Raw genomic sequence first — 72,089 nt, 5'->3', positions numbered from 1 at the left:
AAAATTCCAGCACTAATAAGACAATTGAGAATTAAGAGTAGAAAACAAATAATGACATGTTACTCAAATTAGTAGGAAAAGTTATATGTTGAAATTGAATCATTGTACAATAAAATATTCAAACCTATAAATTTGGATAAGGAACAAATTATTGAAGAGTACAAAGAGTTTTTTTTAATCAAATCCAAAAGGGCACACCACTGAAAATAATAGTATGGAAGAATTAAACAATAGAAATGAGCAAGAGTTGAATCTTACTAAAGGAAACAAAGACATTGAGGATTTCATTAACAATATCAATAAGAAATTGAGGAAGTATAAAATGAGGATGAGTAAGGAGTTCATGAATTTAGTGAATGTTTGAATGGTATAACCAATATGGAGAGGAAGGTAGCTAGAGTAGCTATTATTAATGGACCAGAAAGTCCAATAATACCTAATCCCTTTAAGAAAAAGGGGAAGAAATATTTAGTTGAACAAAGAAACAAAGTTAACTAATATATTTTATGAGGAGAAACGGAAGGACCTTCCCAATGACCAATGAAGCTCACCACATGGAATGTTAGGGGCCAAAATACCCCTAAAAAACAAATATTAATTAAACAAAATCTAAATATATTCAATTAAGAAGTAATATTACAACAAGAAACCAAATCAAGTAAGGAAGAAGGCAATAAACTCAATCAAAAGTTAGGGAGATGGAATTAGAATGGGTAGAATCTAATGGACCTTTAGGAGGTATATCCATTTTAAGGGATCCTAGAAAAGTAGATTATGAACATATTTTTTCTTAATCAAATGGATGGTTGGTAAATGTAGTAGTTTGAATAGTAATTTCAGAAATTATCTAATTAATAATTATGGATCTATAAGCACATATAACAAATAAAAACTATGGACTGAAATTGAAAATTATATAAAATAAATTTGCAATGATACCTACATATTGTGAGGTGATTTTAATGCCACCTTAGATTGCAATGAAAATATGGGGGTTCTAGCTTTATCTTTCAACCTAGAAAACATTGTTATTTTTCAGTGGTAAAATGGAAGCATTTTAATATGATGTAAACTTCCACTATACAAGTCATTGAGCCATTCAAATATGTGTATGTGAGGGAAAGAGGGGGACTTATGAGTATGATTTCATGTATGATCCAAATTATATTAGTTATGACCCAAAGGAGGAAGGGTGGTAATACTAAATATGTGTTGTAAAGAGGAAGATAATACAAGGAAATGCACTCTCTTAGGCCCTTAATAGGATAATGTGAATGTGAAATTCAAATAATTGCTTAGGAAAAGTAAATCTAAATGCTATGTAAATACAATCATCCCAATTGAGATAAAAATCTAGGGTAAAGATATGAAATGAAATAAAATATGAAAGACTCACCTTGAAATACATAGAGGAAGATCTGTTTTCACTCAAGAACTTTTGGATCTAAATATTTTCTAAACTTCCAATTTTAGATTGTGGAATGAAGGACAAAAGGAACAAAACCCAAAAATCTCCACAAAATCTAAGACTGAAGTACTAGGTCAACATGGAAGGATGTCGTACAAGTAGGTTGACATAGTTTGGCTATGAAACTAACAACTCCAAAAAGCTTGTGAATTGTAGGTTCCAATATCTGCAATTCTTCCCTCCCAACCTACAATCAACACACAAAAAATAAACATTTAGGGGTTGGGGTTTGATGAGGGCTTTCCTTGGTCAAGCTCTAGGTAAAGGAATTAACCATAATTTTGCAATGGATCTATCATAACTCTGTCACAGTGCCATGGATATAGATATGCATCGATAAAGAAGATGAATGCTTCAATTTATATCTCCTCCCTTGATGGCCAACAATATGCTAGATCTTGAAGAGAAAATACTCAAAAAGGATTCTCTAATGCTAGATGAATTTCTCCTTGCTTGAATGCTTGAAAAAGGCTTGAATGCTTGAACTCCTTGAATGCAAAAGACTAATATCTCCACTAGAGAGAATGATATCCAGGGCACAAATGGATGAGATGAGATAAATATGAAAATGAAGCATCCAAATCTCCTTATATATGAGTTTTTGAGTAGGAAAACAATACAAGTTGACTAGATAACAATCAAAAAGTAATTAAACCCTCAAGGACTTTCGGGCCCCGAGATCTAGAATTTTTAGGGACTAGGTCGACTTGGGTCAAACTAGTCTAGGACTATGTTGAACTAGGAGGACTAGGTTAGGTTGACCTAGTCCAAGAGGACAGGTCCTAGGTGCGAAAAAAAGCTAGGGAAGATACCAAAGAGATAAAGTGGAAAGATGGAAGAGAGAAGAGTAAAAGAAAGAAAAGAAGAGTGACCATAAGTATATCCATGGTCCAAAGAGAAAATCATGAAGAGAAGTGATCTCAATGGTCTTAAAAGGTAAATTCTTCCATTTTAATATGGTACATTAAGCCCCCACTTTAGCAGGAGTGTGAGTTTCCTCAAACTTGTGGTTAAACTAGATCAAGTGAAAAAGATAATCTAACTATGATGAAAGAGGAAATAAATCATAAAGCCCCCAATAGGCTTGAGTCTTATCACATCTAGAGTCAAAATAAGAGAGATAAGTGCTACAAAACAAAGGGGTGTAATTGCTTTTCCAATAAGGTTTGTGTACCTTATTGTGAACCATGTAAGGAGGGAAGAACCAAGGGGTGTTATGATTAACCATGGACATAAATAATAGTTACATGCAAATATAACCAATATCAAAAAATAATAGATCACATAGAAGAGGACACAAGACACAAAGATTTAACGTGGTTCACCTAATCTCGGGGCTACACCCATAAAAAACAAGTCCAATATTATTATCATCTCTGCAATCCCTTACAGCTCAATACCACCGCAAAAAGCTAAAATACCACCACACATTATGAAATCCCTTACCCTAAGACATTTTATACAAGCTTTTTTTTCTTACAAAATTAGGGCTAGAATAAGTCATCCAATAGAAAAATATTAATTGACAACTTTTACAATATAATGTCATTTTTGGCTTCGAGGGAACTACCCCTAAAACCCCCCCTCCCCCCATAGAAATAATCCAGGGGAGAAACTATGTTGAATAAACCTCTGAGTCTGATTAGGCTCCACATCACAACAATCACCCACTTGAAGACTAATCACACTCCACAACAATAACCTCCTACTTGGAGATTGATCTTAGCATTGCTAAACCTATAGCTCCCACTAGAATATCAAACTACCTTAGACTCTATTGTTCTTTTATTTTGTTTAGTCTAGAAGACTAGCCAAAGATGAAGAGGAGTTTACCTTCTCCCTTATTACTTCCTTGGTGAACATATCTTCTGGATTATCATCTATATGTATCTTATCCATTTTTAACTATCCATCATCCAAAATTGGTTGAATGAAATGGTACCATAACTATATGTGTTTAATCTTTGAATGCATAGCAGAATTCTTCGCAAGATGAATGGCACTCTAGATATCTATAAACAAATAATTTATCCCTCTATGGGTGTCCCAATTCTTCCATGAAGAAATGAATCCATATCATCTCCTTGACTACCTCTATAGCAGCAGCATACTCTACCTTTGTAGTGGATAAAGCATTAACCTTCTATAACTAAGAAACCTAACTCACTACTACCACACCAATAGTAAATACATAACCTGTAGTACTTCGCTTGGTATCAATATACCCTACCAAATCTGAGTCAACATAGCCCTATAAATTAGTAGTAGAGCCCCCAAAATTTAAACACTTACTTGATGTTCCTCTCAAATATCTGAGAATCCATTTAACTACATTTCAATGCTCAATTCTTTGATGACTCATATACCTACTAATGACTCCCACTACATGTTCAATATCTAGCCTTGTACATACCATAGCATACATCAAGCTTTCTACATCTAAAGGATAAAGTACCTTGGACATCTTAGCCTCCTCTTCTTGTGTCTTTTGAAACATCTCCTTAGTCAATTTCAAATGACTAGGTAAATGTGTGCTAATAGCTTTAGCATTCTCCACAGAGAAATGTTGCAACACCTTCTCAATATAATCAGCCTAAGGTAATATCAATTTTCTATTTTTTGATCTCTCCAAATCTTCATACCAAGGATTTTTGTTTGCTTCCCCCAAATCCTTCATAGCAAATGAATGTGCTAATTATTCTTGTAACCCCTTAATGTGATCCAAATTAGATCTAGCTACAAGCATATCATCAACATATAAACATACAATAATGTAGCTTTCATTATCCAACCTCTTAAAATAAATACAGTGATTTGAATAACTATATCCATTCACATGCATAAAACTGTCAAATTTTGGATACCATTGCCGAGGTGCTTTCTTCAAGCCTTATAAACTTTTCTTCAATTTGCACACTAGATTCTCCTTACCTTGGACCACAAATACCTATGGTTGTACCATATATATCTCTTCATCCAAATCACCATGAAGAAAGGTTTTTTTAACATCAAGCTGCTACAAATGAAAATCTTCAGTAGCTACAATAGTTTACACAGTACAAATAGAAGTCACATTAACAACAGTAGAACATATCTCATCAAAATTAATGCCTTTTTTCTCCACAAATCATTTTACAAGTAACCTAGCTTTAAATATTTTCTTACCTTCATCCTCTTCTTTCAACATGTAAACCCATTTATTCCATAAAGCCCTTTTACCAGGGAACTTGCATTGTAGTGCCTTCCATGTTTGCATCCTATAATTTGATCTATTTTGGTTTGCGAGATACTTTTTTATTTCCACTATCATAGATGTTAGATTATTATGTTGTTCAGTTGATCATAATTGTATGATGATGCAATTGAGATGATAGTATATTTTATGATGATATCTAGTTATATGGTATTTGGACATATCTTATGATTATCATGTATGTTGGATTTAATGTTATAGTTAGTTACTCCATTCTTGCTTTGTTATTCTTTATGCAAATGTGAGTGGTGTAAATGGCTTATTTTAGTATAATTAAAAAAATGGTTAAATTAGGTTATTTAATCCATTTATTTCTTTCGTTATGTTATTATATGCAATTGCACTTGATTATGTGTTTTAGTGTGTAGGATTTATACCCCTAGTAATGGCACATGGTGTTAGTGATTATGTTGTTCATATTTCACCAATGTCATCCCTGTATGGTTGATATCTCTTATTTGATTGTTTAAATTAAACCTTTTAGTGATTTAATAAATCTAGACTTATTTGCATCATGTGAGCAGACATGTGAACATGTCTGTGCATTTATAGGTCCGCAATGTCGTGAAGGTTGTTAAGGAATTATGTGATTTTAGTTTGAGGGTTTTTGGGCTTTATTTTAATTGCTTTTTAATTTTTGGCAGCTTTGCCATAGATGAATTCCAATTACTTTGAATAGCCTATTTTTGTTTGGGTCGATTTGAGATTTAACTAGGTTTCCTGGTTAATTACCCTAATCGATTATTCACTTGAAAAGTGAATAAGTATCCAAATAGAAAATCAATTCCTCACTTCTCACTTTTTCAAATTACAACTTTGAGAACTTTTTCCAAAATCCTTTTTTAGAGGATTTCATTTTTGTTCATTGTGAGAGCTATGGGCATGGGATCTTTCCAAGATCAGTCTCGTTGGATCTAGCTTAGGGAGACCTTTCTTTGTCACAATTTTTGGTAGCTTTCATGGAATATTTATTTTATCTGGTTGATTCTCATTTTAACCCTTTTGGTTATTATGTAGGGCTCTACCATTTTTGTATTTTAGCTTTGTTTCTGCTTCTATTTCTAGTAGATTATGATTGTTAGTTATGCTCAATTGGTTGAGTATGAACATTTTCCTATTTTTCAAGATGAGGGTTTTTGGTTTCACACTGTTATTTTGGTCATTTTTGCATACAATGCCTGAACTTGAATTTTATTGGATTTTCATGGCTTTTGTGCCAAGACCAAATGAGTTTTAATTTCAAAGTTTTTGAGTTTTGAGTTTTTTACCTCGATTTGTGTATTGCCTAGTTTTCTCAAGTTTTCTTGGCATGATGTTGGTTATGGACTCATATTGCTTACATTTGTTTGAGTGTTATTTTACTTGTGTTCTCATCCAGCCCTTGTTTTATGATCTTCATGATGGCGGTGTGCCACACATGAGCACATGCGTGTGCATTTGTCGAGTGACTTACAAGGCCTAAACTCCTAGTTGTATTTAGTGGAGTTATGTTCATTGGGGTTGGGTTGGGAACTTACATTGCCTCTAGGAACTCATTATGATATGAGCATGGGCATGTAGGGTAGGCATGTGGTGTGGCTTATCTCATTTCCCTAGTTGTATTCTAACCAAGTGACATGAGGAAGTTGTAACAAGTGATAAATAAATTTATAAATGTGTAATAAAACTTAATTCATATAAGTGAATGCGTGAACGATGTTTTTGAATGCATGGTGTGATGGTTTCCTAAGGAATTCATTCCACACCAATTATAGGTTTGGTTTTCCAATACCAAGCGACTTACACTTCACTAGAGCCCCTACATAGTTCAGCCATAGAGTGTCTAACCAAGACCTATTGTACTTGCATTGTCTCATGATCTTGGTTGTAATCCTCTTTACTATTTGGTCTGAGTGTTAGCCATGGAAATTTTCTTTATGTGTGTGTGTGGTTGGATAATTATCTCTATTAGCATGACATGAGTGGACCTATGGGTTCCATGTGGTTGGGAGGCATAGCTACATATACCATTGTTGGAGACTAGTGTACAAAGATGGTCTATTATTCTAGTGCAACCATTGCTTGATGTTTCACTTGGTATATTCAGGATTTAAGAGTATGCTTCCTTGTGATTTATGATTTCATTGGAATGCATGGATATCATGTTTAGATGATGTTAGTTATTTTAGGCATTCCTATATTATGATGTGTAGCATATGCTTAGATGATATGAATCACTTGGTTGGAGTATCGATTGCTTATTGGTTTAGTATGTTAGATTTTCTTTTTCTTATGATGTTATTACATTTTAGTAGTGATGCCCTCATAAGATAGCTCTAACTATCTAGTAGGTAGTTTGGGATGTTACAAGTGGAGGATCACTAGGACCTTCAAGATCTCATACTTCTATTATGGTTGGGAGGAATTGCGTATGATTTTTGTTATGTTCATTCATTACGATGTTGCTTTCAGAATATTTTCATTACTACTATGTTTTAGATGCTTAGTTTCTTTTCCATTATGCTTTTCTTGTGTTTTAGTGTTCAAGCCTCGATTGGTGGATCTGGTACTCCCTAATGTGGAGGTAGTGTTTTTCCCTATCTTTTCATCTTGTTTTCCTTTCTTGTTTTTGTGGTTCCTCATGCAAGATTGTACTCTCTTAGGTGAGAGTTTGATGTCTCATATAGGGACTTGCATTTCTTTACATGGTTTCTTGCACATCCTTGTGCGAGCCTCAACATTAGTGTAGTGGTTTTGGTGGCTAGGTTAGGCATTTATTCATGTGAGAGGGTATTTTCTCACATGGCCTAGCATACTTGCTCGCACGAGACTAAAAGTTGTGTTTTCTTATGCAGAAAATGGGGGGTATCTCCATTGTTTTTCAGAGAACATGTTTTGGTGTCTCAAGTACCATTTAGGTTTTCTTGTATTTCTAGGCTTGGACAGATCAGATATTTTATGTTTTGTTGTTATCTTTAGTTTTTTCCTTTCAATTTGAGTGTGTCAATTCATACTAGAATTTGGAGATTCCTTGGTAGTCAAGATTGTTGGTTAAGTCTTTCATTGTGATCTTTGTGATCCACATATGTTGATTGGCATGTGCATCCATACTTGAAAAAAAATTATCTTGCCTTTTATTTATCCTTGTTGCAAGGATCTCTGGGTAGGGCATTACATGCATAAATCACATGTCTTATTTTTCAGCAAAGAGTCCATTTCTTCTTTCATTGTAGACTCCCACTAAATCTTTGTACCCACCTCCATAACTTCATCATAATATTCAAGTTCACCAACATCAGTAAGTAAAATAGAATACAAAGAAGATGGAGATGATTATGTGGACCCATTGGACAAACCAAATGATGAAAAGTGGCATCTCATGGGAAAATTGCAGGACAACACATGGTGGATGACCCAAACTTCACATGGTGAGGAGTGACACATGGTGCAATGTCGCTATGTCACTAGTGATAGGCCAAACCAAGGATTTCATGGTGACATAGCAATAGGCCACTGCATGGTAGGGCTAGTGATGTGGTAGTGGTGATGTGCCACACATTATGAAGTAGATGACTAGATGGTGATGTAGACAAAGGTGCCATGTGTCATGATGTCATTATATCATGATGACATGGCAACCATGGTAACAACGATCATGAAATTGTGACACAATCATAGCATGATATATGGCATCCAATTGGTGATGTGGCATTGAGAAAACCAAATCCACTAGATCACGCCATGTGGCAGATTGGACAGATATCGCCACATCACCAAGGAAAGACATAAGGAGGATAAACATGGCAACCCAATCACAGGTTGCCACATGGCAGCAAATCCAAAAAGACATGGTAGAATGAGGACCAATCAGGTGGTACCATGTAGCTCCTAGGTGGCAAAAGTATTGATAGAATAGTGACAGGGTAGGAGACAGATGAATCATGGTGTGACACGTGTTGAACTTGGTCAAACCTAGTTTGACCCAGATTGGTAAATGGAGGGAAATTTCAAAGTCCAAAAAATATTATTTTTTAGTCTTTTTCTAATTTTGAGTGTACATCCAATTTTAAATCGAAATGGCATATACTGTAAAGTTTTGACTTTAGGGTAGTATTAAATATTTTCTAAAAATACAGTCTGAAGCCCATACCAGGAACTTGGTTTTTTATTTGATCCTTTGGGCACTTTCAGTAAGAAAACATAGCACTATTATATATTTTCAAAATTAGGAGAGAACGAATTTTCCATTTTTTTTGGTTTTTTTTTTCATAGGAAGCCACTTGCTCGAGCTATATAAGGTTTTATGCCATATGCTCATTTTTCAACCTCATTTAGTTAGTGCAATTCAAATTTGATTTCTAATGAAATGGTGAAGTAGATGAATAATAGAGATAATAACAATGTAGTTAGGGGGAGATTTTGTCACCTCCAAGTTAGTTTGATAAAGGTATTATCAGCATTTTAGATATTTTGGCAAAACAAGGGTTTTCATCATTAAGGAAGAGATATTCCCAAGTTTTTTACAAACAATGATGAGAATCATATCAAATTTTGGTTGTAGAAAGATGAGAGATGCATTGCAATAGTAGGGAATGAAGATTCAAGTGGACACATGTCACTTCAAGATCAATCTAGGATTACATTCCTTTCCTATATATTTCTCTTTCTCAACCATTGTAAGTGTTGGTAGTTTTCACTATGAGACCATAGGTTCCAGTTTTTGATATGTTCCAGTCTTGGACATTTTTCACTACTATGATACCATTTTCTTCAACATTTTCTTTTGTAATGAATAGCAAGTAATAAGAATATAGATAGTTATGATCTGTTAGGAAATTTTATGATCCAATTCCATGCATCTTATTGTATTTTTTTCAAGGAAATAAATAAAAGTGTAGCAACAAAGTTAATCTCTACTAAAGTTTTATCTCTTGTTCATGTTATTTGTGATCTTTTTTTATATATGTACAAGGTGCATATTGTCCAATTGCAATATGTTTCATATCGTATATATTGATATCGTTTTCTTATGATTCAAGGAGTCATGTAAATTCTTAGATTATCATCACAGGGTTGCAAATCTCATGAAGGGATAGGTCGAGTCTAAGATTCAGAAAGATGTAGATGTCTGATTCATAAGGTGAATGGATAGATTAGGAAGTCCTAGTGTATGGGATATTTCAATGACTTTCAAGGATGTGTGTTAGGGGTTTGTGGGATTTCCCAATAGATAAGGCACTTGTCAGCTACAAGATCAAAGTGTGATGTTGTTCATGTCTTAGTTTTTCTAAAATCAACATCATTAATCAAATATATTTTCCCTTCAATGTTGAAGGAATTGAAAAGTGTTTCCCTCGCTTAGCTTATCAAGTTCTTAGGTTATGTTATTAGCTATTTCATGTCTAAGATCTTTGCATAAGTGTTAGTAGATTGAGGGTTCTATCCAATTTGTTTTCGATTTAGTGTATTCTTTGATTACTGATACCACATAAAGAACATATAGATCCACCCACCTAGATTTTGAAGAGCCTAAAGTAGAAGAAGGGTCTAGCCTTATAGTTGGCCCAATGTCTGAAAGGATATGTTACAAATGGGAAGTAGTTGCCCCTAGATGTATTATGTTCTCATCAAGATAATTTGAAATTGATGTTTCAATACACCAATAATGTTCATGATAAAAAATATTGGAGATTATTCTATGGAGTTCATTGAAGTGTAACATGTCATATGCTCACTAACAGCTAACTCTTGTGATGGGATTTATTTTGGAATTAGTTGTAAAGTGTATTGTAGCATGTGAAACCTTATTATAATATATTATTGAGGTCTTATATTACTCATTATATATTGGGAAATTCATCACAGGATAACCCAATTAGTTACTAGGACAATGTATAAAGTAAATGTTGTTTCCTTGAGTTGGAGAGTGATTTATTTTTTGTGTGTGTGGTTTTTGAGATTGTAATTGATGTTGAGATTTTGAAATTGATTAGAGAAAAGAATAAGGTGATATTGAGGTTGAATTGAGAACTTCAAAGGAACTGTATTAGCAAAGAGGTTATTGTATATATTAGTTCACTATTGCAATATGTTATCCTAGAAATTTATTTTATATAACAGTTATGAAGCAATTTGGACAATGAGTTTAGTTGTCTTCCTTGTGCTCATAACAAGGCTAAAATATATTGATAGGGATTTAAAGTCTCCTAATAGAGGCTCATATGTATTTATTGTATGTAATTGGCTCGTAACAGGGTCATATCATCTTACAAGGATCTTTTATATTAGTACATCATATAGTGGGTAGCATACCTATAAGAATTTGGTATAGCTCTAATAACATGTAAGAAGTTTCCTAAGGCAATAATTCAACACCAAGATCAAGAAGCTCAATAGAATGTGCAAGAGAGACTTATGATGATCAAATGAGAATCTCAATAATGATCAAAATGATAGTGGATACCAGATGATTAGATATAAAATAATTGGATAATTGGATATCACATGAATATACACTAGAAGTACCTTGTACATAAAGGCAACTAGAATGAATAGGAGTTAGCAAAGAGATAAGGATTACAACTCAACACATGTCCACCAAAGGTGGATTTTCCTCCATTGAGTACAGGAGTTTGTGTAGTGATGAGAGGATAAGTTTACATAGGTGTATCTCATAAATAGATGTTGTCGACACCATGTGCTCAAATAAGTTGCTAACTCATGTGTTATCAACAAGAAAACTCATATGTCTATGTGTATTCCTAAGTAAACTTAAGTAAAGTGTAATAATAATTAATTATTGACACTAACACCCCCTTAAGTACAACTCAAGGGAATTCATTTAACCTCACAAAGCTAAATGCAAAATGCAATGTGGGTCCCAGCTACTAGGCCATGTTAGGTACCCATGTACAAATGCAATGCTCTACATACAATGTTATGCAATGCAATCTCTCTGAAAATGGAGAAAGATGGAAAACTTGATGGGAAAGACCTCCTCCAAAAAGATAGATAAGTACAATAAAGAAGAGAAGAGTCATGTGACCTCCCTAGTATAACATGCATCATGCATGTACAAGCATATATCCTCCATAAGAAAAAATAAATGATGGTATCACCCTGTATTGAATAATCTCCTGCAAGGATGTCATGAAGACAAAAAAGTATCCAATGCCTACAAATGACATTTCTCCCTTTAGGAAGAAGATACACCAAGTATAGGTGCAAGTACACTTCCCATTGTGATAGGAAGATGGATGAGGAATCCACTAGAGTTTTCCCTCTAATGAAGGGTTTCTCTAGTTAACAAACCATTATGTCATTATGTATGTTCTATCTCTTGGCATTGTTCACTTTATTGGTTATTGAAGTTGGGTTTGATAAGTTACTTTTAAGTTGTATTAAGCATACAATTGCTTCACCTATCTCATGATGATTTACTCTCCCTTTCCTATATTAACAATAATTACTTGTATTCATGGACTTACATTCATCATTTTGGTTAAATTATCCTCTATATTCAACAGTTTGATTTTTTATTAATTGAAATTTTTATAATTGTATTCACCCTACATGATTGAAAGATCATCCTCTAATACCACTGTAATATCCCCACTATTAGGTTTCATTTTAGACAAGAAATACCTAGAAAATAAATGGTATAATCATAGTAATAATAAACATAACTATGTTATTCTACCCTCTATCTTAATCCTAACCTTAAAGGCATCTCTAGATTAGGTTTCCTAACCCTTGGTTATTCCATAATCTTCCCTAAAGTGCAATCCTTAAGATTCTTCTTGGATGGAACATCCTCCATCTGAGACTAATCACATATGCATAAGTGGAATCATCATAATATTTTAGCACATGAATATTTTCTATTGATCCTAGTCATGGTGGTCAGATGGAGACCTTAATGCCTCACATACCCCATGCTAGGGATCCCATTAATCTCCATGGGATTGACACAAAAGGATCAAATATTCCTTACATAAGGAATCACATTGATTATCTCATTAAGAATATATCATTATAACATCAAAATAATATTCAAATACTCACAATTCCTTATATTCAAATATAATATTTGAATATTCATAATATCTCATATACAAATAATCATGTTCAAATAAATAAATGAAACATATTCTACTTATGGACTAAATAATAATCAAGTTCTATAGTAATATTATTTAAATGGTTTTTCATTTAAAATTTAATAATAATAAATATAATACTTAATATCATGTTACATAACACACAGAAATTAATAATTATCAAATGGAAATAACATACCTTTATACTTACATTTATTGGATCAATGCCTAATACCTCTACCTTGTTAAAGATTTCATCCATTTTTAATATACATAAGTGTAATTGTAATTTATAGTAGCTTCAACTTTGTATGGGGTTATGTGATCATGATGCAAGACACAATTACCTCAAGGAGAGAACCTCAAGCTACCCTTTTTAAGAGTTAAATACTAAATCTTACTAAAACATCAATAGGAACAAGAGGTTATATGCAACATATCAAAAGGTGTAACAATATAATTTCATGTATAAAGACAACAACATGCTTGAATGTGAGGCCTTTAGGGTTGCAGTCTTATAAAAAATAAGAATTACAAATTAGAGTCCAAGATCACATCTTCTATCTTGTTCTCTCTTATCTCCAAGATCTTACTTTTTGAAATCTAACCAAGCTTTTTATATAGCCAAATAAGTTTTAAATCAATTAGTCAAGAATTTAAATTCATTATAGGTCCAATCTTGGAAGAATTAATCAAGATTCAAGAAAAGGACAATATAAGACTACGCGATCTTAAGGATAGGTCCATATAAGAGTTAGGAGTCACCCACAAACTATGCAAAATGCCACATCACCAAATAAAACTACACAAACTGAAACAACATGTATCCCTAGGTAAAACTATAGGAAATAGAGATTGTAAAGAATGACATAGAACTCAAAGAACATGAAACTTAGAGTATGTGCACTTAGGAAAAGGATATAGGATAAGTCCTCATTATGATATCAACCACACAAAACCTAAAACCAAAAGTATCAACAACTACTTCACAAACAACATATTGATATAGAAAACAAGAAATATTTTTGGTTAATGAAAGATTTCTCATTGACCCAAGATGCTCTTGCATGAGACTCTTGGCATAAGAATAGAAATGATGTCCACATCAGGACTAAAGAGCATTATGACCTAAATCACAAAGATCAAGTTCATCCTATGATATCTGTGAACTATCTTCAACTAGTTTTCCTTTCCACTTAATATGGTATTCCATGTAATCCTTTCCTCTAGTACTTCCGCTTATTCTAGTATTCAAGATCTATTCAATACCCTCTTCTTTCTTCCTTGGATAATTTGGATTATTAGTCATCTCACTTTTAGGCTCCTAGTACTCAAAGATACCATAAATGTAGAATATGTGAGGAATATCCATATCTCCTAGCAACTCAACTTCAAAGCATTTCCATTGTCAAACTTTGTTATAATTTTGCAAGGCCCAAACTTCTTCATCTTCGATTTGTTGTATGTTCCAATTGAAAATCTATTTTTCTTCAAATGAACCATTACTTGATCAACTTCATTAAAATATTTATGTATTTTGCTTTAATAATTTTGTTTTTTATATCCCTCAATACTATTCTGCAAAGTATCTCTTACATCATCATGCAAATCCTCTATGAAACTCACAAAATATTCTACATTAGCACTACTTTTTTCTTCCTTACTCAAGTCTCTCAGTTTTTTAGTTCCTCTAGGGTGCAATCCATTTATGATCTCAAAAGGTTTCTTCTTGGTACTTTTGTTCACAAATTTTTTGTATGCAAATTTAGATCATGTCAAAACTAAGTCCCAATTTGTAGGCTTACTTCCAACCAAGCATCTCAATAAGTTACCAAAATTCTATTCACAACTTTAGTTTGTCCATCAGTTTGAGGGTAAAAGGTAGTACTAATTTAAGCTCAGTATTCAACTTCTTCTAAAGTGTCCTCCAAAACTATCCAATGAAATTAGTGTCTCTATATAAAATAGTCATCTTTGGCAATGAATGTAACCTCACTATCTCTTTGAAAAATAGTTTTGTTATATGTACTACATCAAATGTTTTCTTGCAAGGTATTAAACATGCCATTTTATAAAATATGTCCACTACCACAAAGATAGAATCAAAACCTCTCTAATTTCTAAGCAATCTTGTTCGCATGAATGTTGATGATATTCCTATGGGGGGTATCGTAGCATTATTGGAGCACTGGAGGGATTGATAGCATGATGGTGTGTTGCATTCATGACCGTACGATTCAAGGATTGAAGATGAGGTCAAGCACAGTTGCAGACATATTCTGCAAAGTGTCCTAATGATGTGGATCAGAACACATGCATAAATTAAAATATTGGTAGTAGTTATTTGAGATTTATAGAAGACAATTTACAGAAAGAATTCCTCATAAGTGGTTTCTAGTAATTAGATTATATCTCCTAACTAGGATATAATCTCGATGAGAAAAGTTAGACAGAGATAAAAGACATATTGATGATGATGTCAACAAGTAAGTGAAGTTAAAAGTTGCATGTTTGAAATATTTGTAAATACTATGAGCTGATAGTGTCATGTAATCATGAAAATACATATTGTAGCATGTATTCTTTTATGCTAAGTATGCCCTTTTGTAATATTAATTTAGAAAGCCTCAAGACCAACTCAATGAATTGTTTTGAGAACTTGGTATAAAGAAATGATTGTTTCCTTGGTTGTTAAATGTATCAAGTGGATTAAGTGTATGTGGATGTGAAGTATAATTCAAGTAAGTGACCTAAGGGATTATTATGATGCAAGTTTGTAGATCTAGTATTGAGATCTAAGAAGAGTTTGGTGTAAAAAAGGCATGGTAAGAGGATAGAGCATGAGTATGAGATCTTGAGATAAGTTTTATTTTCTATTATTCTAAAAGGAATAATATAGAGGCAAGTTGGACAGTGAGTTCGATAGTCTTGCCCCTAAAGCTATTTGAATAGTGGGTCATTTTTCCTTCTACAACTCCTAATAGGATTATTACAACTCCTAAAAGGGTTGGAATATCCTCATAGGTCCTTAAAGGAAAAGCTTAATAGCTTAAGGAGATCAATGTCAAGTCATTTTAGAAAAGAAAGTCATAAGTTTGATGAAATGAACTATGATAGCTGGAAAGAGAATATGAAGATACATCTACTATGCATGGGTCTAGGATATTGGTTGATCACAAAAAAAGAAAAGATTGTAGTTGAAGAAAGAAAACTTGAAGAATGTAAAAAAATTGGAAGAATTTTTTTTATGTGTGACATGCTTGCTAGATAAGCACTTTTGTCAACTTTTCTTGAAAATGAGTATACTAAGGTAAAATATTTAGGGTAATTTAGTGAGATTTGAAAACCTTTACAATCTACTTTTGAAGGTTATAGACATGCTAAAAGGGTTAGATTATAAAATTGGATATATTTATTTCAAGAAGCTAAAATGATGGAAGATGAATCTATGAAAACATATATTGACAATATATCACAAACTCTTGTAGGAATCAAGGCTTGTGAAGGAACTAAAGAAGAAGATGAGATCATATGGAAAATATTGAAAACTTTGACATCACCATTCAAGCAGATAACAAAGATAATTGAGCAAGTAATACCATGTATAGAGAAGTTCTCTAGAGAGACTCTTATTGTAAGATTGGAAGTAATAGAAATAAGTTTGAGATAAGTTGGAGATTCACCTAAAGTGAAGATTGCATTTAGTGCACTGAGTGTTCAACCTACTCTATCTAGGAGTGCAAGAACCAGTGGAGATTATGCCAATAGTGGTAGATCAATATCTAAGGAAGATAGAAAGATTGAAGAAGGAATTTCCCTGCTTGTGGGAAGAGAACAAGATGGTAAGAAAAATCTTTAAATGTTGGACTTGTGATGAATTTGGTCATTATGCTTCTAAATTTCCTAAAAGACTGAAGAAATACAAAATCATTTCAAGTCTAGAAATCCTAGAGAATTTTTTTTATGCAAATGATGATGATGAACAAGATGAAAGAGTTCTAAGTGAAAATAATCATAAGTTAGGATTTGTATCTGTTAAAGAAAAAAGTTCTAAAAAAGAAGTTAGAGAAGGAAAATCACTAGTGTCAAAATTTGAGAAGAAATTTTATTGGATCATAGACGGTGGTTATTCACATCATATGACTAGTGATATGAATAAATTTTTGAGTTCAACAGTTGTGATGGATGAATTTGTTAGAATTCTTTAAAATAACTAAGAGGCAGGGGGCAAAATCAGTTATCCAAGGTTCAAATGTACAAATAAAAGATTTCACAACTTAATGAACCCATATCCATAAAACATATTCATCATGCATGCATCCATTAGATTATACAATCACTTAACCATTATAGGTTACTATCAAATCAACTTTGCCAAAATGTAAGCATGAAGCATAATAGCTTTAGTAGCACATTTGACACAATAATTTTAATTTTATGTGAAAACCCAATTTGGTAAAAACCACAAGTAACATGCTACTCATTCTCACTCTTCTAAAGTAATGCCTTGAGAAAGGCCAACCTTGTTAAAGGTTACAATGTACATTGTTAAATGTCACCTAGTTAGAGGATTTCAATCACCCTGTTAGGAGTGAACCTTGTTAGATGACTTTAGATCATTCACTTGGAATGTCATCTAGTAAAGGATTTACAAATGATTGTTGGGTCAACCTTAATCCAAAGGATTTACCCTAGACTGATACAATGATTAGAAAGTAATAGTAAGGCTTGATCTAATAACAACTTACAACTTACTTTGCAAATTAAATATCTATGTTTTAGTCCTTCATTCTACTTGGCTTTCACACACTTCAACTCTGATAGCTTGTTTACCCTTCAAGTATCCATACCCTTAAGACTTTTTTCTTTTCTTGTCAATAGAAATCTCTTTTCTTTAGTCACTGAATGAAGCAATACCTTAGACTCCTTATCTTCCTTAGGTTCTCGCACATGACAACCTTTTCTTCTGACCATCCATTTCTATAAATAGAAAATCTAGATATTTTGTCATTCATCCTCTATCATCCATTTTAAGGTTAGGTAGGATTAGGTAGGATTCAATGAATCTACCCATTTTTTCATTTTATTCCCTTCTAGAAACTTATCCTTCAATCCTTGTTGAATTCACCTCAAAAAGGTTCATCTTGAATTATGTCCCACCAACTCATCAAACTTATCTTCCACATGGTACACACAATCCAAGAAATGACTGGCTTGGATTCATCAAATTCACGATCTTTCTCATAATGTTGTCACTCAATATTAACTTGCTTTTGATGCTCAGCACATACTATGTTTCTCAACATCTACTATTAGATCACTCAACATGAACTAAAGTTTATTGTTTCTTGGCATCAACTAAACTTTACTTGTCTAACATTGTATCACTCGGTATACACTCAAATTTTAATTTTCTTGGCTCCAACTAATTTTCTACTCAGCTTAACTAACTTTTCTTAGCACCTACTGTGCAGATTGTTTAGCTTGGCAGACACAATTCATTTTACTTGTTATTTTGAACTTAATTAGTGTATCCATCCTTAAGTAGATAATCAATGCACTATAATATCACTATCTTAACTAACCTTTGTAGTCCTTTTCCATATCATAACTCAAACTTTCCTCTAGGTGCTATTGTTACCTCATTTGATCAAATCCTCTTCATTAATCAAAAAAATGATAGTACTCAAATCATCTAAGCAATTTTTTTACCAGCAAGTAGCAAGTTTGACATCAGTGACAAAAAAAGATTGAAACACATTCTCATACTTATATCAATCTATTTTAAACAATCTCTCTCTTTGGCATTGATGGAAAACCAAACTTAATCAGTACAACCAATAGTAGTACCAAAAATAAAATAATTCCTTGTATTGAATTCTCTCCCTCTATCAGCAACTTTCATCTTCAATATAGGGTACAAAATTCTATTATGATCAGTAGACAATCAATCAACTCATCATTATGACTCCCTTTTGATTACTTCTTATATCTCCCTTAACACTATCTCCCTATGAGTAGATATTATATCTCCCTTTATTTATCTCTTTATTTTTATTTCTCCCTCTTTAATAGAAATGCCAAAGATTTTTCATCTTAATATGTAGATATGAACATTTTGATTTTATCCCTCTATCACATAGCTTGTAACTGATTTGTAGCTCCAACTCTTTGATTATTTTAGGCAGCTCCTAAAGTAAGATATGTTGCATCAATGTGTAACATATGTTAGTCATCTTATTTGACAAAGGGCACTTCTCATGCTTCTTAAATAGTCTTGGATAGGGTTATCACCCCTAGTTTACCTCTTAGATACTCATGATCATCCTTAGGTAATAATTTTGTGAAGATATCAGTTATTTTCTCTTTTTTGTTAACATATTCCATCTTCACCTCTTTATCTTGAACTAACTCTCTCAAGTAATGATACTTGATTGCGATGTGCTTAGTCTGTGTATGCATCACAAGATTATTTGATATATTTATAGCACTTGTATTATCACAGTAAAGTATCACAGTTTCAATGATTTCCTCCTTCATACCTTTGAGTATCTGTTTGATCCATACAATGTTTGTACAATTTACTTCAACAACAACATATTTAGCTTTAGCAATAGATTGAGATATGCAGTTTTGTTTCTTTCTAGTTCAGGTAACCATCCTTTTTCCTAAGAAAAATGCTCCTCCTCTAGTGCTCTTTTTGTCATCAATATTTCTAGTCCAATCAGCATCAGTGTAGGCTCTCAATTCAAATTTCTCATTTTTCTTATAGTATAGACCATAGTCTTCTATGCCTTTCAGATATCTCATTATTCTCTTAATAGCCATTAAATGATTCTCCCTGCGATTAGTAGAGAATCTTGCAACTATCCCAATGGATAATGCATAATTAGGTCTATTGTGTACTACATATTGTAATTTTTCAATCATAAACATGTACAATGTTTGATTCACCTTAGCTAAATCATCATTCTTTGAAAATTTATGTCTTGTCACCATAGGTGTGCTTATTGGCTTGGAATCTTCCAATCCAAAAGTTTTTAGTATCTTCTTTACATATTTTAACTAAGTGATGTATATACCATATTTCATCTGATGTACTTGCAAACCCACAAAGAACATGATCTCTCCAAACATAGACATTTCAAATTCTTTCTTCATTTCATTTGCAAAAGCTTTATATAAAGTATCTTGACCTCCAAATATGATATCATCAACAAAAAATTTAGATAGTAAAATACCTTTTCCTATCTTTGTCTTCAAGTAAAAATTATTTTTATCATCAGTCCTCTCAAATCATATCTTCACAAGATAATTATGAAGCCTTTCATACCATGCTCTTGGTGCTTGCTTCTAACCATGTAACACTTTGTGTAGTTTGCATACCATGTTCTTGTTGTTAGCATAGAAAAATCCTTTTAGTTGTTCTATATAAACCTCCTCTTCTAATATACCATTTAGAAATGTAAATTTAACATCCATTTGATAAACTTTGAACCCCTTTGTAAGTAGAGTAAGCAAGAAAAGTTCTTCTCATTCCAATCTTGCAATAAGAGTGAATGTTTCTCCATAGTCTATCCCTTGTTCTTGTGCATATTTTTTACAAACCAATCTTGCCTTGTTCCTTATGACTTCGGCATTTTCATCTAACCTGTTTATGTACACCCACTTGGTGCCAATCACATTTTTATCTTTTGGTCTAGGAAGTAGAGTCCATGTCTTATTTTTCTCAATTTGTTCAATCTCTTATTTCATGACTTTACTCCTGTCCACATCTTCCAAGGAATCTTTCACTATTTTTGGTTCATGCATGCTAAGAAAACATGTATCATTTCTCAATGTGTTCCTTGTTATTGGTATTGCATCTCTATCTTCAATGATTTGTGTTGCAGTGTGATATCTCTTGACATACTTTGACAATCTTGGTTCTGCTATGTTTTTCTCCTTTGGTCTCTCAACTTCTTAATCACTATGTACATCTCTATTAGCTAGTTCAACATCTCTTTCATGTACACTAATCTCAAAATCAAAATGTCCCTCAACTTCATTCCATAACTCAGCACCTAAACGTAGATTGGTTTGTGAATGCAACATGATATTCATAGTATGTGACTTAGCAGTCACTGAAACTTGTTGTTGATTTTCAACTTGATTTACAACATCTTTATTAGTAGGAATACCTTCATAAAAATATACAAATGATTTATATTCCTCTATTTCCTTCATAGGTTCAGCCTCATGTACTTTTTTATATTCATCAAATTTCACATTTGCACTTTCCACAACTTTGTTAAGGTTGGTATTTAAACACTTGTAAATTTTTCTTTTTGTGGAATAGCCAAGGAATATACCTTCTTCTTTTTGCTTCTAGTTTACCATTCCTAAAATCCTTGAGAATATAATACTTACTTCTAAATACTTTAAAATATTTTATATTGGGTGAGTATCCATACCATAGTTCAAAAGGTATTGAATGAGTACCTTTCTTGACTTGTACATGAATCAAAGTATAGAAAATTGTACTTATAGCTTCTCTCTAGTATTTAAAAGGAACATTTTTCTCCATCATGGGTGTCCTAGTACAATCCATTATAGATCTATTCCTCCTTTCAGCAATTCTATTTTGTGGAGGGGTCCTAGGGGTAATTGTCTATCTTTTGAATCCTTTGTCATTACAAAACATTTCAAACTCATTTGATGTAAATTCTCTTCCTTTGTCAAATCTCAAACATTTCAGACTTCTACCTGTTTCTTTCTCAACTCTTGCTAAGTACCACTAAAACATTTGGAAGGCATCATATTTCTATTTTAGAAACATAACTGTCATCATTCTAGAATAATCATCAAAAAATAACATAATGTACTTATCTCTTTTCTATCTTTGCACATCAATTTATCAACACAAGTTAGTATGAACAATCTCTAATATTACTCTAATGGTATGATTCTTACTCCTAAAACTTGACTTTGTCATTTTGCCTAACTGACATTGTTTGCAAATTATATTGTCAGGTTTCTTCAACTTAGAAAAACCTTAGACTCTTCTCATGTTACTGATACTAACCAAGTTATCAAAATTAACATGACATAACCTCTTGTGCCATACCCACACATTATCAAATTCTACAACTAGACAAGTAGCATTCTCCATATCAAGGTAGAATAGATTACCTCTAGTTTGATCACCTTTTCTAATTAGTTTTTCATTGGTATCATCTATCTTAGCAATCTTGTTCTCAAACTCAACCTTACAACCTGAACTATTCAGTTATGACACACTCAACAAATTATAGTTAAGTCCTTCAGAATAATATGCATTGTCACATAAAAAAAATTGTATGATTTTGATAGAACCTTTTCCTTTTATCAGATAGGGTGCATCATTACCAAACCTTACACTATTTCCATCATAATGATTCAAGGTAATGAACTTACTTTTAACTCCAGTCATGTGATGTTAAAACCCACTATCAATGATCCATTTGTCATTCATGTTCACATAAAACACTAGTACAATTGCCTCATCCTCATTAGAATCATCCTTCATTGCAACATACACCACTTCATTATTATGATCATCAAATCCATCTTTAGTTTCTTCTTTAGCAATATAGCAAGACTTCTTTCTTTTGTCTTTGTATTCTTTGTTGTCTTCATCACTTCTACTTTGGTACTGGTCTCCACCTCTATATTTGTTCTTCTTTGGACATCTAGTAGCAATATGACTAACCTCATTGCAATTGAAACACATGATAGGTAACTTACCTTTGGATTTTCCTTTACCTCTATGAAATATCCTTGCTAGAAGTGCTTCAAGTTGTTCTACATCTTCCTCATTTGTATCACTGTCACTAGAAACATATTTTACCTTTTTATTCTTATTCTCATTAGGTTCCTTCAATGAAAACTTATCTTTGAAAGAAGATGCAACGTTGTTAGATTTGAAATTATCAAAATTAGATAGCTCAAAAGTAGTGAGCCTACCTACTAGACCTTCAAGAGTCATATTAGAACCTGGTATGCTTCTCAGTTCTTGTATTGTAGAAACTTTAATAACATGAATGAGTAGCAATGTTCTCAAAACTTTTCTTAGTACAGTTGCATCATCTATCTTACCAGTAGCTCCTCTTATTGCATTAACAACATCTTTTATCCTAGAGCAATATTGAGCAACATTCTCACTTTCTTGCATTCTCATATCATCAACCTTAGATTCAGCTCTTAGAATATTTGTGTCTCCTCCATAAATAGTGTGAAGAGAATCCCACATTTTCTTTTCACTATCAGAATCCTTGATATCATCAAACTTGGCATAACTTAAGGAAAAAACAATCTCCGACATTGTTTGGTTATGTTCTTTCTTCTTTTTTAGATTTGCAGCAATTAGGGCTCTAGTAGGATTGACATGCTCTATAATGATGGTAGATTTTGCATGATCTCCAAGACCTCATAATTATAGCTTCATCAAGCTTTGCATTGTAGGGAAGTTATCTCTATTAAGTTTAGGTACCTCTCTTTTTCAAATCTTGATCTTTTGCTTCTAGTACCTTCAAATTAGTCCTCTTTAGTAGATGGCTCTGATACCAATTGTTGGAATTCTTTAGAATAATTGGGAGGGGCATGAATTAGTTATCCAAGGTCTAGATGTAAAAATAAAACTTTTCATAGCTTAGTGAACCCATATCCAAAAAACATATTCATCATGCATGCATCCATTAGATTGTACAATCATTTAAACTTTGTACATTACCGTCAAATCAACTTTGCAAAAATGTAAGCATGAAACATAACTGATTCAATAACACATTTGAAACAATAATTCTATATGAAATCCCAATTTGGGAAGGAACACTCGTAACTTGCTACTCATTCCAACTCTTCTAAAGTGCTGCCCTAAGAAATGCCAACCATGTTAAAGGTTACAATGCATATTGTTAAATGTAACCTACTTAGAGGATTGCAATCACCTTGTTAGGAGTGAGCCTTATTAGAGGACTTTAGATCATTCACTTGGAATGTCACATGATTAAAGGATTTACAAATGACTATTAGGTCAACCTTAATCCAAAGGATTTACCCTAGACTTAAACAATCATTAGAAAGTAACAATATGGGTTGATCTAATAACAACTTACAAATCACTTTGCAGATTATAGATCTATGTTTCAATCCCCCATTTTTTTTGGCTTTCACAAACTTAAGCTCTGATAGCTTGTTCACCCTTTAAGCATCCACACTTTTAAGCCTTCTTTCTTTTCTTGTGAATAGTAGTCTCTTCTCTTTGGTCACTGAATGAAGCAATACCTTAAACTCCTTGTCTTCCTTAGGTTCTTGGACATGACAACTTTTGCTTCTAACCAACAATCTTTATAAATAGAAAATTTAAATCTTTTTTTTTTCATCCTCTATCATCCATTTTATGGTTAGGTAGGATTAGGTAGGATTCAATGAACCTAAACATCCTTTCATTTTATTCCCTTCTAGAAACTTCTAGTTCAATCCTCATTGAATTCACCTCAAAATAGTTCATCTTGAATTTTGTGCAACCAGCTCATCAATCTTATCTTCCACATGGTTCACACAATCCAAGAAATCAAACTTATCAACTCAAATTCATCAAATTCATGAGCTTTCTCATAATGTTGTCACTCAGCATTAACTTTCTTTTGATGTTCAGCACATATTGTGTTGCTCAACATCCACTATCAAATCACTTGGCATGAACTAAAGTTTTTTGGTGCTCAACATCAACTAAACTTTACTCAACTAACACTATATCACTTGGCATACACTAAAATTTGACTTTTCTCAACTCCAACTTATTTTTTGCTTGACTTACACTAACTTTTCTTAGCACCTACTATGCAGATTGTTAAGCTTGGCAAACACAATTCATTTTTCTTGTTCGTCTTAACTTAATCAGTGTATCCATCATTAAGTAGATAATCAATGACTATAATATCATTGTCTTAACTTATCTTTGTACTCTTTTTCCATATCATAACTCAACCTTTCCTCTAGGTGTCATTGTTACCTCATTTGACCAAATCCTCTTCATCAATCAAACAAATGATAGTACTCAAATCATCTAAGCAATTATCTTACCAAAAAGTAGTATGTTTGACATCAGTGACAAAATAATGATTGAAACACATTCTCCTACTTGTATCAATATGTTTTCAATAGAATTGTTAGAGTTGGGAACAATGTGGCTTGTCATATTAAGGGAATATGATCTATTACTCCTGATGGTAAAACTAACATAGGTGATGTTTAATTTTTGATTGACTAAAAAATAATCTTCTAAGTGTTGGACAATTGGGTGACAAGGGATATCATTTACAGTTCACAAAGAAGACATGTATCATCAAGAATAAGAATGCTAGGATGATTGGCACTAACACAAGATCCATAAGTAATGTTTTTTTATTTGAATCCTATAGAGATGACATGTTTGTCAGCTAAAGTTTATAACAACTAGTTATGGCATAAAAGGTTTTGTCATATAAATTTTGATAATATTTTGAAAGCGAGCAATACATTTGTTGTTAGGGATTTGCCTAAAATTGTGAGTCCTAGTAATGTTGTATACAAGGAATGTGTTATTGCTAAATAGAAGAAAAGCTCTTTTTCTAGCAAGAAGTTCACTACAACAACAAAGTTGGAGATTGTTTACATAGATTTGAGTGCTCCTACAAAGACAAGAGGTTTCTTTGGTGAAAGGTGCTTTATGATTTTTGTTGATGATTTTACTAGGATGATGTAGATAGCATTTCTTAAGGAAAAGTCTGAAGAATTTGAGAAGTGTAATGTTTTTAAGAACATAGTTGAAAATAAATTTGGATTAAAGATTAAGTGTTTAAGAACTTGTAGAGGTGGAGAGTTTACCTTGAATGAGTTTAATAGTTTTTGTGAAGTGAATGGTATTAAAAGACAATTTGCAGCCCCTAAGACATATGAGTAGAATAGTATAGTTGAGGGAAGAAACAACTATGTAATAGATGCAACAAGAGATATGATGTTTGAAAATGATGTATCACAGACATTCTAGAGAAAAGTAGCTAATAAAGAAGTATATGCAATGTATAGGGTGTAGATCAGAAAAGACAAACAAGACTCCTTTTGAATTATGGTGTGCACATGCACCATTAGTGAAGTATTTTCAAATTTTTGGAAGAAAAATATTACATCAAGAGATATGATGACTATAAGAATTTGGCCTAGGGCAGAATTCACCCAAGACCAAGGAACTCAAACACAAGCACAATAGTAGACCAAAGAGAGAGTGTGATCAGAATGATGATATATTCATTTAATATGCCATATGAAAGTACACTAGGAGTGTCTGTATATAAAGGCCTCTGGAGAGCTTCTAGAATGCATAGAGGTCAGCATCATGATAACTCATACAACCAAGCACATGTCCACTAGATATGGGTTATCCTCCATTAAGCACGAAATTAAGTGCGATGATGAGTGGATAAGCCTACAATGGTGTAGCACACAAATAAGTGGTGTAGAAAACATGTTCTAAAAAGGGAGTGCAAATAACTATGTTGTCTACATGACAACTCAATGAATAATGCAAACTCTAGTGTTGTAGACACCATGTGCTAAAATAGAGTTGCGTACTTCTGTGTTGTCAACATGACAGCTCAAAAAGATGCAAAAACTCCTAAGTGTATTACAAAATAAATAATAAAATAATGCATGGAACTAAGTAAACTTAAGTAAAGTGTAAATAGTAAATACTTATTTACATCAACACCCCCCCTTAAGTGCAACTTAGGGGAATTCCTGTAAGCTTACAAAATCTAGGATGAAGTGCATAATGGGTCCCAGCTACATGGTCATGTTAGGTACCCATGTACATAATGAAATACAATCTCTCATAAAGCAGAGAAAGAGGGAAAACCTCATGGGAAAACTCTCCCCCAAAAAGAGAGATGAAAAAACACATAAGATGTATGGATGGATGGAGTAATCAAGACCTCCCCAATATGACATATGTCCAGTATATACATAAGAGAAAAATGAGAAGAGGAAGAGAGAAAGGATAGGCTCCCCCCAAAAGAAGAATGCCTGCCAGTGACTGCTCCGATGAAGAAGTTGGTCCAAGACTACAAAATGGTGTTCCTCCCCTTAGAAAGAAACAAGGCCAAAGGTACAAATGAGATGCTTCTGTTGTGCATGGAAAGAATCCCATAGGTAAGTGATGCCTCTAAAATCTACTCAACTAGCTGAAGAACATGTCTCAAAGAACTATCTATCTCCTCGGCAAATGAAGAACCCTTCTACAACTTCTGATCATAAGTATCCATAATCACTTCAACCTATAATTATCAATCAAGTAGAGAATGAACAAGAGGTTCAGATGGAGCCCTCGTGACAACTAAAGAAGGTGTTTCTACATCAAGAAGAAGAGGTAGATCATCAATACTATCCCCCAAATCTATTACTAATGTTGGACTTGGAAGACTAGATGTACCCTGCTATGTTGGACCTAGCATTGTGGCAATATATGCATGTGGACTAAATTGATGTAGTGACCTCTTGCTGCAACTATTGATAGAACCCCACATGTTTGAATCTATTAAAGCACTATTTTTGGTGTCACTATCAATTTTCACATGATATGATGTGTGGAGAGGATTAGAGGACAAGTTGGGTGAACTTTCCTCAAAGTGTACATCCTTCTCCACAAAGATCTGATGTGTCTCTAGATCCAATAGTTTGTATGCCTTCACACTTTCTTCATAACCAATGAATGTACAAGGCTAAGGTGACCATGCCTTGCTACCCCTAGAAGATATCTTTGCTCATGCAGGACAACTGAAGACTCTGAAGTGTGTCAAAATAGGTTTTTTGATGCACCATGCCTCAAAAGGAGTCTTGCCATCTAAGGTTGGATGAGGAGACATGTTAAGAATGTGAGTGGCACTACTAATTTCTTTGACTTCAAGTGATGGATCTAGAGACTTGGCCTAGATCATGCAACTTACCATAAACTTAAGAGTTTGGATCCTCAATGCTATGATATCTGTCTTATGCAGACTAAATGCTGGTAAATTCTAAAGATCAATTCCCTCAAGTCTGCAAAAGTCTTTAAGTCTTATGTTCACATACATGCTTCCATTGTCCATTCTTAGAACTTTGATGGCTTTCCTTGATTTCTATTCAACATGAGTCTTGAAGGCTAGAAACTTGTCCAACACTTCATTCTTATGACGAAGAAAGTAGACCCAAGTGTATCTTGAAAAGTCATCAATGAAAGTCGGTATGTAGCATTCTTGGCTGAATGCAAAAGGTCCTGCTAATACCATGTGAACCATTTGTAGAACACCTAGTGCTCTTGAAGACTTCCCTTTCTATAACTTCCCCTCTAGATGCATATCCACTAAATTTTTTGAACATTCACCTATGGAAAAGTTGATTTTGGGTAGACCTTTGACCATTCTATTTGTACAAAGTTGCTAAAGCTAGTGGAAAGCAAGATGACCAAACCGTTGATGCCATAATTGCATTTGAGAATTTGATTGTGATAAAAAGGCCTTTGAAGGAGACTTGGGCACAAAATGGGAGAAAGAATATAACCTTTTATCATTATTCACTTTCCCCACTACAACCAATGAGTCATCTTTCAGACTATACACCTATACTAAGTCAGGAAGGAACTCAACTCTATATCCATCTCTAAGGTGAGTGATTTGGTAGATTGATAGGAGATTTGAACTTAGGTTTGGAACATAGAGAACATCTTGAAACTCTCCATTTTCCATTTCCACATTTCCTTTTCCTTCAACTTCCTTTTTGGTATCATCTCCCACGAAGATGTGTGGTACCTTTGACTACTTCATTGAAGAAAAATCCTCCTTTGAAGAACCCATGTGATATGAGGCACCTGAGTCAAGTATCCATTCCTTTGAAGAGTTTGAATTAGCCATGAGTACTTTCCCTTTTCCCTTTGAATCTAAAGAAGACCCTTTATCCTTATAAGCATTAGGAAATGTAAATTTATGTTTCTTCATGATGTTGGTCAACTCATCAATCTTCTTATGATAACACTCATGTTCTTCATGACCCATTTTCTTGCAATAGGCACACTTTTTCTTCTCCTTATTATTGTTGTCCCCCTTCTTGTTGGAATTTGAGGAAGACTTGCCTTGTTGATTGGATTGTGGTGTTGTCTTTTCTGCATCCTCTGATTTTTTCTTCCACTTCTTATTCTTACACTTTCCTTTGTTTGAAGACTGTCTAGCTGAATTTTGAGAACCCTCATTATTGGCCACCAATGCTTTTGACTTAGGTGAATTAAGAATCCCCATTGATTTCAACTTCTTTTCTTATGTATCCAACATATCAGCATATTCATCAAAAGAGACTTTCTTATAGGAAAACCTTAATGTAGTCTTTAAGGTGTTAAAAGAAGAAACAAATGTGGAATACTCTAGTGGCATATTGAATAAATATATCATCATTCTAATCATACTCTCTCTTTGGAAACAAATGTGGAATACTCTGATGGCAGCTTGTTATGAATAAGATAGATCAACCTATCATCTTTAATAGGACTCCCACAATTTGTAAGCTTCGTCCTTAGTTCATTCACCTTGATGATAAAATCCTATATAGAATCAAATGACTTAGGATCTAAGGAGATAAGCTCATCTTCAATTTTGAAAACATCCTCTTCAGACACTTTACCATATAGGTTTTCAAGGGTATCCCAAGCTTCCTTGGATGTAGAAGACTTCTTAATTTGATACATGATCTTGTCATTAACCCCCAAACATATATCACCTAGGGTTTTCCTATCAATTGCTACCCAAGGTGAAATATCACTTGCCAATACATTATCACCTACTAGTTTAGGAAGGGTACCATCTACATATTGAGAAACTCTATTATGCATTAAGTGATACCACATTTTGATGGACCATGTAACATAGTTTTGTGGAGTTAATTTAGGAAACTTAAAATTTCCCATAATGTAAAAAATGAAAGAAAATTGCAGGAAAAGAAAGAACACAACACCAAGAAAAACCCCCCTTTTCACTAAATCAAGAAACCCCACCCACCCCCCACCCCCCCCCCCCCCCCCCAAAAAAAAAAACATGCTTTTGGCACTTTATAAGTAGTGCGATTACAATGGCCACTTCCCAAATTTGGCCTCCATGAACTTCTTATTTTTCTTGGTGCAACTTCTTAATGAATTAAAAATATGGAACTTTACAATGTGCTACAATTCTAAAGCAATACAAAGAAAAAATAGGCCCTATTTATGAAAGTGACACTTTTTTCCACACAACCCTACAATGTAACTCTAGATCTAGAAATTAGACAAAAAATAATGCACTTTCAAAAAACATGGAACCTATTTTCATGTCCAGATGAGCCCATAAGGAGCATTTGAAGTTGCAAAATTCAAGATTATGCAGGTACTATCACCAAAAAATGAAAATTCTGACAAACCCATGTACCAAAACTAGAAAAGAGCTACATCAGTAAAAAGTTTAGAAAATTCTACTCAATTTCAAAAAAAATTGCACCTTATTTGGACTTCGAATGACTAAGATATGGCCTCTTGAAGTCAGACTACAAAATAAAAAATCAATCTGGAGAGGGGTTGCATCAGCAAAAGATGGGGTTAAATTTGATGATCATATGGTAGTTGAAGTAGTTCAAATTTTCCCTAGAATTATGGTTAGACAATCGTCAAATTTAGGCTCACATATTTGATGACATCAGCAAAAATGGGTCCACTTGATGACATCATTGTGACATCAAGCACCGTACAGAAAAGTATGGCCTACCACATGTCACGTATGGATTGGGTGACATGTATTATATAGTCGTCTATGTGTATGTTGACTATGCAGGCTTATGTGGTAGGTGTTGTGGATGTCTATGCAGGGACTGACTGAGATGTCATACTACTAAGCTAGAGTGACTCATGTTAGCATTAGATTTGCTGACTATCTGCTGATTTTTCTAACAATTGGTGGTTGAATTCAATCCATGTGTTAGGTCATGGGGAGAGGTTGTAGAGTAGTATGGATGGCTAAGGTAGCTGATTCCACCTGTCCTCTATCTATGCAAGGATCCGTGGATTTTTTTCAATGTCAAAGATGTCGCAATGTTCGTCGGAGGAATTTAAGCTGGGCTGGAATTCAAACCATAGTGCTAGAGAAGCTCCTGACACCAAACTTTTGGGTGCTCACTAATGATGTTTTGTGGGGTTTGTAAACACCTTTGCAGGCCAAAAAATTTTAAACAGTCACTGGAATATCTCGTGGACTACTAGTTTTGGAACATTAATGAACCCGCCACAACTTATAAACAAAATCACAAGTGGTGGAGGTTGTTGTTGCCTATTTGCAGTGGGATTAGATTGCCAAATTTTGTGCTCAACTAGTGGTGTTGCTCTCTAAGGTGGTCAAATTTATCAGAGTTATCTCAAAATAAATAGAGAGGTCTGCCAATAAGGAATATACACCTATGATTAATTAATATTCCTTACAAAAAAATTGTAGAGCCGAGGTGTGACTGGCTGATTCTATAAACAAAATTCTCAGATTAGGCAACAAAATCCAAAAATGCCCAATTCAAAAATAAATTGTAGAGATTAAATAAAATATAGATCTGAAAAACAAATAATTAGATCAATTAGATCATACCCAATTTACAAATCGGTGCCTTCAGGTGTTGGTTTGCAAAAATATTTTTCCTCACAATCAACTTTAGTCTAGCATAGGCAAATTTATAGTCAATCTTCACTGAATCGTCATTTTGGACATAATGGCGAGGTCAGATCTGGCTTTAGATGCTCCCAATTTCTACAAATTCTCTAGATTCAAGTTGAGCTATTGAGGCATGAATGATCTCAAATGGCTATGTGTAGAGAATCTCCCTAAGCTCTGATACCATGTAAGAATTCAGCTTAGGGAATAATTCACCCAAGACCAAGGAACTCAAACACAAGCACAATAGTAGACCAAAGAGAGAGTATGATCAGAATGATGACATATTCATTCAATATGTCATATGAAAGTACACTTGGAGTGCCTATATATAAAGGCCTCTAGAGACCTTCTAGAATGCATAGAAGTCAGCAACATGATAAGTCATACAACCAGGAACATGTTCAAAATGTATGGGTTATCCTTCATTAAGCACAGAAGCAAGTGTGATGATGAGAAGATAAACCTACAATTGTGTAGCATGCAAATCAGTGGTGTAGACAACATGTGCTAAAAAGGAAGTGCAAATAACTGTGTTGTCTACATGACAACTTAGTGAACAATGCAAACTCTAGTGTTGTAGACACCATGTATTGAAATAGAGTTGCATACTTCTGTGGTGTCAACATGACATCTCAAAAAGGTGCACAAACTCCTGAGTGTCTCACAAAATAAATAATAAAATAATGCATTAACCTAAGTAAACTTAAGTAAAGTGTAAATAGTAAATACTTATTTACACCAACAATGAAATTGGTAAGTTTGATTCAAGAAGCATTGAAGGTATGTTCCTTGGTTATTCATTAAAAATAAAAGCTTATAAATATTTTAATCAGAGGACTAAGACTATTGTTGAAAGCATAAATGTGAAAGGAGATGAGAAGTTTGGAATTCAAGAAAGAATATTTGATTATGATTCTAATCAAGAAGTTAATCCTAAGGCTAACCAATAAAATATTGAGTTGTTTTATGAAACTAACAATGATTTTCATAATGATATCCAAGTTGTGGACGAGATATGAGAACCAAGATCTAAACCTAGAGTAGAAGTAAGAGTTGAGCCAGTGACACCAAATAAGAATTTGAAAAAGAATCATCATAGTGATGAGATTATTGGAAGTAAAGGCAGATGAGTTATGACAATAAATAGAGTACATGAAGAGTTATGTTTGATTTCTCAAGTTGAACCTAAAAGTACAAATGAAGCTAGCAAAGATTACTTTTGCATTCAAGTATGAGAGAGGAGTTAGATTAGATTGAGAAGAATGAGCCATGTGAATTAGTTCCTAGACTGAAGGACAAGAATATTATAGGGACTAAATGGGTTTTTAGAAATAAAATGAATGAATAGGAGAGGTTGTCAAAAATAAATTTAGACTTGTATGTAAAGGATATTCACAGAAAGAAGGTATTGATTATGGAGAGATATTTGCACTTGTTGCTAGAATTGAAGCACTAAGAACTTGATGGATGTGAAGTCACCATTTTTGAAAGGAGAACTTGAAGAAGAAGTTTATATTGATAAGCCTGAAGGACTTCCTTTGACAAAACAAGGAGATATAGTCAGAAATTTGAGGAAGGCATTGTATGGTTTGAAGCAAACACCTAGAGCTTGGTATGTGATGTTAGATAAATATTTGGAAAAATTGGGATTTTCTAAAGGTACTAAAGATAGTAACTTGTATTTTAAATTAATATAGAATGGTTTGTTGATTAGTGAAGTATTTGTGGACAATATAATATTTGGAGGAAATGATTAAGCAAGTGAAGCACTTGCTAATGAGATGAAGAAAGAATTTGAGATGAGCATGATTGGTAAGATGAGGTACTTCTTGGGTTTGCCAATTGTGCAAAATAGTGAAGGTATTTTCATTTCCCATACTAATTTTTTGAAAGACTTATGAAGAGATTTGGTTTAGAGAGTTGTAAGCCTGTTTGTACACCTAAGGTAACTAGTCATAAGTTATCTAGCAAAGATGGGGCACGTACTATTGAGAAGAAGAAGTACAAATGCATGAGTAGAGGTTTGTAGTATTTGACTCATACAAGACCACATATAGCTAATGGATTTGGAATAATTGGAAGATTTCAAGTTGATCCTAAGGAAACACACTATGCAATAGCAAAGAGAAATTTAGATATTTGAAGGGTACCCTTGATTTTGGGTGTTGTATGATAGATCAAATGACTTTACTCTATGTGCATATATTGATGTGGACTGGGTAGGAAATATGGATTACAAAAAAGACAAGTGGTGGAGAATTTTTCCTAGGAGGAAGATTGGTTTCTTGGCTAAGCAAGAAATGAGATTGTGTCTCATAAAGCATAGTATAAGTAGAATGTGTTGTATTAGCAAACAATTGCAATTAGATCATGTGGATGAAACAAATATTGAAGGATATTGGAGTTGATTTTATTAAACATGTTTTCATACATTGTGATAAAATAAGTACATTAGTTATGTCTAGGAATATTATGTTACATTCTAAGAAAAAGCACATATCTATGAAGAATCATGTTTTGAGAGAGAAGATTGTAAAGAAAGAGATCAAAATAGAATATGTAAGTACAAAAAAGAAGATTGAACATATTTTTTACAAAGCGTTTACATAAGGAGTTCTTAGAGTATTTGTGTGGTATGCTTAGGGTTATGCCCCTATCTACTTCAGAGTAGATGATGTAGAGATTACATTAGTCTAGTGGTATAGGGCACTATTGTTAATCTGGATTGAATGTTGGTACTTCTTTTATGAGTGAGTATCTACAATTGAGAAGAGTCATGAAGGACTCTTGGTAGTTGGTATTGAACATTGTCTTTGGAAACTTTAGCTGAAAAAAATCCCCTAAGAATGGGGAGAGAAGTATCTCCTATGAAAGGGGGAGAGTTGTTCATGAGATAGAGAATATGTTAATGTCAATGAGAGTAGTATATCAATGAGGGAGAAATAGCATTGATGAAGAGTGGTTCCTAGGAGCTTTTGATTTGATTGATGAAGAGGGTTTGGAAAAATATGAGCAATAGAAGAAGCAAAGTTGTATTTGGTATTCATAGAACTCAGATGTTTTTCATCTATGTTTCCATCAATGCCAAAGGAAGAGATTTTTATCATGAATGCTAATGATATTCCTATGGGGGAGTATCCTAGAATTGTTGGAGCACTAGAGAGATTGATAGCATGTCTATGTGTTGCATTCATGACTATGTTTATCATTGATGCCAACATATTGAGAAGATTGGTAGAATAGCAGAGAGTGTTTAAGATTGTGCGATTTGAGGTTTGAAGATGAGTTCAAGTGCAGTTGAGGACTTGTTCTACAAAGTGTCTTGATGATGTGGATAAGAAGACATGAAGAAAGTTCAAGACTAGTAGCAGTTATTTGAGATTGATAGAAGATAGTTACAGACACAGTTCATGAGAAGTGACTTCTGGTATTGGATTATATCTCCTAACAGGGATAGAATCTAGATGAGAAAAGTTAGATAGAGATAGAAGACATGTTGATCATGACATAAATGAGTGAGTGAAGTCTAAAGTCATACATGTGAAATATTTGTAAATATTGTGAGCTGAAAATGTTAGGTAATCATGAAAAGATGTATTTTAGCATGTATTATTTTATCCTAATGAGGTCCTATTGTAATAATAATTGGAGAAGCCTCAAGGCTGACTAAATGAAATGTTTTAAGGACTTGGTATAAAGGAAGGATCGTTTCCTTGGTTGTTAGAAGCATCAAGTGGATTAAGTGTATGTGGATGTGAAGTATAATGTGAGTAAGTGATCTAAGGGATTATTGTGATGTGAATTTGTGGATCTAGTATTGAGATATGAGAATAGTTTGGTGTGAAAAAGGAATGATAAGAGGATAGAGAAAGAGTATGAGTTTTTGACATTGGTTGTATTTTATATTATTCTAAAAGGAATAATAGAGAGGCCAGTTGCATAGTGATATTGGTGATCTTTTCCCTAAAGGTTTTTGGATAGTGTGTCCTTCTTCCTTCTACAACTCCTAATAGGGGTGGAATCTCCTCATAGGCAATCGCATAAAAAAATCCTAACTTTCTTCATTCCTGAGCACCTGAATCAGCAGGGTCAGCAAGTCAACTAAACTCTGCATCCCAAATGGGCTACATGGGCCAATAACCTCCTTTTATCTTGCCACCTCCTAGGAGTCCTATGTGGTTGACCATCTCTTTTCATTACTAATTGCATCATCCTCTTTAAAAAAATCTTGACCGCAATGCTATACTAACCGTCGGCTACTAACCGTCAATGCCTTAACTGCTCATACCCTGGCCAAACTTCGTGATCCTAATTGGTACCTACCAATAGTTTCATAATACTTGGCCCCACCTTGCCATGCATCACCAAGGCACTATGTCATTATGGGTAATATCCTCACAACTTTCCATAGCGAGATAGCACCCACCATTGATTTTTTGAGATCTGGCGGTGAGCAAGATGGATCCGACCTATCAGTATACCAACCAATAAGAAACTAGCCACGTTCCAACCTATCTGACAAGTCCTCATAGTTTCACCTTACAAGAAAGTGCCAATCATTGATCTCCACGAGATCAATGATCGTGGAAGATCCTCATAATACTGCACTTGCCTCCTCAAAATTCCAAGCCCATGAAACACTTGGCAACCTCTTGGCATAACTTGGCATCTTCATCTTGGCATGACCTGGCCTCACTAATCCATGTGGCACAATGGCGCTATGTCACTATGGGTAATATCCTTACGCCTTTCCATAGCAAGATAGCACCCATCATAGATTCTCCTTAGATCTATGGTGATCAAAAAATTGCACGACTACACACCGAGCTAGCTGAGTGGACCAACAAAATACCACCATTGTACTATGACCCACCTAACAACTACCACCAAGGACAAGCCATAATATTACTTTGGAGAAGGGTGGGCTCATGATGTCATCTGTGCCACATGTTTCTGAAGCACTATGTCACTATGGGTAACCTCCAAGCAATTTCCCATAGCGAGATGGTGCCCATCGTGGATCTCGATTGATCTGACAATTGTGAAGACTCGTCGTATTATTGCACTTTGCCCTTAAAACTTTTGGGCCCATGAACCAACTCAGCACACATGGCATCCAACTTGGCCCAAACTGGTACCATCCCTACAGTTTCATAATACTTGGCCCCACCCTGTTACGTGTCGCTGAGGCACTATGTCGCTATGGGTAATATCCTTGCAGCTTTCCATAACGAGATAGCACCCACCGTTGATCCAAATTGATCCAAGGGTGACGAAATCTTCATATATTTTAAAGGGGCATGGGTCAAAGCTACTGCTAACATCAAAAGATCTGCACAGTTGGCAAAAAATCAAAATCCTCCTTCAATCACAGTCACTTTCCCACATTGCCTAAGGTCCCACCATGTTCTTTTACCGGTCGGGCGCTATGTCGCTAATGGTGAGAATAACAAATTTCTTGATAGCACCATAGAGCCCTTCGATGCCATCACTTTGCAACCCTCATAATAACCTCAGTCTTGTGAATTGTGGACCCACCTACCACATGGCAAAAAGGTGCTATGTCACTATGGCAAAGGACCGTGCAACTTCCCATAGCGAGATAGCACCAATCATAGATATCTTTTGATCTAATGATGGGGAAGCTATGAGCCTACAAAAATAAACCTAGGAAATAAGGAATATCATAAGGTTCTATCATTTAATTTTTTTGATATTCCTGGGATGTTTAAAATAACATTAAATCGAGAAGTGACCATTGGGCGGGCAAGTATTTAAAATTCAAATATTTGGCGGGGGGCACAATATGTAACATTTCTGGTGACTCATAGGGGATGCTAGCCCACTATGCATAAGACCAGTGGCCTGAAGCATCCATTGGGCTATAGAGTCATAAAAAATATGTAGATTCTAAGCATTGTAAAACCCTAACCCTAACTCTACGAGGAAAACCCTAAAACCCTTGTTTCTACAATTGAAACTAGAGATGAAACCTTCTTTCTACAACCACAAAACTTCGAGAAAATTGGCTATCTCATAGAGAGATAGTTGTGCTTGTACACTTCTTGGAAAACAAGGAACTAATAGGAAACAAAACTACTCTAACTACACACAGAACCTCAATCCCTATCAGAAACATGGCTTGAGATAGATCCCATTGACTAGGATGGGAAAAATTTCACCACTAGGCTTACTTAATTGGAAAGCATTGGCCTGCTTGCAACTGAAAATCAGATAGGGACCACTCCATAAGGCATCAAACTTTGAGTGTCTTCCTAGTTTTGCCCTATTTGCATCCCATTTTAGAACCAAATGTCCCTCTCAAAAGATTCTGACCCTAGCCTTCCTATCAAAACTCTTTTTTACCTGTTGCTGGTGTGTCTCTAGGGTCTGCATGGCTTTACTTCTCTTCTCTTCCAGCTCCATCAACTCTATCATTCTTACTGTCATGGCATCATCTTCAATCAACTCCAATTGATGAGCTAGCTCTAGGGATGGGAACTCTAATGAAATTGGAAGCCTTGCTTCTTTTCCATAGACTAACACAAATGGTGAATTCCCTATTGACCTTTTAGGCATTATTCTATCAACCCATAGTGCAGTCTTTAGTTTTTAATGCCAACACCTTTAGTTATCTTCTGTTGTCCTTTTCATGATCCTGATCAGGTTCTTGTTGGAGGATTCAGCCAAACCATTACCCTGAGGATAGTAATTTGAGGATGTGCTCAAATAGATATTATGATCCACTACCATGCACAAATTTGAGCTCCAAAAAAAGACTTTGCATTATCTGAAATAATGGTTGAAGGGGCACCAAACCTGGTCACAATTCTATCAAGGAACTCAACAACTGAAGATTCAGTGGCATCCTTCAATGCAACTGCCTTTGTTCATCTGGTGAAGTAATCTGTAGTAGCTAAAATCCATTTGTGACCTGAATTAGAAGGAGGATTGATGGGGCCTATGAAATCCAATCCCCATTGGGGAAAAGGCTGGTCCACCTGAATGGGATGAAGGGGAAGAGTTGCAAGCTTCTATTTACCAGAGAAGAAAGCACATTTCTCACACTTCCTCACATACCTATGAAAATCATGAAATAGGGACGGCCAATAATAACCAACCCTCATGATCTTCATTGCAGTTGTCCTTGCTGAGAAATGACCACCATCAAGACCATCATGAAGTTCTTTGATCATTCTTTCAGCTTAGTCTATATCAAGGCATCTTAATAGGGCTCCATTAAAATATTTTCTAAAGAGGACACCATCAACTATGACATAAGGAATTGACTGTAATCTATACTATCTCCTTTTAGTTCTATCTAATCCTTGAGGGTATCCATTGCCTAATAAGAAATTCATCATATCATCCATCCAACTGCTTGGGTTGCTATTTCTTACCTCTTGTTGCTCTGTCAGTATCATAGTAGCTTCCTCATCAAGTTCTTGAGATGATAACACTTGTTTACACAACCATGTTTCGAGCTTTTATGACCATGTTTCAAGCTTTTACGACCATTTTTGGCAATTTTTACCCCCTTTTGAATGTATTGGGCTTTTTGTGGAATTTTTTGATATTTTTGGGCAATTTTTGAATTTTTTTGACATTTTGAGGCAATTTTTGAATTTTTTTGATATTTTTTGGATCTATAGGGGTGAAATAGAGGATGTGAGTGAGATTTGGTGGAATATAGGGTAATTAGGACCATGTGAGGTACCTAAAGAGGCAATGGAGGGAATTTATGATGCCAAGTAGGTTGACTGAGGGCTAAAATAAATATTGGCGATCATTGGCCAAAGTGGATAGCATAGATGTGCATTGATTTTCCTATAATTCATGTCCATGGTATCGCAATACATAATCAGACTCCATGTTTCCTCTAAGCCATAACCATTCCTTCTCTCCATCTACCCCTAATGCTAGCAACCACTGATTAGTAGAGCAAAACTTAAAACCCAAAGTGTTTGTCAATTGGGTGTCTATGAAATTAATTCTAGATCAAATACCATCCTGATAGACTACTCTAGTCTAGGTTATAAGCTTCTTAGCTCCAGATAAACAAATACTTTTGCACCAAATACCTTTGAATCATTCAACTGTAAATGCTACCCCTTTCTTTTATTCCTATCTTCTATTAATTGCAATGGAAAGCCACAAAGAACCAAAATTTGTCTTAGAGACGAAAAATCAACCATTCAACTACAACCCTTTTGAACATTCAAGGCCTTGTGTTGTTTAGGGAAGTCCAAAAGTGCTATCTTTTGCCCCTTTTTGAATCAAAGGTGGTGTTCTTACTTCTTTTGTACCTTTTTTTTTTTTTTTTTTTAAGAAACCTTTTGCAATTTTTAGGATTTTTTTCAGGATCATAGATATGTACAAGATAGTTGAGCAGTAAGCTTTTAAGCATAGAACTTCTTTAAGTGTAGAACATTAATAGGTTTTGCAATTTCTTCACCTTTGAGAGTAGACAATTGATAAGCCCCAGGCCCAAATGCTGCTGTGATAATGTATGGGCCTAACCAAGTAGGTTCAAACTTCTCTTTCTGCTCCCTATGCTGTTGATTTTTTGGATTTTCTCTAAGCATGAGGTCACCAACTTGAAACTCACATGGATGAACCTTCTTGTTATACTGAGAAGACAAGGGCTTTTGATAAGCTCTCCTGTGATCAAAAGCTACCCTATGGTGTTCATCAAGAGTCTCTAACTCATGTATCTGCATAGCTCGATGGTCTTCATTAGTTATCAACCCATGTAAAGAGACTCGCAAGGAGGGGATCTCTACTTCTAATGGGAGAATAGCCTTAGAGCCATAGACTAAAGAAAAAGGTGTGGCCCCTATAGGAGTATGGATGGTAGTTCTATAGGCCTAAAGTGTTGGATTTATCTATAGATACCAATCTCTCCCAGACTTATGAACTGTACGATGCAATATTTTCAACAATGTTTTGTTGGATGCCTTAGCTTGGCCATTCCCTTGGGGATAGTAAATAGAGGACCATTTTTGTTTGATTTGAAACTTTTTGCACAACTACTTTAGGTCCTTATTCTTGAACTGTCCTCCATTGTTCGTAACAATAGAGGATGGGATACCATATCGAAAAATGATATGATTTAGTATAAATAGTGCAACATGTTTTCCTGTAGTAGCAGATATTGGTACAGCTTCAACCCATTTAGTGAAATACTCTATCACTGTGATGATGAATTTATGACTATTGGATGAATCTTTCCTACTAAGTCAAAGGCCCATTGCTGAAATGGCCAATATGTTATAGAAGGGATTAATTCTCACCCAGGAGCATGTATCAAGTTTCCATGGAGCTGACATTTCAAACAGGACTTCACATAGTGAGCAGCATCAACTTGCATGGTGCGCTAGTAATAACCCATCCTAAGAAATTTTTGGACAAGTGCAAGGCCATTAGAATGTTCCCCACAAAGGACTTCATGGACTTTGGCAAGTTCCTTTTTAGACTCTTCTAGCTCTAAACACCTAAGCAATGTTCCATCTAGACCCTTTCTATACAAGTCACCAGAGACTAGAGTGTAATGTGAAGCATTACGGAGGAGTTGACATTTTTGGTTGCATGTGAGGGTTTTAGGGATAACCTAATCACATAGGTAGGAGAAGATAGCTACGTAGTAGGAGGAAATGTGACCTACAATAGTGTAGATCACCTGGTTATCTAAGGAGTCATAGGCAGGATGACATAGTTCTTCCACCAGGAACTCAAATTGCGATTCATGTTCTTGTAGTTTGAAATGTCCCTTTTCTGATTTTATATGATATTTCAAGCCTCTAATCAGATCTTTAAGATCAAACAACCAATCTTTCAAAGATCCACCAATTTCTCAATAAACCCCAAATCGGGTATGCCGAAAATAGTGCCAAAAACTTCACAACTTCACATATTATTAGTAAATCTGAAAGTGGAAATTTTTATATAAATTTCAGCAGCATAAAAGCCTAAAAAATGGCATTTTCATATCTATATAACATTTACACAACAGCTCCCAAACGGAGGATAAAAACAATGCTCCTCGGGCTCCCGAAAACAACATAGAATAGCCTAGAAATACCACAAAAACACTAATAATCTATCACAGAAGTATAATCATGACCAAATAAATATATTCAGATCTATTTTAACATCTAAAAGTCTGAAATACAATAGAAACCCAAACTGATATGAAATACTCAACCAGAAACACCAAACTCTTACAAAAACACACCCGAAAAATCACAAATCTACATTGTTCAGCACAAAGGAAAACTCTGCATGAGCATGCACATGGAATGGCTTCAAAATCCCATCCTTAGCCTTCTTGGAAACCTGAAAAATCCTATTCTTGGGTCTCCTTCTCCACAGGTTTGGCAGCCTCTGAAGAATAACAAAGAAATGAGCAAAAATCAAGTTATGGAATGAGCCTAAAATGCCTCCAAACTCCTTAAAAGAGGGCATAACCCTAACTCACGTCCAAGAGGGGTTAATAAAACATATTTTAATAATAATTTTCATTTATTATTCCATTAGCTTCCAAAGATTATCGCCTTTTTTCGAAACTTCAACTTTTTGGGCCTGCCTGCCTTAGAAAATATTATTATTTTTAATTATTTGAAAAGGGTACATGACATAGTTGGGGGATAGATGCTAAGGTGGCCATAGCATCAGCAGCCTTTTTTTTTTCTCTAGGAATCTGTTGGAATGTTACAAAGGTAAAATATTTTTTTAGAGCACCTATCGACTTTTTGTAAGGGATCAACTTATCATCCTTTGTTTGATATTCATTATTTACTTGGTTCACAACAAGTTGAGAATCACCATAGGTGTGTAGCTTCGTTATCCACCATTCAAGAGCCATTTTGATCCCATTTATTAATGCTTTATATTTTTCCATATTGTTTGTACATGGGAATAGGAGTTTGTAGGACTTTGGGATTGTATAGCCATGAGGGGAAACAAACAAAACCCCTTCTCTAGCTCCATTCTATGTATGAGATCCATGAAAAAAAATCTTCCATGTTCTCTCTGTAATGTACATGATCGAGGCATTTGGAAGTTCAATTTGCATAGGTGCCATATCTTCAAGTGGAAAGTCAGCCAACTGGCCAGCTATGGCCTGCCCTTTGATTACCTTACGTTCGACATACTGAATGTCAAATTTAGAAAGAATCATCATCCATTTAGCGAGATGACCAGTAAGTGTAGCTTTGTTTAACAAATATTTCAAAGGATCTATCTTGGCAATCAAGTGAATTATATGTGCCAACATATATTTTTAGAGTTTTTGAGAGGCAAATACTACAGCAAGGCATGCCTTCTCTATACTTGTATAGTTTAATTCATAGGCTACCAAAGTTTGACTGATATAGTATATGGCTCTTTCTTTACTCATCTCATCACTTTGGGCTAAGAGCGCTCCTAGAGAAGAATTCATAGCTGAAATATACAAAATCAAAGGTTTTCCTAGGATGGGTGGCATCAAAATATGAGATTTTGCCAAGTAGCCTCTAATTTGATCTAAACTCTATTGACAGTCATTGTTCCAAACATGGGTAGATCCTTTATGTAGATTTGTATTGAAAGCTTGAGCCTTATCAACCAATTGAGAGATAAATCTTCTTATAGATTGGAGATGCCCTTGCAGACTTCTAAGCTAGTTGATATTCTTTGGTGGAGGCATATCCATGATAGCTTGGACTTTTTTAGGATCAACCTCAATGCCTTTTGCTGAAATGATATAACCCAGCAATTTACCAGAAGTGACACCAAAGGCACATTTTTTTGGATTTAGCCTGAGCTGAAATTGTTCCATATGGTCCAATATCAGACTAAGGTCTCCAAGATGTGTGTCTCATTTTTTAGATTTAGCCAGTGTGTCATCAACATAGTCTTCCATGTTTTTATGCATCATATCATGAAAGATGGTTCTCATTGCTCTTTGATATGTAGTGTCAGCATTTTTAAGCCCAAAAGGCATGACATCTAGCAAAAGGTACCCCACGCACATGTAAAAGTTGTCTTTGCTTGGTCTGCTGGGGCTATCTTGATTTGGTTATACCCAAAAAATCCATCCATGAGAGAGTAGATCTCATAAGCCACAGTCATGTCCACTATCATATCAATGTTTGGTAGTGGAAAGTCATCCTTGGGGCATGCTTTGTTGAGATCTCTGAAATCAGTACAAACTTGGATGGATTTGTCATTTTTAGAGATAGGCATAATGTTGGAAATCCACTCTACATAATCAATGGCCCTAATGAAGTTTGCACTCAATAATTTTTTCAACTCGGCCTTGACCAGTAGGGCCACATGTGGATGCATTTTTCTTAAGTTTTGTTTGACAGACTTGACATTGGGTGAGATTGATAAGTGATACATGATGAGATTTGTATCAAGCCCTGGCATATCAGAGTATGTCCATGCAAAGTTGACCTTCTTGTCTTGGAAGAATTGAGAAAACTGTGTCTTTTCTTTGTTTGACAAGGATTGAGCTACATAAGATGAGATTTGTATCAAGCCCTGGCATATCAGAGTATGTCCATGCAAATTTGACCTTCTTGTCTTGGAAGAATTGAGAAAATTGTGTCTTTTCTTTGTTTGACAAGGATTGAGCTACATAATTTGAGGACATTCTTCTGTACCCAAGTTGATAGGCTGTGTAGGTTCAATTAGAACTAAAGATCTATCCTGAAAATAGCTTGGCAGACTACCAAGTACCTCATCTGTAGGTACCTCAGGGATGTTTTCACCCTTAGATACATCTTTATTTTTACTTTTTTGAGGATCAGACACTGCCACAATGTGGTTTTCACCATCTGACCACTTATTTTTTCTTTTAATTTTTTGACTAAGGTACTTGATATCTGATTCTGTCATGTTCACCACTGGTTCACTGGTGAAAGAAGTGACAGGTTCAATGGCATTCAGGTAACAAGTAATCTCATAGTCATTCTAGAAAGACCGTATTTCAGGGCTTTGATTTTGGAGAGACCAATCTATGAGATCTGGGTGAATTAGCGAGAGTGAGGAGGAAGTTTCAATGTGATTGATACAGAAGGATTCCTCTCTAGTGACTTGTGAAGTAGAGCCTATAGAGAATGTCACAAAGGAGTCCAGCTTAGGAATAGTCCTAGAGGGACTAGCATGTTCCATTGAGACATGGTGTGAGTCAAACTCATCCGACCCTATACTAGACCATTCAACTACATTTGGTTGGTTTTTATAGGCATGACTTACATCCACCCCTAACTCATAAGATGCATCTGATAGACTTTCCCACTCATGCTCATGAGAATCTGTACTCTGATCCCTAGCTATGAGATGAGCAATATGTCGTCTGATTCATCCTCTATTCATGTCCTCAGGAGTAGATTCTGTTGGTTCCTATTGTTAGGAAGTGGATACTTCCTCATCATTATCAGTGGTCAATATTTCTTCTCCCTAAAGAAGGGAAGTGAGAGGTACAAAGTCTTCATCTTGTGAAGTAGTAGCAATCATGGGAGGGTCATCATCCTCTGATTCACTAGATGTGGATAGTCTTTGATCACATGTTGGTATATCATTGTCTAGCCCAAAGCCTATACCAGTAGTGTCTCAAATTTTACAACCTTGAGCATGACTTAAAGGTTCAACTAGAGCATTCTTACAACCAGTTAAGGACCCATGACCCTGATAGCCCATTTTTGTTAAAAATTTATAGCCTTTTCCATATCTTTTGGGGGAAATAGGAGTAGTCACTGTAACTTCCTCATCTTCCTCTTCTCTGTAGATCCAATATTTAATGGTCTGTTCTTCCTTTTCTGCTTCTAGAGGTAATAAAGATTGTACAAAAGTGCCAAAAAGTGTCATAGTAGAAGCAAAAGGCTTCTTTGCAGTAGTTGGTTTCCCATAGGATCGAGGGGAAATTGGTAAGGCAGCCATAGAGTCCAAAGTGTACTCGCCCATACCAAGGCTCATCATTTTTAGCTTTTGTTCACACTCTATGAAAGATGATGTTGGCTCTTGAGAAGATCGGTTGTGGGGGACTAACGTTTCAGTAGTGCTCAATGTGTTGATTGACATCGAGTTGTCACTAGGGACAATTATCTCAATACCATTAAATGGGAATTTGATGCATTGATGGTACATAGAGGGCACTGCTTGCATGTCGTGAATCCATGGTTGTCCCAACAACAAGTTATATGCAAGAGGTATGTCTAGGACCTGGAAGACAAAATCCTTTTCCATCGGACCCACTCAGATTGGTAGCACAATTAAACCCTTAGAAGGGCATTCAACCTCATCATAGGCTTTGATGGTGATCTTTTGCCTAGGGTCAATGGAAAATTCTAACATGCTCAACTATTGGATTACTTGGAATGAGATAATATTTAACCCTGCACCATTGTCTATCAGGACTTGGCGAACGTGGGTATGAAAGATTTGAACTTCAATGTGGAGAGCCAAGTTATGGGGATGACTGAGAGCTCGGTCATCTTCTTTAGAGAATGTAAGGTGGTGAGGTGATGAGATGTGATTTACCATAGCTCGGAACTATTCTGAATCAATGTCTGTGGGGACATTGGCAAAGCGTAAAGCTTTTTCTAGGATATCCTTGTGCAAAGGAGATAACTCTAGTAACTCAAAAATGGAGATTTTTGCTGGTGTGCATTGTAGTTGGCTAACAAGATCATAGTTGGAGATCATGGAAGTAATAGGTTGTTTAGATGATGAAGCATTTTTAGGGTCATGAGAAACTTTTAGGAAAACCTTAGATTGCCCCCTAGTAACAGTGTTAAGTGGTTCACTCTGAGAAGACAAAGACTCAGCCACTCGAAGCACCACCTTGGGTCTATCAATATGGTCTTGAGGAGTAGATCATGTCCTTAAGACCACTTTTGGTCGTTTATCCTTAGCATCATAATTTGGCCAATTGTCATTGTTGGAGCTTGCCATACATATGTATTCAATGGGCCCAAGCATGCCTATAACATTATCAGTGTTAGCGTAAGCATAACTAATTTTGGCATCGTGATTCTTTTTCGGTAGCCGCTATTGAGTTCTCACCCTTTTTGTATTCAGGTAATAGTTTTTTGAAAGCCTTATGTTCAGCATTTTTAACAAGGCCATCTGTCAGAACTTTGCTAGCTTCAATGAAGTCTTGAACCACATCTTTGAGCTTGAAGCAATTTTTTGTGTTATGCCCTTTACTTCAGTGATAGCTGCAAGTATGATCTTCTCTCCAACATGGAGGTCTTACTGGTTGATCATAAGGATGTGAGTTGTCTAGCAAGGTAACCAACTTGTTTGCAATTAAATTTTTTAAAATCACTTCATAAGGTTCAACCATAGGTGTGTAAACACGTCGCTTCCTTGCAAATTTAGAGCCTTTGTCAAAGGTTTGTGATTTTGAAACTTCTTGTTGTTTCGTTGCATAGATGGCATTGGAAAGATTAAATGTAGGCTCCTTAGTCTTAGGAGTGTCTACTACTCTGTCATTGACAACATACTTGTTTTTATTCCAAGGTTTGCCTTTGTCTTTACTATTTCCATTGTTAATTTTATCCTTGTTTATGACAATGTCCCCTTTCTTGATAGCAACATCCTCAATGCAATATGCACTCTCAACCATGGTGTTGAAGGATGTGAATAGTTTCTTTCTAAGGTTGAAATATAGCTCAGGTATGAGTGTGTTGATAAAAATGTCAATTTTTTCAGCTTCAGGAACTTGTCGAGTTTACCGTGAGTATAGAGATCTCCACTGTTGGAGGTAGATGGCAAAAGATTCCCCTATTTTTTTCTTGATTTGGCATAAGTCCAACATAGTCATAGGATGTTGGATGTTGTATGAATATTGTTGGATAAATCATTGTGCAAGTTCATCAAATTTCTTAAGAGGGGGACTCAATTTGGTAAACCATTCCATGGCTTGTCCTCTCAAACTTCTAGGGAACAGACGCATAAGAAAGGTGTCTTCATGCATAAAGTCCATGCTAAGAGCATAGAAATGTCTCACATGATCATGAAGATCGCTATTTCCATCATATTTTTCATACTTTGGAACTTCTATATCCCTAGGAAATGGTTGCATGCATAAACTCCTATCGAATGGTAGAGCACATATCGAATCAATGAAAGAAGTCTTAGGTGGCTCTTTTGATGTTTGTAGTTATGCAAACATTTTCATCATTTCTTGCACTTATTCTCTCAAGATTTCAATTTCATTGGGTTCCCGTTTATGAATTATACGTTCTATGTCAAAACCTTGGGGTAGCTTCCATCCCTTTGCTGCCATGTAGTGGAAGTATTGATCTCCATTCTCTTCTAAGGCCCTAAGCATTAGCTTTTGGGCAATGCCATCTTGTTGGAACCTGATAACATCTTCGCTAGTTATTTCTTCATCACTATCATGATGAGAAGACTTAGGTGGTGAAGGACATGCACCCATGGTAGCTCTAGGAGTCCTTGGGGGACTATGGTTGCCATCATCATTCCCAAAAGGATTGTGTTGATAATTTCCATTATGTCCTCCATAGCGTGCTTGATTGTTAGTGCCGACATGTTGGTTTTCTCTTTCAGTAGTGTATATGGCATCCAAGGTATTGTTTGATGTCTTAAAAGGTGTACCAAATGGATTCTCAAAGCTATAAAGTGGGTTGTGTCGAACATTGACCATTTTTGTTTAGGTAGATTCAAGATTGTGATCACAAGGTTGCTTGTGAGGTCGTTTGGGTGGTGTTTCCAATTGATGGAAAATGAAAGGTGTGTGGTTATCGTTACCAACTTGATGTCTAGTTGTGACTGGCATGTAAAGAGTTGTCTTTGTTTAGTAGGACAAGAAAAGTGAGTCGAATTTGAAGCTTTTAGAACCAGGACTAGTCCCTTGTCAAAGTGTGATAGATGGCTTGTCAAATAGTGCTCAAGATCTTACAGCACTGGTGACTCAAGCCAAGCAGGTGAGCAAGAAGCTCAATGGTGAATAGCTAGAGTAGAACAATAATTGAATTTTGATAGGTGATTCATCAAGGATGTTTCAAGACTTACATTTGACGGACTAAATCCATCTTTTCAACCTAGGAAAAATTCTTCACACACTGATACGTAGCTAGGATCAAGGGTGACCGATGTGACACTCCTTAGACCAAAGACAAATCTAACTACAGACTTTGTGTTTACCCAAAATACCCTGGGTGATACTTTCCTAGAGGTCATGCGGAAAAAGTTCAGCACAAAGTATCATGTGATAGAACTTTGCACAAGGTGTGATACTTTTCTCAACGAAAGGGCTACACTTAGTAGCCAAGCAATAGTTTGTAGGATGATATTGTGAATGATCTTTCTTCTTCTTTTTTCAGCAGGTTGTTTTGTTTTTATATCAAGACCAAGCATAGCATTGATAGATTCTTTATCATGAACCAAGCACACAAGATAGCAATCAGGGATTTCAAGCAACTAGTCTTCAAACAATGAGCAAGGGGCAAAGCAACCTTACGCATGAACAAGTATAGTGACTTAGTATTTATACTCCTTAAAGGTTCTACTTGTGTATGTTCTTGACAATTTTAGCAGGCACTTAGAACACAACAACACCTTATCAAGTTGTTTACAAGGATATATGTGGCTTTATAAAAGGAGTCCTCGATATATGCAAAGTACGTGAGGCCCAAATTTGTGGATGAGAAGAATCCAAAATCACAGAACTAGGGGGAGAAGGTAACACAAATCTCCTCCTTCACTTATCAAAGGTATAAAGTTCTTTGAGGCTTAGCCAAGAGTGATATCAAACTCAATTCCCAAGAGAGGTGTCTTTGGATTCACCTCCTGATATTTATACTCCGTCGGAACACAAGAGTTGAGGTCATCCCAAGGGGTGACGAAATCCCCAAGCAAGCCTCCTAGAAATAAAAACTAAGTAATTCACTATCAAAAGTATTTAGAGCACTAAAGGTGGAACAATTAACTCTTCAAGTAAATGTGAAGTGAGTCCAAAAGTGGAACATTTAACCCTTTAAGATAATGTGAAGCAAGTCCAAAAGTGGAACATTTAACCCTTCAAGAGAATGTGAAACGAGTCCAAAAGCAAAACATTTAACCCTTCACACAAACTCAAAGTGAGTCCAAAAGTGGAACATTTAACTCTTCACACCAACTCAAAGTGAGTCCAAAAGTAGAACATTTAACTCCTCACATCAACTCAAAGTGAGTCCACACCTTAGAAAACAAGTGAGTTCCAAAAAGCACAAAAGGGTTGCCTAGTGGAGCAATTAACACTTCTTTCCTGTAGACCCCTCCCCCTTAATGTGGGGCTGATCTTGCAACCACGAAGCAGAAATGAGGGGCTGATAGATTAGTGATTCCAATAACCCAAGATAGAAATCTAGATCAATCACAAGTAATCTAAGACTACTAATCAATACTACTCACAAATGAAAAAGGGTCGAACAAAGGAATATTTAACTTTCCAAGGAAACATAGAGTGAGTACACAAAGTGGTGCATTTAACTCCCTATGTAAACAAGGAATGAATCCATGCCCTCAATCACTTAATGATATATTTGATATTGGGACCAAGAATTACTTAAGGTTTAAACACAAGCATTTTCTTACAAAAACTTGTATGAAAGAAAATCTATGTTCATTCATTTCCCATTAAGAGCATCAATTGAAATATGTTCTATGAAAGCATGTAAAACACTCAAGCCAAACACATGAGAGGTTTAATTTTAATCCCAAATCTAAATTTTTTAGAGTTCAAACAAAATGATACTTCTTGCAACGCATCTTTTCTTTGTTGTACCTTCCATTTACGCTTGATCGCTTGCTCATGACGAACAAAGCAACAGACAACACAAGCAAACTCAAGAATGTAATATATGTCCAACTCATGCAAAATTAGGGTTAGATCTAAAAAATTTAATTCTAAGATTGATAATAATTAGAAAATAACCCAAATGAAATCCCACATTATGCATTGATTCATTGTAAAAATGAAATGCAAACTATTCATTAAATGCCTTTTTTCAATTTATTTTTGACTTAGTCATAAAGATTGGATCTACATGATATGAATTCGGATCTAAAACTCAAAATATAGATAAGTAACCCCTATCACAAATTAGAGAGCTTTCCAAAAATGCAAAAAAAATTGAAAAAATCTTTTAATTTGTGCCCGAGGGAGTCATTTTATCAAAACAGACCAGTTTTTATAAATCGAATTAGTGACCCCTAATATGACCTCTAAAGTCAAAGCACAAAAAACTAACTCTATTTAAAATTCAGAGATCTTTTCGAAACTATAAATTTTCTAGAAAAAAGCATAGATTTGTGATTAGAAATGCATTTTTATGAAAAGCAAAGCAAACATCATAACTAATCCAAATCGATGCAAAATGATCCAAAAATTGGACTGGGACCTGTGTGATGCACCATCAACTTGCAAAAAAAAATTTAGATCCAAACTCAAATTAGTTTGGGAGATATGCTTGAATCTTTCAAAAAAAGATTTTTAGCCTTCAGATGAATCTACACAAAGGTTAGCCTTAAAGACAAAGTAAGAAACCTACAAAACCACTTAATTAGATCCAAGAAGTTTTCATAAAAAAAATCAAAAATAATAATTTACTCAAAATACAAGTAAGAAAATGGAGCTAGAAATTTGTTCCAGCCCCACGGTGGGTGCCAAAAATGTACACTAGAAAAGGTGCACTTCTCTAAACCATTCTATCCGAGATTCTCCATAGATTAGAAAACTTGAATGTCGACTTAGAGCTCCCTAGTCATGGAGTGAAAGGGGCATAAAAATGAGTATATAAGAGCTCTCAGCTGAGCCTTAGAAATGTAGTCCTTGCTAGTAAACCACAAAATGGAAGATTCTTTAGACAAGAGCAAGAGTGTTGGTGTCAAAGAACTCTTGGATCATGCAATGCAAAAATGAAACTATATTAGGATGAGATGTGCAATGCAAGCTATGCTAAAATGAGATGGGAATATTACAAGTCCAACTATTAAGCTATGTGATCTAACTATTTGCAAAGAAACTAAACTAACATGCAATATGATCTTAAGACTAATATGAAGTGGATGAAAGAATGAGACAAGAAATGAGAAGTTCTCCAAAAGCTTCAAGAAAACCTACAGCATAACAATATTCAAGAGTGTGTCCTCATATGAGGGGAGAGCCCTATTTTTAAAGAAAATTGGATGGTTGAGATCAAAAGACAAGAAATGGTTAACCAAGGGTGGAGAATAATCCTTGCCTAATTTTTGACATTAAAATGTCCTTAGTCAAAATAAAAGGCTCCACTCATAGAAAATTATGCATTTTTGTAGAAAATGATTTTGTTTTGTCAAAATGGGAGGCTTCTCAACACGTGGAAAATTAAACTTTCCATGTGTAGAGAAAATATTTTGTCAAAATAGAAGGCTCTACACATGGAAAATTACACTTTCATGTGCAGACAAAATATTTTGTCAAAATAAAAGGCTCTACACATGGAAAATTACACTTTCATGTGTAGAAAAAATATTTTATCAAAATAGAAAGCTCTACACATGGAAAATTACACCTTCATGTGTAGACAAAATATTTTGTCAAAATAGGGGGCTTATTTGTAGACAAAAAATGAATTTCTTTTATTTATGAAATAAGAAATGTGTGGATGGATTTTTTAGAATTATATTTGAAATAACAGGGAGCAAATTCTTTTAATCAAATATTCTTTTAGAATATGATGGTCAAATTATAGGTTAAAATCAAATAAATTGATTGTACCTTATTTTTGTGATCAAACACTTGGTAACATTAGCAATAAATGCTAGAAGGCGGTTTATGGGCTAGGTAACCATTTTTAGGTGATTACAGGAATATCAAAGAAGAAAGGCATAGGAGGCCTTGGAGTTAGCTTACCTCCTTATATTAGGATGTTCTCTAATTTTATTGCTATGTCATAAGCATTAGGCAAGGTATCTCCTCCCATAGTTTGGATTGTAGTGGCAATATCATTGTTAAAAGCTCTAAGGTAATGCAAGAAGGCATTACTAGGGGTAGGCTTCACTGAAGTAGGTATTCTATCCCATGTCTTTTGAAATATATAATTAAAATCAGTCATAAATTCATGGGGGGCTCTTTTTGTAGTAGTCAATTGCTCTAAAAGTGACAAATAGTCACTTTTTATCCTCAAAATGTTTGCACAATCCTGCTCCTAATCCATCCCAATCTATTATAGAACCATGAGCTAAACCTCTATATCATTGTAGTGCTTTTCCTTTCAAGGATGAGGCTAGGAGCCTAACTGCAACATCATCCTCTGTAATACCATGGATATTGCAGACATTTGCAACCTCCTAAATGTATTTTGAGGGAAAGATAGAAGTTTCACCAGTAAACTCTGGTATACTTTTGAGGGCAGCTACTGGTATGTCATGTCTTTGGGCTAATAAGAGAGGGTTCCCACCATTAAAGGTGGAAAAAGTATGAGCTCTAAGAAATGCCATATAGACAAGTGATCTATTGATATGTATTGATGGCAGTCTAGGCTGAGATCTAACAGCAGGAGGAGTAGAGATAGATCTTGTAGGTGTAATTTTTACTATTGCACTCCTAACCAGTGATAAAGATATTCTAGTCTTCCTTCTTCTAGGGTTTGAAAATGAAAGCTCTTGATACTGAAGCTTACCTCTAGAAGATGCCCTTGTTTCAGTTTTGGGCATGAATCACTGCAACTTTGGTTTGGAACCAGATATGTATTTGAAGCTCAAAGTATCCAAGTACTTTCAAGAATGAGCCTCTTGAAGGCTTAAACACTAAAGCTAGTACTATCTCCTTGGTATTGATCTTGAAATATTTTCTTTTGACACCAGTAGGCTTGAATTTTTTTGAAAATTTATCCACCAGGTGTGCCAAAAATTGTTGTCACTGAGGTTTGCACCCTTGTCCAAAGCCTATGCATGAGGACAACCTAGTGAAACATGGAAAAAACCTCCAAGCTATGGGACTTGAACTGTGAGGTTGAGTCTTTGGAGAAGGCCGGCTTCCTCTTACTATCAGGGTGCACCTAACTATTCTTGGAGAGGAAATGGTAGAAAGAGAGCATGAAAGCAAATCTACCTAATCTAATCTAAAGAGGTGATGCACCAAAATAGAGTGTTCGGACCAAACTCTACCCATATATGCACTATTGAACTAGAATGAAACTATGGATATACACATTCAGACTTGCTTTAATCTAATAATCACATGCAGATTAGAAGACCAAGATGAATGACACAAGGAAAGAGAGATTCGCATATATTATCATTCATAGGCCAAGGAGATCCAGTCATGCAGATCATAGATCTCTACAAAACACCAGTAAAAGGCAAAGAGTTCTTGCACTTTCATACCAATGACTGAAAGAGATAAGATAGAAAATCATGTAGTTGAAAGGCACAGGGGAATTTACACTGAGAATCTACAGAGCAGTAATAGAGAAAATAGAGAAAGATCGACCCCTACAAAATTCATAAAATTTTGACTTTATAGCTCAGGCACTGGGATGTCCTCCAATTTTAATTACTTTGCAACAACCTGCCATTAAGTCCTATACAAAACAATCATGAAGAAAATTTGATCTTTGTTGAAGGATAGGGCCCTAAGAAGACAGAATAGAGCCATTGATTGTCTTGATCAGGCAAATGGATCAACTGGGGGCGATGGAGTGCTTTTCTACATTCAACATTCATTCTAGAGTGGGTGGCATTAATCACAAAGATCAAATCACATAAAAAAATCTTGACTTTCTTCATTCCTGAGCACCTGAATCAGCAAGGTCAGCAAATCAACTAAAATCTACATCCAAAATGGGCTATGTGGACCAATAACCTTCTTTTATCTTGCCACCTTGCAGGATTCCTATGTGGTTGACCATCTCTTTTCATTACTAATTGCACCATCCTCTTAAAAAAAATCCTGACCACAATGTTATACTAACTGTCAGCTACTCACCGCCAATGCCTTAACTACTCATACCCTGGCCAGACCCCATGATCCTAACTAGCACCAACTGGTGGTTTCATAATACTTGGCCCCACCCTGCCATGCATCATCAAGGTGCTATGTTGTTACAGGTAATATCCTCACAACTTTCCATAGTGAGATAGCGCCCACCGTTGATTTTTTGAGATCTAGCGATGAGCAAGATGGATCTGACCTATCAGTATACCAACCAATAAGAAATTGTCCTCGTAGTTTCACCTTACAAGAATGCACTGATCATTGATCTCCATGAGATCAATGATCGTGGAAGATCCTCATAATACTACACTTGCCTCATCAAAATTTTGGGCCCATGAAACACTTGGCAACCACCTGGCACAACCTGGCATCTTCATCTTGGTGTGACCTAGCCCCACTAATCCACGTGGCATAATGGCACTATGTCACTATGGGTAATATCCTTGCAGCTTCCATAGCAAGATAGTGCCCACTGTGGATTTTCCTTAGATCTATTGTGATCAAAAAATTGTGTGACTGCACAACGAGTTGGCTGAGTGGACCAATGAAATACCACCATTGTACTATGACCCACCTAAAAATTGCCATCAAGGATGAGCCGTAATATTACTTTGGAGAAGGGCAGGCTCATGATGTCATCTGTGCCACATGCCACCTAGGCACTATGTCGTTATGGGTAACCTTTGAGCAATTTTCCATAGCGAGATGGCACCCACCATGGATCTAGACTAATCTGACAATCATGAAGACTCGTCATATTACTGTGCTTTACCCTTAAAACTTTTCGGCACGAAAACCAACTCAACACACCTAGCATCCAACTTGGCCCAAAATGGTACCATCCCTGTAGTTTCATAATACTTGGCCCCACACTGCTATGTGTCACCAAGGTGTTATGTCGCTATGGGTAATATCCTCATAGCTTTCCATAGAGAGATAGTGCCCACCGTTGATCCAGATTGATCCAAGGGTGAGGAAATCTTCGTGTATTTGAAAGGGGTGTGGGTCCAGGCTACTGCTAACATCAAAATATCTACACAGTTGGCGACAAATCAAAATCCTCCTTCAATCGCAGTCACTCTCCCATATTGCCTGAGTTCCCACCATGTTCCTTTATCGGTCGGGTGCTATGTCGCTAACGGCAAGAAGAACAAATTTCTTGATAGCACGATTGCACCCTCCGATGTCGTCACTTTACTACCCTCACGATAACCTCAGTCTTGTAAATTGTGGACCCACCTGCCACATGGCGAAAAGGCGCTATGTCGCTATGGCAAAGGACCGTGCAACTTCCCATAGCGAGATAGTGCCAACTGTAGATATCTTTTGATCTAATGATGGGGAAGCTGCGAGCCTATAGAAATAAACCTAGGAAATAATGAATATCATAAGGTTCCATCATTTAATTTTTTCAATATTCCTGGGATGTTTAAAGTAACATTAAATTGGGAAGTGACCATTGGGTAGGCAAGTATTTAAAATTCAAATATTTGGCAGGGGGCACAATATGTAACAGTTATCTTGGTGGACTTTACTTTGTAACGAATCCAAGTATAAAATCCATACTTATATCTTCCCAAGGTATGCTAGGAGTAGGCAAAGGTGAATGCAATCCTAAATTCTAACTAGTTCCTTTAGCTACTTGACAAACTCATAAAATTCTCACAAAATTTTGAACATCCTTATACATCTAAGGCTAATAGTATCTTTCAACAATCAATTTTAGTGTTTTATCAATTCCAAAATGTCTAGCAAGTCCACCACTATACTTCTCTTTAATTATGTTACTTCTCATGGATCCTCTAGGTATGCAAAGTTGAATTCGTTTGAACAACATTCTATCCTAAAAGAAATAGTCAATCCACATATCTTGTTTAATTGTCAAATGATACTTACAAACTTTCAAGAGGTTCTACAAAATCAAGGTTAGTTTCATACAAAGTCTTCAAATCATCAAAACCAAGCACTTCAACCTTCATTTTCGTTAGCAAACACCTTCTACTCAAATCATCAACAACTTTGTTTGATTTCCCACTTCTATGTTTCAACAAAAAGGCAAAATTCTACAAATATTCTACCCACTACTTATGTCTTTGATTCAGTTTGTTTTGACTTCTAATGTACTACAAGGCTTTATAGTTTGTATTCAAGACAAATTCCCTAGGCTTAAAATAATGTATCCACTTATACAAATCTTGAGCAATAGCATAGAAATTTTAATAAAAAACTAAGTATTTCCTTTTGGTATCATTCAATTTCTTACTAAAAAAATTTATTGGTCTTCCTTCTAAACTCAGAACAACTCCAATTGCATTCACATTGGCATCACAATCTACTTGAAAAACCTTAGTGAAATTAGGCAAAGTAAGTGTGGCTAACTCTGTAACCCTTTATTTTAATACTTCAAAACTCTTATTTTCTCCTTCTTTCCACTTGAAATCATTTTTATCTCCTCTCATAGTCTATCTCAAAGCATTACATATTGAAATAAAATTTCTAATAAACTTCCTGTAAAAATTTGCCAACCCATGAAATGATCTATGGTGCAGGAGGACCTAGGTAGGCTAAGGGTAAACCTAGGGCTTCTTTGGTGTTTTTGTCTTGTATTGATGCTAGCCACATCAGTAGAATAATAATAGGATAAATTTTATCGTAAGGTGAGGTTAAATAGGTTTGAAGAGTCCCACGATGCAATATTGCTCCTAATTTCTCAAAAAGTGCTCATTTGGCTCAATAGGGAATTTTTGGGTTTTGAGGGCCAAATAGGGAAATAAAGTATTTTAGGGTCCTTATTAGTTGTTTTTCATCCATCTTTATCCTTTTGGAAATTTTGGTAGCAAGTAGAGAAAGTTTGGGTAAACAATTTGCAAAATTGCAAAAAATGCTCTTTTCTTGCAAAGTTGTCATTAACAACTTTTGCAACTTTTATGCAAGAAGAGAGACTTACTTGTGGGATTTATTCCAACACATTATTTATATGGAACCATAAATTAAAATTCTATTTATTACCAAATAGAACTCATTCCAAGGTTTGAAGAATTAGAAAGGTAAGTGTACAGATTGAAATTAGCAATTCCAAATATATAGCAGTTTTTTTTGTTTGGAGTGTTTCAATGCTTTTCACATATTAGATTTAGGGTTTTCTATACTGGAAGTGTTAGTGGATATTTTCCTTCATTTCTATTTTTAGTTTTTGTGTTGTTTTAGAGAGTTTTTTGTGTTGAAATAAATTATTTTGTGAGTTAGTAGTTTGTTGTTTTAAACAAGGCAGCTAGCACAAAATGGGGTCTTAGGGCCATTTCCCACCTTATTAAATGTATGACCCTTTGGGATTTGGAATTAGACTCCTTGTAGATTATGTACAGAAAAGGAGATCCCATGGGAAGCATAGAAATAATTCTTAGTGTGATTCCCTAGGGAAGCAAAGCATGTTTGGTTAGGGATCACAAATCTCAAAAAGAGCATTTGGAGTGGATTGGAAGGTTTGGTTCTTCAATCCAAGAATGTGGCAAGTAAATAGATGGTGAGGAATAACTCCAATCCAAAGGATGAGTCTTTATAAAGACTTTTAGGATATTTAAGACCCAAACAATGCCAAAATCCTTGAAACCCTCAAATTAAGCTTAAAATTGTGCTTGGGTTGTACGAACAAGTTGGGGGCTTACGAGTTAGAAAATATTCAAGTAATTTGAAAAGGTGATTTTTTTTTGCCATTGTTAAGAGATTCTTTCAAAATACCTCAATTTTAGTGCATGTGGAGAGCTAAGTCTTGTAGCCTTTTTCCAAGAACCTATGTACAAATTGACCTGTGGATCGCAACTCCAATAGGGTTTTGCACTTGTTTTGGGTTTAGTATGTTCATGAGTAACCTAAGGCATGCCTAGGTATTCATTTGACCATATGGAAAGGTCCAAGGAGCATTGGGGTTATTTGTGTGTTTGTGGAAGTTTGAGAAATCTTGTACTAATTTGTTGATGTGCACTAGTTGAAGAAACTTTGATTAAATCCTCAGAGGCATAGGGTGTGAAAGAAGCCCTATTTGATTAGGACCCTAGAGAGGTTAGGGTTTGTGAGCAAGATTGGTTGTCACATCAGAGTGGTATTAGAGAAAAATTTAAGACTTGGGGCAAAATTGGTGGATGTCTGTAGCTACTGGAGAGTTAGAAGGTAAAACCAACATGGTCACAAATGTAGAACTAGCGAAGGAAGTTGATGAACAAAGGGAGAAGAACAGAGTTCTTGAAGAACCCCTAGCAGAGGTAAAGGTGCAACTAGATGCATTTGTTGAAGTAGCCAGAAGGAAAGAAGAATAAGAATTTAAGAAGGGTAAAGAGGTAGCAAAGGAGGATGTAGTCCTTGTACCTAACCTTGTCTTAAATGAAGAGCCCTTCTTGAAGGATATCAAATCCCTAGGAGGAAAAGCTTTAGAAGGTGTACCACATTTTAGTGGAAAGATGGACATTGATGTAGTCATGGACTGGATAGATGGCATGGAGAACCATTTTGAGCATGAGGGGGTATCAAAGGCACAAAAGGTTAAATTTTCTAAGTCAAGGCTTAGAGCTCAGCTCTAACATGGTGGAAATACCTACAAGATGAAAGAATTAGCATGGGGAAGACTCCTATAGCAAATTGGATGGCTATGGTTACCAAAGTGAAGGAGAACTTCATGCCTGAAGACTTTGAGATCTAGCTCCACAAGAGAAGGAAAGGACTAAAGAAAAAAGACCTAGATGTGACCTCTTATAATAAGGAATTTTAGAGGTTATGTCTAAGATCCAAACAACAAGAAGATGAGCCAATCAAAGGGGCAAGATATCTGGGTGGTTTGACGTGGAACATTTGGGAAGAGCTCAGTTTGTGGTCACCTACCATAGTTCAAAGATGCCATCAGCTAGCTAATGAGACCAAAATTTTCTTTTATTTTATGATGTTTAAGATACTTTGTTGATACTCTATTTATCTTTGTTAAAACATTTGTGGACCTATGTTTACAGAACCTATGATAAACCTATGGGGTAGAAACTATGCCATCTTTTGCTAATATTATATATAGTATACAGTATTTCATATAGTTATCAAAATGTGTCTTCTTATATTTGAATTTAATTTGATAAATGTTTATTTGCAAACATGTTTTGTGTTATAATTAACTTGTTAATGAAGACTAAAAGATGATTGGAGGAATTCAAAAGCTAACTGTCAATAGCATTTAAGGAGAAGACAACACCAAGGAGCAACCACAGTGGAGGAAGTTGTAATGGTTCTAGAAGACACAATAGTGAGTAAGGAGAAACTATGAAGACTTATTACCTTCTTTGCATTTATTCTATGGTGATCCAATGTTCAGACTTTATTATTCCTACCTTAAGTCATTATTCCTTCTTCCTACCTTCAGTTGTTATCTTCCTATTTTCTCTCTTGCAAATTTTAAGCTAGGTCATTTACTTTTCTATTATGGAATAAATGGTTATTTCCTATATAGGAATCAACCCAAGTGTGTTAAGTTTTAGAACCAGTTAGAAGAAATAGTTTCTAAGAATAGATTGTTAACTTTTATAGTTGTGTTTTTACAGTTCTGTGTTATGTAATGAATTTCTAAATTGAATGAAATAATTTTCAGCTTTTATCTTGTGTTAGTAGTTTAGAGAAGTCGACCAAGGGGGCCCACTTGGAAGGTGGATTAGATTAGGATAGAATAGATTTATTTCCAAGCATTCATAGTATCTTAGTTAGAAGTTGTGAGTTCCTTCCTGTAGCATCACACTTTGTGAATGTTCTTGCAGCATATGTGAGAACAGTTTTAGTGGATGAGCCAAGTTGGAATATTCGTTATCTTTTCATTGTATTTCTAGTATTCATAGAGTTAAGTGTGTTAGTTTCCTATAGCAATAGTGTAAGTTCTTTTCCTTGCATTTTTACTTTCCTACAGCATAAGCTTAGTGACTCATTAAGAGACCTAGTGCACATACTATGCCGACCATTTCAAGTATATGTCCCTAGGTTGATAAGATTACCTACACCTCATAGTGGGAGAAATAGTCCTTAGTTTGAATATATTATTCCTAAGCAAGGCCTAGTGCATGACTATGATACACCTATTGTGAGGCAGGTCATTTTTGGCACTATTACCGAGGATGGTGTCAAGCTAGGAGCATTCTTGAGTCATAGTTCCTAGATAAAGTCCTTTTTAGAAATCTCTAGTTTGAAGTTTCTTTCACCAGTGTGAAAAGTTTAATTGCATGCATCAAAGAGGAAGATGACGAGATGAATATGGAAAATTTCTTCCATGAGGATGTGTTAATTTGAACGAAGAAGTTGAAGAAGAAGAAGTTGAGTTACCTTTTGAAGATGCAAGGTTGTTTTTCCTATAGTATCATTATCAAGAACTAAACCAATAGATATATCTGGTCTTCAACCCTTCACTAAAGTATTGGCCAATTTTCTTGACAACAATTCTCTAAATCCACTAGTTGTTAATCATCTAGTACCCAATGTCCCTTTTTAGCAGCAACCTCATAATCTGATACCTCCAGTCATGGCACAACCTACTTTTCCATTTCCTCTTCCAAGTCTTGTAACCAATGCTAATCTTAAGAACAACCTCCCACTACTCTTCCAAAGTTCTATGGCCTTGCAACTAAAGACCTTGATACTTTCTTATTTGAATTTGATATCCTTTGTCATATTTTTTACTACAACAGTAATGCCCAAAAGCTTAAGTTGTTTCCAGCAACATTGAAAGAATTAGCTTTATGATGGTTCATGGGCTTGGGAGCCAATGCAGTAGGAAATTGGGATGAAATGCAAGCTCTATTTCTAGATAAATATAGAGAATATTACAAAGCATTTGGTTCAAGAGGGTATGATATCTTCAAGATATCGTAGAAGGAGGAAGAAACATTGGAAGACTATGTTTCACATTTCTTATACACACTGCAAAAGAACCCTTAGCATACATTGTTTGAAGATTCACAAAAGCTAGTCTTTCTAAGAGGTGTGAATGATGACTGTCTAGAAGCATTGGACCTGATGGCTAGTGATGATGTATATCAAGCTTCCTGGGGTGATCTCAAGAAGATCTATCATAACTATTCAAGGTCAACCATGAAGAAAGGCCAAGGACCCTGTTCCACAGTCACTAAAGGAGTCACTCAAGGCATTTTGAAGCTTGAGATATCAAACCTATTGTCAAATCTCAAACAAGATATCATCAACAATGTTGCTACACATCTGGATACAATGACTACAAAGAAGAAACAAGTAGAAGCTAAATTACAACTAATTGAGTACTATCTTCATTGCTGGATGCAAAAGAATGATTTCCAATGTAAACTAGTCACAAGCATGGAGAACCATCATTTTCCAACTGAGTATGTCAAGATAAATGGAGATGATGAGCAAGTATTATTTTTTTCTCAACATCAACCATGGACCCAATGTTAAGGTATGCCTTAGGATCCCTTGAAAAGTTCAAATTCATATGGTAATCAATGGAAAAACTGTAATTTTCAAGGTCCTCCACAAAATCAATCCAATTGGAACAATGTTGGGCAAAATAACCCACAACAATCCCAATGGCCTCAAAATTCCCAACCACCCTAGCCTAATCAAAAGAGTAACCAATGGCCATAGAACAAATAGAACTACTAGCAAAACCAGAAAAACCAGTGGCAATTACCCCAAGGGAATTGGAAATCTACGAACTAATGGAAGCGATCTCAACAATGGCCTAACCAAAATACTGGTGCTCCACAATTACACCTCCAATTCAACAACCTACTTTAATGCCACCACCTACAAGTCCTGGACCTCAAAAGCAAACACAATTACTAGCACAACCTCAGCCAAATTTGAATAGCCAATAACTATAGTAGCCCATTTATAGTGTTGATGCTCAACAGTATCCTACTTACACCCTGAATGTTGTTGATATACATTTGAGATCTGGTTCAACTTTACCAATACCTAAATTGCCTCTTATAATTAAAATACCAAATTCTCCTATAGCATCAAAACCTTTAGTTTTTTAACCTATTGACTCACCTAATATCACCATGTCAACCCCAGCTCAACTAGTAGTAGAACCTCCTTTTCCAAAAAAACTAATACAAAAGAAACTTGAACAAACTAAGGAATAGCCTTTTGACATTGTTGATCAATTGAAAAACATACATGTCCAAATACCATTTTTTCAAGCTATTAAGGACATTCCAGTCTATGGAAAAGCTATTAGGGAAGCCTACTTGAAGAAACCTAGAAGGAAGAAGAAGGACCCCACCACAGTCCATGTTGTGGGACAATTGGTTGAGATCATGATAGGGAAAGTGATTACACCAAAATATTCTGATCTAGGAAGTCTAGTAGTGAATGTCAGTATAAATGGTCAATTTGTTAAAAATGCTTTAATAGACCTTAGAGCTGCTATAAATTTTATGACCAAAGATACCATGAAGAATTTGAAAATAGAAGGACTAAGGGCTACACCAACAATTTTGCAGCTTGCAAATAGTTCTACTGTCACCCCTAATGGGATGATAGAAAACATAGTTGTAACCTTAGATTCTCTAGAGTATCCTGCAGACTTCATGATTTTGTCCCCTAAAGTTAATCTATATGGTTATCTTATGATCTTAGGTAGACCATGGTTAGCCACAGTCGATGCAAATATAAGTTGCAGATTAGGGAATATGACTATATCAAATGGCCAAGCAACAAAGCAATTTGATTTATATCCTCTAGCCCAACCATTACTAGATTTGAGTACATCTGTTTGGCCAAATTTAGGAGATGAAGAAGAAGAGTTAAATTCATAGTACAACTCATGATGTTGCATAGACAGTCTTTTCTAAAATTGCAAGAGAAAGATTCAGTACTTCAAAGTATCTTCACTAACATCTGTGTGGTAGAAAAAGATGTATCTGAAAGTTCTGTGTTAGAATTGATCACATATGAGGAATGTGATAAGAATTGTTCTTTGCAAAAAGAACTTGAAATTCTTTATCCACTTTTACCTTGTGAATTAGAAGCAAGTCCAATTTTTGAAACCACTATGATAGACTCCACTACTACTATTGAATTGACTAAAGGTCATAAACTTCATGCTAATCCCAAATTAACACCCACACAGATGGAATAGTTAAAAGGATTGCTTCAAAGGCATGAAAAGGCCTTTGCATGGGATTATAGTGATATGAAAGGGTTGAGTCCTACATTATGCACTCATAGGATATACATCAATGAAGGTTTTCTACGACTTTGTCAACCCAAGAGAAGGATAAATCCAAGCCTTAGAGAAATAGTTAAAACTGAATTGCAGAAATTGCTTGATGCTGGTTTTATTTATCGTATATCTGATAGTAGATGGGTGTCGCCCCTACTTATAGTGCCTAATGTTGGTGTGATTTTTCACAGTATGGAAATATTCTGATATTTGGGTGAAAAATTAGTTAAGTCTTTGATTCTTGCAAATTAGGGTTTTATTTTGTGAAATCCTAAAAATTGTTAGATTACCCTAATTATGCCCTGTTCTGTAGGTTGTATCTTCCTTTTAATTTCTCAGGGTTTGGCTCTCAAATTATCCATAAAAAGGCCCTAAGTGTGTGAAAAACCCTTATACCTTTGTTTTGTGTTGCCCTAGTTTTCAAAATTTTCAAAGGGTATTGTTTCAAAATATTTTGGCGCGGCATTTTATCTTAAAGATTTGTTTGCATTAGAATACCTTTTATCCTTATGATAAACCTTTTATGCACCCTAATTGGATATTTTATTTCAAAAAGGATGCCAAGCTGAAATTTTTTTCAACACCATTGATTTCCTCAAGATCAACAGATTCCCGCATTCCTGCATTTTCAAGTTGCAAGGTCTTTAAATAATGCGTGGAAATGGATTTGTGACACATAGCCCCTGATGGTTTCTGAGATTCAGTGTGCCACAAAAGGTCTGGTATGTCAGCATGGGTTAGGACACTTTTGCAAATTTGTCAGATTTGTCAGGACACGTTTTATTTTCCTGCGCTGCCATTGGTTGTCTAAATCAATGAAAATTCACCTTATGAGCAATATTCATCAACCATGGATCTTGTTTAGATCTACAGTTCCTGCATTCTCGCATTTTCAAAGTGCATGGTTTTTAAATAATGTGGGGAAGCTAGCTCATGAAACGTGGCAATGGTGACATCAAACGCCTGCCTTTTGTAGAAAGGTAATTACGTTATGTCCTCCGTGGTAGTTGTCAAATGACAATTTCCTTTGTCAGTACATGAGATAACTAAGGGGATGGAGTTAATTCCTAAAAACCCTAGAGTAGTTGTAGCAGAGGCATTTTATGACAAGGCCAATTGGGTACGAGATGCTCAAGTATCCATGGGAAGTTTGGATCTATTCAGAAAGTGGTTTTTAGAGTGAAAATTGGATACTCCTCTAAGCAATGTCTGGGAGTTTGATATTGGAAATTTGACAATCCCTACAGTTTTCTTCGACAGTGATTTATTAATGGATTTGGCCAAGAAGTATGACCCAATTATAGGGTGGATAAAGAATCATGCTGGAGTAAACCTCTTTAGGGTCTGCCCTGAAATGATTAGAGAAGTTTTCAATCTTAACCCTAACCATGATGTGCATGAAACCATCGACATGGATAACCTACAAGCAATGTATAATGCACAAAAAACCTACTTCAAAAGAGGGCCACTACAAGAGCATGCTACCAAGGTTGGTAATTCGTCTGTAATTACTATTAGCACCCCAGAGCCATTATTAAAAAGAAATTTTAACATTAGGTCTAAGGCATTATATGTTTCCCTTTGTAAGATTTTGGAATAGATGAGGTAGAACAAATTCCAGGATCAATTGTCCTCATCATGGCACAAACTCTTCAATTTGGAATGAGCTCTATCCTGGATTTTGCAAGATTTCTCGCAAGAGAAATTCACAATGGTTTGGTTGGGATAGCAAAAGGAAAAGTAAATAAACCATTCTATTGGTATTCATTGCTTATGCATATGTTCTTGTACAAGGGATTTACTTTTTTCTCCACAGGTATGGAATTGGAAACAACCAGGGAGCTAGAGAAGAATCTAGTATAGTTGTGGAGTGTAGATATGACCTCAAAAGCCATAGGTGCTAGTTATGTGAGGTTTGATAGGTATTTTGCATCAAAGCGTAGACTGCTTTTAAGAGGACATAGCCCTAGAATCCCACAAGCATTGTTAGAATTGGTCAAACCCAAGGACCATGCTAAAGGGCTACTTGTCAGTCATAACTAGGGGGATATAATTCCCTACAATGTTTCAACAGTAATAAGAGTGTATGGTTTTTTGGGAAAACCTCATGTGCTACCATTTCATGTGCCTTTGAAGATAGGAGTTGTTGAGTTGTTATGGCAGATAGGTACCATATATGAGAGGGAGTTGACTAGGAAGGGCACATTTTTTCCAATAGTCACTGTGGCCCATGATTTTGTTTTTGTAAGGAAAGGTTGGAAACATCTGAACTTGTTTTTAGACAAATATAACATGGCAAAATCTCATGCCAGATTTATTGATCCTAAAGGTTTCTATGACATCTTCAAGGAGAGAATAAAAGCTTCTTGCATAATCCAACAAGTCTATTATCCTGAAGATGTGATTAGAAACATTTTCACCTTACAAGAACAAGAATTGAGAAAAGAAAAGTGGATGGTGTTTAGCAAAACTCTTGAATTCATTAATACTTTTGATCCCCACTATGACCCATTGAAAGAAAAGAAATACTACGGAGCCAAGATGCAGGCCTTGATGAATAATTTTTCTGAGATAACATAGGCTATGAATGTAAAAAGGGCTACATATGTTAAGGCATACCCAGACAAGGCTGCAAAAGTGCAGAAAAGAATTAATAGTAAAAACATAGTAGCTCCTAGCCAATATACCTTGCAGAAAAGGTCAGGTTATGTAATGATTCAGAGTGTGCAACAGGGTCCTCTTCATCAAGGAAAAAGACCAGGAAGTCCATCTACAACCAGTGCTCCAAAAAGGCAGAAGTTAGAACAGGGATCTTCTTCTTCTCTGCCAGAAAAATACTCCTCGAGCCAATCCCCAATCAGGATAGATGATGAAGCATATTTAGGGGAACAATTAAGACAAATTGGAGGAGAAGGGGATATAATTGTTACTTCCACAAATCTGGAGATTGGGGAACCACAAGAACCCCCTGCACCTTCCTTGGAGCTTACTGTTGCTGACTATAAAGGTAAGCAAATTGATCCTATAGTTTTCCAAGCCTCTGAGAGTTTTGTAAATGATGAATTTTTTTTTGAAATCTAGAGCATTTGCACAATTTTTGTGGAGGCTAAATATAGGCAATTTTGAAAATACTTGTTAAAAAATAAAAGCAAAGCAACCAGATAAACCAGACTCTATTATTAAAGAAGAGGTAAAATCTAAATTTTTGAATGATTTTGCCCAATTTGCACCTGAGGCCGGGAGGCAATTAGTTAAACAATTAGGAGTCCTTATCTTACCTGAATGGGATATAGTGAATGTTGTGGTTTTTGATTCAGTAAGAAAACAAAAGGATGTTCAGTTACAAACTGAAGAAGAGATATTACAGGCTCATAGAGGAGTCAAATTTAGTGATGATCACCAAGCCCTTGTAATTTGGTCAATTGAGAAAAGGGATAAAACTAGGATGCAGGAAATCTCTACTGCAGAACATATTGGTACATTGACTGTATATAGGACTAGTGAAGTAAGTAGCAAGCAAATAATGGGAATGGCCTCAGAAGTGCTAAAATTTGGTGGTATTGTATCTGGCAAGGAGGAAGATAGATTTACCCAACTCAATGCTAGATTTGAAGAAGTTTTAAAAGCATATGAGGAAAGGGGTGTATAGATACAGTCACTAGAAAACAAAGTATCTCAAATGTTGAAGATACTTGGGAAGAGAAAAGTGGGAGAATTCAGTGCACCTAGAATTGCCTACCCTTCACAATCATTTTTTGGGGCAACCCCTATTGTTGAAATACCAGACACCCCTAAAAGGCCCCAATTCTATACTGCAAAGGACTTTGAAGAAGAAAAAACCAAATCACATGAGTTGTAGGTAGAATTAAAGAATCAATATGAAGGAAAATTGAAGCAGGGTGTGATGTATTTAAGGGATAAAATACAATGGTCAACCTTCTTTGATCAGTTGAAAATAATTACAACTCTCATTGATGAGTTGAATAGAGATGAGGTTAAATTAACTCCTCTGGCACAGAAGTGGAGGGAGAGAAATAATGATATCACATTCACGTGTATATCTGCCATCCAAATGCCCTGTCATCAAGTAGAGAAATTTTTTGATTTATTAAATAAGCTAGTGGATTTTGATGATAAAAGGGATTCTTTGCAAAAAAGATTAGCACTTTGTTTTTCCAAGTATATTGCTAAAAATTTCATTTTATTTCCTTGTGCTTTAGAATCTGTTGACGCAATAAAGGAAAAAGAAAAGTGGGAAAAAGAGTTAGATGAAATATTTTATGAAAGGATCAAGAACATCATGAGTGAAATTGGTCACTGGTTTTGGGCAAGGACAAATGAAGAGTTGGTAAAGATACAGTTATTTTATAATGCCATCAGAAAAGAGCTTGATGATTTAGAGGAATTGGCAAATTCTTTAGTGATTATACAAAGAGAGGCTCTAAATTTTGATTGGCTAGATGATGCTGCTTATAATGAATGGAAAAATTAGTTCTTAGTACAAATGTCAGAAGATGATGAGGAGGAAGATGCAAAGGTAAAAGTTACCCTCATAGTTATTAATGAAGACATGGAAAATCCCCATATCAAAGTAAGTTTGCAGGTAGTTGAAGATGATACATTACTTTTTAACCTTATGGCCACTTACTTCGAGGATGAAGAATAAATGAAGAATCAAATCATATTTTCTTGTCTCAACAATTGAGAAGCATAACAAAAAGGGACCCACCAAGGAATGTTTGATGTAATAGCCTTTTTTTATTTTCTTTTTTCTTTTATGACAGATGTATGCCAGTATCTTTTAGAAGACACCTGTCACTTTCTTTTAGCCTGAAGCTTGTTGCATCTTACACTATTTAAGTGAGATTCCAAGGCAAAAGAATGGTCCAAATTCTATTTTTCTAAGTAATATGCTTAGTCTGTCTTTGGTCCAAATTTTTGAAAGCAAATTCATGATGTATTTTCTCTATCAATTCTCTGAGGATACATATATATAGAGTGAGTTGTATTTCCTTCTAAAGGTCATTCTGAGTATATTGTAAATGGTATACAATTTTTAAAGAAAATAAATACAAATTGTGAACTGTCCCCATATCATTCTTTTCTGAATCTTGTCTCCTTTTTATTACTGGGTTATCTTGATATTGTATAAGTAAAGACTTGTGCAATTGAATGCAATCCAGTTAGGTTGTATATCTGTTTATCATTGCTGTTAATTCAATGGATTAAATAAAAGCTTTGGTAAATGTGGTAAGGTTTCTTCAGTAGTGGAAAGGGTTTTGAATGATGAATTCTGATAAGAATTGTTGATAGAATTTGTTGTAAGGCAACAAACTAGATCTGAGAATTTTCTATAGACTTTGAACCTTTATGGATTAGGCACTGATCAAATTGATTCAGCTGAAGGAGAAATATATCATAAATGATTATCAAAATGCAGCATCAAATCAAATTTTACTTTTATTTCCTATAGATCTTCAAAGCTAGCCAGCACTTGTCTACATGGAATGTTTTAGCTTCAATTAGCCACTATTGTTAAGAACATTTGCAATCTATAGAAGAATTCTTGGCCATATCTATTTTATGGGATGTGTTTATCAAGTTAGTAAGAATTATGTATATGTTTGAGGATTTTGAAATGAGAATCAGAATGAAATCATACAGTTGTTCTAGTTTTGAATCATCTCTAGGTATACCCACCCTAGTTTTGCAGAGCTAAAAGAGTAGAAAACCACCCTTGGTTTTGTAGAAGTTGGATCCAAATGCTTTACATATGCAATTGTTAACAAGAATTGGCTGACCTTTAGATTGTATGAGTATTATCATCTTGGAATTAAGCATTTTGTTGCTTAGTAGTTTTAGTCCATTTTAAAACTCCAACACCTAAAAAGGGAGGAAAATGGAGAATCTATGTAGATTATAGAGAATTGAACAAGGCTACTAAAAAGGATCACTTTTCTTTACCATTCATAGACCAAGTTTTGGACACACTAGCTAGAAAGAAGTATTTCTCTTTTCTAGATGGGTATAGTGGTTATAACCAAATCAGTATTTCTCTTGAAGATCAAGATAAAACCACATTTATGTGTCCATGGGGTAATTTTGAATACTTGTTTTTACCATTTGATCTATGTAATGCTCCTACAACATTTCAAAGAGCAGTTATTAGTATTTTTGTTGATATATCACATGATTGTATGGAAATCTACATGGATGACTTCACAACATTTGAGTCACTTTTGAAGAAGAAATGGTGAATATTGAAAAGGTTTTGGTAAGATTTCAACAACATAATTTGGCACTTAATAGTGAAAAGTATTTAATGCTCATGCAGGAGGGCGTCGTACTTGGTCATTTCATATTCGCTGCAAGAATACAAGTGGATCCAACTAAGATAGAGGTAATTCAAACATTGCCCATAACTACAAAATCAAAAGATGTAAGATCCTTTCTAGCTCATGTTGGATATTACAGACATTTCATAAAAGAATTCAGCAAAATAGCTAGTCCTTTGTATAAGTTACTCACAAAAGAAGCTAAATTTAGTTGGACATATGAATGTGATGAAGCCTTCCTGCAGCTTAAGAAACTTACAAGGCCCTGATTGAAATTTACCTTTTCACATATATACAAATGCCTATGATTATGCCATAGGTGCAGTCTTAGCACAACAATCCCAAAATCTTGAAAATGTCATCTAGTATATCAGTAAGAGGATTCATGGTCCAGAGCTGAACTACATTGTGACTAAAAAAGAATTGCTAGCAGTAGTTTATGCCCTCAACAAATTTCAGCATTACATAACTGGATACCCCATATTTGTTCATACTAATCATGCAACAATTAAATATCTCATGAAAAAACCTGCTATAACAGGTAGGTTAGAAAGATGGTTACTATTGTTGCAAGAATTTGATATTTGTTGATAAGCTTGGAAAAGCCAATGTTGTAGCTAACTATTTATCAAGAATCTATCATGATGATGTTGACACTACTTTAGTCAATGATGCATTTTTGGATGAGCATTTATTTCATATTTTTGTTCAAACTCCATGGTATGCAGACATTGCTAACTACATTGCAGTGAATAAAATACCAACACATTTTTCTTACAAGGAAAAGAAGTTGCTTGTAGAGAAAAGTTTTCATTTTTCCTGGATAGATAATCTCTTGTTTTACATTGGACCTAATCAAGTTATGAGAAGATGTGTAAGAGAAGATGAGACATATTACATTCTACATGCATGTCATAATGAACCATGTGGAGGACACTTTGTAGCAAAAAGAACAGCTTTCAAAATCCTAAAAACTAGTTATTATTGGCCTACACTTCATAAGGATGCAGTCAACTATACAAGAAAGTGTAACTAGTGTCAAAGGATGGGCCAACCAACCAGAATAGATGAAATGCCTCTTAATCCTTAGATGGAATTAGCACCATTTGACAAATGAGGAATGGACTTCATTGGTCCAATTGATCCTCCATCTAACAAGAAGTCCTATATTCTGGTGTGCACTGACTACCTGACAAAATGGGTTGAAGTTAAGGCTATGAAGCATGCCTATGATGAAAAAGTTGTTGAATTCCTAAATGAAGAGATTTTTACTTGCTATAGTGTACCCAAAGAGCTAGTCACTGATCAAGGTGCACAATTCACCTCTAATTTGATCTCAGAATTGATGAAATAGTATAACATCAGGCACCAAAAATCCAGTCCTTATCATCCACAAGCTAATGGAAAAGTAGAGTTTACAAACTAAGAGCTGGAAAATATTCTAACAAAAATAGTCTTGTTGCACCGTTGGGACTGGACTAGCAGATTACAAGAAGTTGTTTGGGCTTATAGAACAACCTGGAAGACTACTACAGGATTCACACCATTTGAGCTCCTATATGAAAAGGTGGCCATGATTCCAATTGAATTTGAACATGAAACACTAAGGACAGCCTTAGCATTGGATATTGAACTTCTTGTAGCACAAAGAGAACATCTTCTGCATCTTAACTCTTTGGATGAGATGCGCAAAGTTGCTTTGGAACATACTGAACGGATACAAAAATAAAGGAAACAGTGGCATGATTCTCATATTATCAATAAAAAATTTCAAGTTGGTGATTGGGCATTATTATATGATTTCCAATTTAAAGATATGCCAGGGAAGCTGCAGACAAGATGGCTAGGACCATATGAAATTAGTCATGTCTTTGATAATGGAATTGTTTAACTAACTACCATTGATCCAGTACCTTTCAAATTGTTAGTCAATGGTCATAGACTCAAGTTATACAAATGGCCACAAACAAAAGTAGATTTCTAACAGCTGGATTCAAATACAACTCAAGTAACT

Source organism: Cupressus sempervirens, chromosome 10 (assembly GCF_028749045.1).
Source record: "Cupressus sempervirens isolate cs-2001-9-10 chromosome 10, ASM2874904v1, whole genome shotgun sequence".
Classification (NCBI taxonomy): domain Eukaryota; kingdom Viridiplantae; phylum Streptophyta; class Pinopsida; order Cupressales; family Cupressaceae; genus Cupressus; species Cupressus sempervirens.
The sequence above is the reverse complement of the archived record's forward strand: the minus strand, read 5'-3'. Positions refer to the sequence as shown.